The sequence below is a fragment of the Hibiscus syriacus genome, unplaced genomic scaffold (genome assembly GCF_006381635.1).
Source record: "Hibiscus syriacus cultivar Baekdansim isolate YM2019G1 unplaced genomic scaffold, ASM638163v2 tig00111002_pilon, whole genome shotgun sequence".
In the NCBI taxonomy this organism is placed as follows: Eukaryota; Viridiplantae; Streptophyta; class Magnoliopsida; order Malvales; family Malvaceae; genus Hibiscus; species Hibiscus syriacus.
Genome location: NW_024062948.1, coordinates 487598 through 559686, shown reverse-complemented (window position 1 = coordinate 559686; position 72089 = coordinate 487598). Strand labels below are relative to the sequence as shown.

Below are 72089 nucleotides of genomic sequence, written 5' to 3'. Positions count from 1 at the left end.
GCCACCTCTAGGTGAGTCACCACCATAGCCCCGGTGACTCACTAGGCTTCATCCATCCGACCGGTTAAAAGGGAGCACTCTGAGGCCTATAAAAAGCCTCATCACCTACAAAAAAAACCACGAATATAAACGAAGAGAGAACACGCAACAACCAATATCCATTCAAAAAAAAAAAGCAAAGAGCACAAGAAACCACACTAACAAGCAACCACAACAAAACAGAGAGAAAAAAATCGAAAGAGTTACCTTGTTCGTTGAATAAACCAAACATCGCCAGAAACTGCCATTTCACCTAAGGTAAAATGCCTACATCTAAGGTTTTTTTGGGATTTTAGGAGCAAAGGAGCTCAGATTCAGGTTTAGGGGAAGTCGGGCTTCGATTTGAGTTTGTTTTTTGAATTTCGGCCATCATGGATGGTCGCCGGAGGTGGTCGCCGGCACCAGTGTACGGCGGGCGGCCTGGTGGCCGATTTACCTCTGGTGAGGGTTTTTTAGAGAGAGGCGAGAGAAAAAAGAATTATCTCTCTGTTAGAGAGAGAAAGAAAATGAAAAAAAATAAAGATGGGGAGGCTTAAAAGGCCGATTTTGGGTATAAATACCCCTCCCCAAACGACATCGTTCTGAGGGGGTATTTGTAATTTTGGTGTATGGGTAAATCATTCCCGAAGTCCCTCTAATTTTATAAATTTCCATTTTAGTCACTAAAATTAATTTCCATGTATTTTAATTTCGATCTTGGATTTTATTTTGTTTATATTTTAGTCACTAACCGTATTTATATATATTTTAGGTAAATATCAGATTTAGTCCTTTAATTTTATTAATATATATTTTAATCCCGAATAGTTGTTTATGGTTAAATTTTCATTCTAATACCTTGATTATGTGATGTTTCTGTTTAAGGCCATTATATTTTGTTTGCTTTTTATTTTAATCCCTGAATTTTAATATTTTTAATTTTAAATAATGTTTTTGGTTTATTTACATTTGAAGTACCTAATATATTAATTATTTACTATTGTTGCCTTGATCTTTTATAGTTTGGTAATTTAATCTCTAAAATTATTATATTTATTATTTTAATCCTTTATTTATATATTTATAAATTTATTACTAAACATAAATTTTATATATTATTTTATACTAGTAATTTAAAGAAATACACCTTAACTAACAATGAATGCATTTCTAAAGATTACTCGAATAAAATAATATTTTTATGTTTTAAATAAATTTATTTTATTGTATATAAATTTAGGGAAATACTATTTTTTACGAGTAATCCATAAAAATACCTCTTTAACTGGATAGGAAGACATTTTCAAGGATTATTCCTATAAAATGATATTTAGTTTTATAAAAAAATTATCATAATTTAAATATTATTCGAATTTGCCAAATTTTAATATTTAGAGGTCATATAATCGCTTAAGTACCAATTTTTGGGCGTTGTGGGGGTGCCAATCCTTCCCCACACGTAACTGACTCCCGAACTCGTTTTCAAAATAAATTTATGGTCAAAATCATATCAACTTTTTATCTTTTAAAATTATTTTTCTTAAAATTATTTTAAAAAATATTTTTAGGTATTCAACTTACCTGACCAAAAGGTCGATTGGCGACTCCAAAGTTTTCTATTTTAAAACCCAATATTTTCCCAAAATTAAGTTGGAATGATCTCTGAAAAAGCCTTAAAAAGTCGGCGAGGATAGTTTCGACAGCTTGGCGACTCCACTGGGGTCTTGTTTTAAAAAGAGTTAAGCTATAATCGATTATACATCATTTTTTAGTTAAAAATAGAAAATATGAATGATATTTTAATTTTGATAATTAATTCTTGTTTAGTTATACTAATGTGATTAGTTTTCGTGTTTCAGATTTCTAACCTTTTTTTGGTTGATTGTTCTACGATCGAGGTAAAGGATTGTGAGTTTCCTCTCACACATTGTGATCATTTAATATAGGTAGAGCCTTCTAATTGTGCTATGTCCCGTTAAGTAGGAGTGAACGCTACTTCGCATGGGCTTTAGCTAGTAACCTCTAGGATACATATGCCTCATTTTTACGAGTGAAACATCGAGATTCCTCATATGGACATGGGGAAATGAATCCTCTCGAATTGAACTCAATCCATTTAAGCCTATAATGAGTGAGGATCGAGGGTCTAGTAGGCTCAAGGGGGAACCAGCAAAGGATAATTCAAGTACCCTGTTAGTAGTACCAAATTTCTACCTGGTTTATATTGAATTTATGTCTGTATGGGAAACTCATTCTAACCTTTTCCTAGAATCTATTTATTTATTTTTGCATGAAGCATAAGAACTATAAAATGATGAGGTTAGGTTTTATATCTCTATGCGAAGCCTACAAACTAGAAAAAATGTTGTTAGGATTTATTTGATATATTCTCTTAATTATTTGATTGTTCATTTTATATACTGACATGTTTTATTTTCTTGTCTTTGTTTTTGTTTTTAGTACTGTTGCATTGCATGATCATTCATAAATAAAGGTATTGGTTCACAAAGTGCTCATCAAAGTAGAAAGCAGTCATACAATGGATAAGAGTTTTGATAACAACGAAAGAAAGAATGCAGAAGTGAGGTCATGGTCTGAAGAAACTCAGAGAAAGAAGGGGGATAGTCTGACCGAAGACTACATATCAATGCTACCGAAAATCATTCTAGTCAATCTGAAGAAAAATGATCTGTAAGGGTTATGTGAAATCTGGGAGAGCTGGGAATCTGATATGAGGCATGCATTTTGGAAAAAGTATGGTGACATAGCTATTATGCTATATGTGAAGGTAAATGAACCCTTGATCAAAGTTTTGATCCAGTTTTAGAATCCAACATATAGTTGTTATACTTTCAATAAAGAAGACATGACTCCTACGCTGGAAGAGTACACATCCATGTTTTATTTCGAAATAATACACTTGGATAGAATCTACAACGCAACCTTTCAAGAGAAAGTTCGCAAAGATTACCGGAATGGGGGAGAAATGGGTAGCTTACTAAATCTAAAAGAAATGAGGGGCTGACTGTTTTCCTTGGTTGTGCATTATGGAACTAATTTTCAAACACAGTGATATTGAGAAGAGCATGGAAATGTTCACTTTGGGAATTTACAGGTTAGTGATTTTTTCATATATAATCTGCAGTAGTGGATTTATTTGAGCGTGAAGAAAGGAAGGTAAATCATGTTCATGCAGTCTTAGTGGAGACATTCAGATCACTTAAAAGTTGCAAAAGAGCAAAGTAGTCGCTTCATTGGATGCGTTCAGTTGCTTATGGTGTGGATCTGTAGCCATTTTTAGAAGATTGATCGAGAATACAGTCGTCGATTTTCATGTTCCTATTCACCCTTAAAGGATTTCCTCACCAAAGAATGACCTGAGCATATTACCAGAAAAGATTGGGTTTCACTTTTCAAGAATTTACAAGATCACGATATAGTGTGGCGCGTCCCCTGGTTAGACTTTGTTGATATATTATACAAATGTGGGGATTATGATTCGGTAACTCTGTTAGGGCTATGGAGCGGAGTAGGTTATGCTCCACTAATTGTTTTAAGGTAATATAGGGCCCGATAATTTATCTCAGCCACGTCAGGCCTAAGTAAGTCCGAATTCGTGTACCACGGAGATCATTAAATGAAGACCTCTCGTTTAAAGTCAGATGCTTGGAAGTCAACTTTTTGAACTGATGTGGTAGCAACTGATGTAATGTTGACACTAGATTATCTGGCTTGGAGAGCTGTAAAGAGGAATGATGACATTCTCGTAACTGATCGTGAGCAAGTTATTCCTTTAGAAGAGCAATTCAGATACGTGTCGTCTAAGTTGGAAATACTAAGGAATGAGTATGAAGCCGAAACTTTTAGGAAAGAAAAAGAGTGTGAAAATCTTAAGCAACATAATTTGTTGTTGGACCTTGATAGTGGATTCTATAGTAAACAATTTGAGCTCATGTGAAAGAGGAACTATGAGGTTGAGGCCAATTTCGCATATTTACATGAAGATTACTGAAAAATAAATGGTGCTTAGGAAATTGTTTGACTAGGAAAAACTTCATAACAGTGGAAGTTGGAACTCAAGACTGAAAAATATCATCGAGTTAAGGATGACAGAGTTGAAAAAGAACGTCGGGTCATAGAACTAGAGGCGAAAAAGAAGAAAAGTGAAAAAGAGTTTGAGATAAAGAAGAAATCTTGGGCTTGAGCATTAAGCCATGAAAGAAAAGAAGCAAAGGATTTGAGAAAAAGGCATGCCCTGAGCAAGAAGCAAGAAGAGGAAATCACTTTTGAAGTTCACGGCTTGCAAGCAGAAATTACGGGGATCAAAGTTGAAAATAAGAGCATATTCGGTAAGATAGACGAAGGAAAACAAATAAATAGGTGAAATTAAAGCTGAGAAAAGGCGAAGCAGTTAAGAATTGAAATTACAGAGGCAACATCAAGATCATGTGCTCCAAGGCAAGCAGGATGAAGTTTTCCTTTGGATACAGAGATCTGGGATAAAGAACGAGTAAATAGAGGTCCTCAATCAAGGGATGCAAGAAATGGAAGCAAGACATGAGGAAGAGTTAGCTTAGGCTCAGGAAAAGATTGAAGAATATAATGATTACATTCTGCAGCTCGAAAATTCCTTATTTACGTAAAATTGTTAGCACGGTTTGGTAGATCTAAGAGTTAGCCTTAAAGAAAATAACAATTTGAAAAGAAAGGTTTATGATCTGGAATGTGCCTTACAAAGTTGTCAAATACAGATTACTAGTCTTGAACGCACTATTCGAAGCACCAGGCAGTAGTGGCATAACGAAACTAATCACTTTGAGGTCTGGAAAACAAATGTGAATCAGGTGATAATTGAAACCATGAATCAATTAAGTGGTATTGCAAGATAGCTGGGAAAGATGGATATCCAAGCTTGAGCCATCGAGAGCTATACAAATCTAGCACCAAATTTGGGAAAAAGGGTCATTTGGCTTGTCAATGAGATAATGGAGCTGAATAATAGAGATATGCCTTTTCTATAATAGAATTGTCTTGTAATGATGATGTTTTTGTCCTACATAAAAGTTGTTCTAAGACTGATCATGTTTTATGAATCAATGTCTTTCCACATGCATTTTCATTTTATTTAAGTTTTGTGTTATGCATTATTACAATCATTTGTTCAACATTTTCTTTAATAATTTCCATTCATCTTCAAAACATCAAAATTAACAAAAAAGGGTATTTTTTCAAAGAATATTGGACACCTATAAGCATCCATATCATACCCGAAAAAAAGCAATGGACGATAAAATTGCCCAAATCGAAAGGACTCAGCTTGAAATGCAAGAGAGCTTCAACAAAGCTCATGAAGAGATGCGTGAAAAAATGTTGAAATCCCAGAGTGATCTGATGGAAAAATTTGCAAGTATGTTACAAGGAAGAAGTATATACCATGAAAATACCCCAGCTGTTGGTACTACCACCGAAGAACCTTTGTACCCTCCGGGTTTTACACCACGAGCAGATCATCAAAAAACTCCAATTATTGGTATTACCGAAGAACCTCTATACCCCCAGGATTTACACCACCTCATGTTAAGGTCCAGCAAGGAACAACTACTCAGTCAGGAAGAGTAAACATAAACTTCCCTAGTGCCTCTATAAACCAAAAACAAACTGAAGATGTTCCAAATCTCAACAAAGAGAGAAAAAAAGAACAAACCAAACAGTTTGAGGAAAAATGGAAACAACTAGAAGAGGAAATTAAAACTATTAAGGAGGGCACTGGCATGTATGGAATTAAGGCTAAAGAATTGAGTTTGGTGCCTGATCTGGTGTTACCGCCTAAGTTCAAAGTTCCAGAATTTGAAAAATTCGATGGCACGAAATGCCCCTCTGCTCATATCACAATATTTTGTAGAAAAATGATTGGTTATATAGGGTATAATCAACTGTTGATTCATTGTTTCCAAGAGAGCTTAACATGTTCATCCATTTGATGGTAAACCAATTAAGCAGAGATCATATCAAATCTTGGAAAGATTTGGCAAAAGCTTTTCTTGAACAATACAAGCATGTGAAAATGTAAGGCCCAATCGACTTGTGTTGCAGAGCATGGAAAAAATTTAATGAAAATTTTAGACAGTATGCCCAGAGATGGAGAGACATAGTTGTACAAGTGCATCCGCCCCTTGAAGAAGAAGAGACAACTATGCTCTTTGTAAACACTTTAAGAACTCATTTCTTTACTCACCTCTAGGGAATTCCTCTAAGAGATTTACTGACATAGTCACAGCTAGTGAGATGATTGAAATGTCAATTAAGAATAGGAAACTTGATAGTCATGAATCTAGCAAGAAACCACCAATAAAAAAAAAGGAGAGTGAGGTCAATAACGTGAGGAGATATGAATCCAATAACATCATGGTATCTCAATATCAAGATACATTATTATCTACACAAAACCCAGCCAAACAAGGGGCAAGGGAGCCAAGGTAAGAAAAAGAGAAGCCCCAGTTCGATCTAGTTCCTATGACATACAAGTGTTGTTCCAGATATTGTATAACAGACATGTAATGTCATCTTATCATGTATCACCTATACAACCTCCATACCCTAGGTGGTACGATGCTAGCTTACAATGTGAATATCATGCACGAATTCATGGACAATCTATTGAGAACAGCATTGCATTCAAGAAAGTTTTCCAAAGCCTCAGAACAAAAAAATGTCATCAATTTTAGTGACAATGAGCAGCAAAATGTGGCCCAAACCCTATTGACAAACCATACAGAGACGGGAATCAATGCAGTTACTGAAGAAAAAGGAAAGAAAATTATAACGCAAGTTAAGAGATGAAATCACCTATGTATTGGGTGTGGGATCAAATGATCCAAGTCGATTTATTGATGCCATTATCACCACTGTGAAGGATATGTTATAAAACAGTGCCAAGATTTTCGAGCTTTGGTACAAAAGATTATGGATGAAAAAGAAATGGAGTTTTTCAAGGAAATACCAAAAGAAGATGAAATGGAAATTAGCGCCTCTAAAGGTTCGTCTAAAGAGGTTTACAATTCTAACTGTCATCTAATTATTACGCTAAGGACTCACGTATCTGAAAAACAGCTCCAAAAGTGGTCATCACACCTTCATCCCCATTCTCGTATAATTGATAATAAGCAAGTACCATGGAAATATGTCTATAAGAAGGAAGAAATAGTAAAAGAAAATGAAGAAGTAGATGAGGTTGGATATTTTACTCGAAGTGGAAGATGTTATTCCAAAGAACCTGAAAAACAGACTATTGTTGACAAAGGAAAGCAGGTTGACCTACAATTAAGAAAAGATGAACATGTCATCAACGAGCCAGTGACTGAGAATGAAGCTGTAGAATTCTTGAAATTTCTTAAACACAACGAATACAATATTGTTGAGCAGTTACACAAATTGACTGCTCGTATATTAGTCTTGTCACTTCTATTAAGTTTTGAGGCATATTGGAATGCTCTATTGAAAGTATTGAACCAAACTTTTGTGCCGAAGGAATTGCCTGTAAACAAATAAGATATGTTGATTACAAACATACAGGCTGACAATTTCATTTCTTTTTTTGAGGATGAAATTCCTCTGGGATGATTGGTAGCCCTAAAGCCCTGCACATCACGATTAAGTGCAAATGACATATTTTGTCTCTGGTGTTAGTTGATAATGGCTCTACTTTAAACGTAATGCCATTAGTGCCTTTGAAGAAACTACCAGTCGACAGTACACTCATGAGAAATATTCAGATCATTATTCGAGCTTTTTGATGGAACCAAAAAGGAGGTGTTAGGAAATATCGACATTACTTTAACTATCGACCTAACTACGTATAAGGTGGAATTCCTGGTGATGGATATTATACCCACTTACAATTGCTTACTAGGGAGGCCTTGGATTCACCAGGAAGGAGAAATTTCATCCACACTGCACCAAAAGTTAAAATTCATAATAGATGGGAGGTTGGTATGTCTTAATGCAAAAGAATAAATAATTGCTTCTGTCTCTACCACTCCTCCTTATGTTGAATTGGATAAAGAAACTATTGAATGCTCTTTTAGATCATTAGAGTTTGTTAATGCCACATTCATGGTCGAAGGAAAAAAGATACTCAAGCCTAGACTTTTAAATTGTACTAGGATGGAGCTCAAATTGACCCTAGAGAGATTAGCAAAGGCCGGAAGAGGGTTAGGAAGTCACTTACAGGGATCAGTTAATCTAGTTTTCCCTATAACTAAGAAAGATCATTTCAATTTGGGATAGCAGCCGACAATAAGGGAGAAACTTAGGGACATTAGAAATAATCAAGAAATGAGGAAAGCAAGGTTAGCTGTAGAATACCTCAGCCGGGACCCAATGACTTTCCCGCCATTAAGTAATAATTTTTTAACTGGATTACATATGTTCCAAGAGGGTCAGCAAGACAAGGGTTTGATTGTTGAGAATACCTTGAAAGAGTTGAGTATAAATGTTATATTAGTTAATGACTCTGAAGAAGGAATGATAGGCATCTACCCGCACCACTAGGCTTTAAGTTGAATAATTGGACTGCGAAGGAATTACCTATAGTTTTCAAGTCTTTTTTCAGAGTAATGCACAAGAAATTTCCCTATTTCTTATACCTTGGGGCAGTAGGTTATTTTGTGTAAAGGGTTAAACTGTGTTTTTCTTACTTTCAATGAAAGATGCATTCCAACTAATTTCAAATGGCAAACATTTTCCATGTATTCTTTTCATTCTTTGTTATATTTATGTATTATTTCTTTTTATCTTGATATGTGATAAGATTCTACTATATGACTATATGTACATATACTCTAGTTCATTTCTTCTTACAGGACCTCACATATCAATAATATGAATGTTGATGACACTGATTCGGAAATTGATTTCGAGCAACCCATATGCCAAGGGGAAGTCAAGGGTTGTGATAATGGTAAGGATTGTGAATTACCTTTAGAGCTGTTAAAAATGATGGAGAAAGAGGATAAAAAGATTTAGCTTCATAAGGAACCTATTGAGATCTTGAATTTGGGGTCAGATGAGGATAAGAAATAAGTAAAAATTGGCACTACTTTATCTGACAACGGACGACATAGTTTGATTAAATTACTTCAAGAATACAAAGAAGTATTTGTTTGGTCATATGAAGACATGGTAGGTTTGGATACAGAGTTGGTGGTACACAGATTGCCAATAAAGCCTAATTATAAGCATGTACAACAAAAGCTGAGAAGAATGAAACCCGAAATGCTGCTAAAGTTTAAAGAAGAAGTTAAAAAGTAATTTGATGTCGGGTTTCTTAAAGTGGCCAAGTACCCTGAGTTGGTAACAAATATTTTCCCTGTACCAAAAAAGGATGGTAAAGTTCATATGTGTGTTGACTACCGAGATCTTAATAGAGCTAGTCCAAAGGATAATTTTCCTTTGCCACACATAAACACCTTGGTGGATAAAACTGCTAAAAATCCTTTGTTCTCATTCATGGATGGTTTCTCTGGCTATAATCAAATTAAAATGCACCCTGATGATATGGAAAAAAACAACGTTTGTCACCATATGGGGAACATTTTGCTATAAAGTGATGTCATTTGGGTTGAAGAATGCAGGAGCGGCATATCAAAGGGTTATGGTAACATTATTTCATGACTGATGCATAAAGAAATAGAAGTTTATGTCGATGATATGATTGTTAAAGCCAAGACAGAGGAGCAACATGTTGAGAATTTAAGAAAACTTTTCCAAAGACTAAGGAAATGCCAACTAAAACTTAACCCAAATAAATGTACTTTTGGGGTGACATCTGGAAAGCTCTTTGGGTTTTTTGTGAGCAAAAAATGAATTAAAATAGATCAAGATAAAGATAAAGCTATTCAAGATTTACCACCCCCACGAACACAAAAAGAGATTCGAGGATTCTTGGGAAGACTGAATTATATAGCTCGATTTATATCATAGTTGACTGAGAAATGTGATCCCATTTTTTGCCTCCTCCGCAAGAACAACTCAAGGGCATGGAATGATGATTGGCAAGAAGCTTTCGAAGTAGTTAAGCGATATTTGTCGTACCCCAATCTTAGTGCCACCCATCCTAAGCAAACCCTTAATTCTTTATTTATCAGTTTGTGGAAAATTCAATAGGGGTGTGTATTAAGACAGTATGATCAAACTAAGAAAAAAAGAGAGAGTTATTTACTATCTTAGTAAGAAGTTCACTTAATGCAAAGACAGATACTTACCAATCGAAAAATTGTGTTTTGCTTTGATATGGGCTACTTGAAGGCTCATGTAGTATATGTTATATCAGACCACTTGGCTTATATCCAGACTCAATCCTTTGAAATATCTTATGGATATACCTGTACTATCTGGAAGATTAGCTCGTTGGTAGATCATGTTGTCAGAGCTTGATATCCACTATGTAAGCCAGAAAATGGTAAAAGGGAGTGCCATAGCTGAATTTATTGCAAGTAGAGATTTTCAAGAATATGAGTTGTTAAGCTTTGATTTCCTAGATGAAGACTTAATGGAAATTTCAGTAGAAGAATCAGTTATGTCCACCAATAAATATTGGAAGTTAAAAGTTAAATTTTGATGGTGATTCGAATGCCTTGGGGGATGAGATTAGGGCAATCTTGATCTCACCAAATAGAGAGCATTATCCTTTTACCAACCGACTCAATTTTGATTGCACTAACAATATGGCTGAGTATGAGGCTTGTGTTCTGCGTATAAGAGTTGCTATCAAACGTAAGGTAAAAATACTCAAGGTATATGGGGATTCAGCTCTAGTAATTTACCAACTTAGAGGGGAATGGGAGCCAAAAGATCCCAAGCTTGTAGAATACCATAAATTGGTCTTAGAACTTATTGAAGAATTTGAATAAGTAACCTTTAATTACCTCCCCAGAGAAGAGAATCAAATGATAGATGCCTTGGCCACTTTGGCCGTCGGATGTAAGGTAGATGAGCATTCGAACATGATGCCAATCGAAATACATGCTTATGAGTACCCAGCTCATTGTCTTAACATTGAAGAAGATGATAATGGAAACCCCTGGTATTATGATATATTGTAATACATCATATATCAGAGTTATCCTGAACAAGTAACTGAGAATGACAAGAGAACTATTATAAGAATGGCATCAGGGTATTTACTCGATGGTGAGATCCTATACAAGAAAAATATAGATCAGCTCCTATTGAGATGCGTGGACACAAAAAGAAGCTAAAACAATTCTCGAAGAGGTGAATGAAGGAATTTGTGGTACCCATGCCAATGGGCATACAATGGCTAGACAAATTATGAGATTTGGATACTATTGGTCAACCATGGAAACTGATTGTATAAATTATGCCCGAAAATGTCACAAGTGTTAGATTTATAGAGACATAATGCATACCCCTCCTCTTTCGTTGCATGTGATGGAAACTTTATGGCCATTTTCTATGTGGGGCATGGATTTTATTGGATAAATTTCGCCCAAAGCTTCAAATGGTCATCGCTTCATTTTGGTAGCAATAGACTACTTTACCAAATGGGTAGAAGCGACTTCTTATGCAAACGTTACTCAGTCAACAGTCTGTAAATTCTTGAAAAAGAAAATCATTTGTCGATATGGCATACCAGAGAGGATTATTCCTGACAATTCTTTGAATTTAATCAATAAGATGATGAAATCAGTCTGTGAGCAGTTCAAGATAAAACATCATAATTCCACCACTTATCGCCTGAAAATGAATGGGGTAAAAGAGGCGGCTAATAAGAACATCAAGAGACTTATATAAAAGATGATTGAGACTTATAAGGACTGGCATGAGAAATTACCATTTGCTCTATTGGCTTATCAAACTTCAGTACGGACGTCAATTGGGGCAACTGTGTTTTCTTTAGCCTATGGGATCGAAGTTGTCCTACCTATTGAGATAGAAATTCCCTCACTTTGAGTTTTATCAGATGTGAAGCTAGATGAGGTAGAATGTGTACAAGCCATATATAACCAGTTGAATTTGATTGAAGAAAATAGATTGAAAGATATTTGTCATGGTCATATGTACCAAAAGCGTATGATACGAGCACACGATAAGAAAGTTCACATCCGAGAGTTTCATGAAAGAGATCTTTTACTTAGAAGGATTTTACCTATTTAAAAGGATTTCTGAGTGAAATGGATACCAAACTGGGAAGGACATTAAATTGTGAAGAAAGCTTCTTCTAGAGGAGCTCTGGTCCTCGTTGAGATGTTGGGCTAGAATTACCCCACCCAGTGAACTCTGATATGGTTAAAAGGTATTTTGCCTGAATAAGAAGAAAAAAAAAGAAAAATAATAAAAGGAGGGATCAAGATGAAAATCCAGAAAGGACGTCTTGAAACCAAAGGAGGTCTCAAGTTGAAAACCCGCAAAGGGCGGCTTGAGTGTTATAATTTAGGATTCGTGCATGGTAAAGATCCTGGGTTCATTAAATAGATTGAGAGATTCTTGGGTTGGGTAACAACAATAAGTGGTGATATGCATTATGATTGAAGATATAAGATTCAATACTTGTTGATGACACCTAACATTTGGAGATTTGGCAGTATAAGAAGGAACTTCATACCCTTACACATTATCACGACTCTTGAGATCCTTTTAACAAAAGCTACACTTGAGTCACTTTGTGGAGTGCCAGTTCAAAAGCATTTGTACTGTTGATATTTGAAGATGCCTACTTCTTTTCCTTTTACATTTTTCTAGTAAAAGTTTGGCATGTAGTTACTCAAAAACTCTTTACATTTATATAAATAAAAAGATATATTTTCTTGTTAATTCTCCTTTTGCAAGCATCTTACTTTGAAAAATAAAAACATATAGGTTAACTTGAAGTACATGAGATCATGGTGTATTATTGTACAAAAAGTTTTGAAAAGCGCATGTATTTTGAAGCTGACAATGGCTTTAACTTGCTTGATGACAAGATATATGGAAAATAAAACCTTGGAGTACATAAAAAGTTTCAGCCATTTGAGGATGATCCAAAATATTTGTCACTAATCAAGTGGTTGGTCATTGGTACTGGCGGGGTTCAAGAAGAAAGAAAACTAAGATCATATTTGGTTAAATAGGATGGGATCAAGATTGTCATCTGGAGTAAATCGATCATATTTTTTGTTCCCAAGATGAAACCAAGTCACAAGATGGACAACAAGAGAGGGTTCTCATTCGAAAAAGAAAATACACTACAATTGTGTCATTGCACACATTTTAGGCATAAATAGGATCATGACATTCATAAATGCATGTTAATAAATGTAATATGATATCTACAAGTTTCCCAAAAGAAATCTGAAGGTTGAAGGTATTGAAACCCCAAGATAAGAGTAACCAATTCAAAATCCCTAAAAAGAGGGATATCCAAAGATTTTTTCAAGTCTGGTCTCCTGAAAGAAGAGTGGAGTATACCCTTTATCCAAAGATTTCTCAAGTCTGATATCCCCTTAATTAATAGTGAAGCAGACACATCTTCCAAATTTGATCTGACTACCCAAAAAAGAGGCATAGATCAAGTCTGATCTCCCTTGAATAAATAGTGGAGCAGACACGTCTTCCAAAATTAATTTGACTACCCAAAAAAGAGGCACATATCAAGTTTGATCTCCCCTGAATGAATAGTGGAGCAGACACGTCTTTCAAAATTTATCTGACTACATGAAAAATCCCCTGAATGAATAGTGGAGCAGAAATGTCTTCTAAAATTGATCTGACTACCCGAAAAAGAGACACATGTCAAGTCTGATCTCCTTTGAATGAATAATGGAGCAGACACATCTTAAAAAATTGATCTGACTACCCGAAAAAGAGGCACAGATCAAGTTTGATCTCCCCTGAATGAATAGTGGAGCATACACATCTTCCAAAATTGACCTGATTACCCAAAAAAGGAGCAGATCAAGTATGATCTGCCCTGAAAAAAGAGTGGACCAGATTTCCTATCAAAGAAGTTAATTGAACAAAAACTCATTGTCTTTTCGTCTTTTCTCTATTCTTGTTAACATAAAAATGAGTAAAGAAGGGCAGTTGTTGACAGTTGTTTTGTCTCATTTATTATATTGTATTATATTATATTATTATTATTAATATCAAATAATAATTTTATTATAGGCCCATTACAATCAGACACGGGCCCAATTAGAAAATTACAACCAAAGCCCAATACACCTAAGCTGGTTCAAGCAAATATGACCCAACTGACCCGGAACCTAGTCCAGGCCCATAATTCAAACCTGAAGCCCAGAACCCAGTTAGGGTTTTCTCACATTTTCTCCAACCGTCGTTCCTCATCCACTATTGGATCTGTGACAGATCCAACCGTCCATATTGGTCCAAATGAAATACTAGAGTTTCATCATAACCCTAGGGCTATTTTAGTCGCCACCTTAGCCCGACTATAAGCCAGCCGCCACCTCTAGTGCCAGAATCTCCTCTCAGTCGTTGCCACGTGAACTACCACTGTTGAAGACCACCGGCCAAATCGAAGAATATCTAGGTGCATTTAATGACCCAGCCAACTCACCCTATTCATCTAGACGCCCCTACGTGAGTCACTACCATAGACCTGGTGACTCACCGGGCTTCATCCATCTGACTAGTTAAAAAGGAGCACTCCAAGGCATATAAAAAACCCTATCACCTGTAAATAAAAAACCATGAAGAGAGAACACACAACAACCAACATCCATCCAAAAAAAAAAAGCAAAGAGCACCAAAAACCACAATCAAGCAACCATAACAAAAACAGAGAGAAAAAAACTGAAAGACTTACCTTTTTCGTTGAAGAAACCAAACGTTGCCAGAAACCACTATTTCACCAAAGGTAAAACGCCTAGTTATAAGGTTTTTTTGTGGGATTTTAGGAGCAAAGTAGCTTGGATTCAGGTTTAGGGGAAGTTGAGGTTCGATTTGAGTTTGTTTTCTGAATTTTGGCCACCATGGACGGTGGTTGGCGGTGGTCACCGGCGCTGGTGTACGGTGGCCTGCCTGGTGGCCAGTTTCCCTCCGGTGAGGGTTTTTAGAGAGAGACGAGAGAAAAAGAATTCTCTCTGTTAAAAAGCGAAAGAAAATGAAAAAAAATGAAGATGGGGAGGCCATAAAGGCCAGTTTTCGGGTATAAATACCCTTCCCCAAATGACATCGTTCTGAGGGGGTATTTACAATTTTGGTGTACGCGTAAATCATTCCTGAAGTTCCTATAATTTTATATATTTTAGTCATTAAAATTAATTTTCATGTATTTTAATTTGGATCTTGGATTTTATTTGTTTATATTTTAGTCACTAATCGTATTTATATATGTTTTGAGTAAATATCAGATTTAGTCCTTTAATTTTTAATAATTTATATTTTAATCTCGAATAGGTATTTATGGTTAAATTTTCATTCCAATACCTTGATTATGTGATGTTTCTGTTTAACGCCATTATATTTTGTATGCTTTGCATTTTAATCCTTGAATTTTAATATTTTAATTTTAAATAATATTTTTGGTTTATTTACATTTGAAGTATCTAATATATTAAATATTTACTATTGTTTCCTTGATCTTTTGTAGTTTGGTAATTTAATCTCTAAAATTATTATATTAATTATTTTAATCCTTTATTTATATATTTATAAATTTATTACTAAATATAAAATTTATATATTATTTTATACTAGTGTAGACATCCATTTTCGTCCGGGGCTTATTTAGTATATATATTAATATTATAGTTTATCTTTGTAGTTTAGTTTAAATAGATTTAGTATTTCAATTAGGATTTTATTTTAAATATTATTTTATTTTATCTTTATTTTAGGTATTTTAGTTTAAATAGTTTTAAGTGTTTTAATTAGGATAAAATATATTATTTTAGGAATTATCTTTAGCTTGTTTTTAGGAACTTGAAAGATATAAATACCCTCTCATGGTAAGCCTAAGAAGACACATTTGAGCTCACAACACATCTTACAATAAAATATTCTTTTTCTCTCTAGCTTTCTCTCTATTTTCGCATACTCCTTTATTTTAATTTTCGTTTTCAACAAATGCTAAGTATGACTTTGGTCATGCTTAGCTAATTTTCTTTTAAGCCAATGGCTAAAGCGAAGACTCAATTCTAAACGTGAGAATTATAAGAAGGATTGGCTTATTGAAGCACATTCGACTCCCTGAGAACACACTTAGCAAAATTGTTTGCTAAAAGGAAACAGAGATCGAAATCAATTATTGTTGAAACAATATAATCCGAGTCAACAGTAAGGAATTGTTCTTGTAGTAACCGACGTGAATGTTGAAGTAAAAATCACCTTGATTGTAACCGACTCTCAAATCTGACATATTTCTGGTAAAACGCAGATCAGGTAAGATGGTAAATTAAGGTATCCAATCAACCCTTTTTTTTAAAATGATCGGTGGCGACACTAACGTTTTATTTAAGTCGAAGCCCAATTTCGGGCCCACTCGAAAGACGGTCGCGACAGCTTGGTGACTCTACTGGGGACAGGTAATTGAGTCAGGCCAAAATTAATTTTTGGTTGTTTTTTAAGTGAAAATAACAAATTTCAATTTATTTATTCGATTTTTGTTATTTATCTTTGATTATTTTTTCAAATATATAGTTGTACTGACGTTTTTCCAATGATTTTAGATTTTTAAAATTTTCATCTCTGACTCTATACCCGAGCTCCAAACCCATTTTAAGTGGGGGTGAAAGTGACGCCTTCATGAGAATTTATTCTCCGTGCGGGCCTAGCGAGTAACCTTCGGATTCATATACCTTATGCCTTTGTGTGAATTTATTCACCGTATAGACATAAGGGAATGTATCCTCTTAAGTTTAACTTGGTTCATATAAGCTTGTAATGGGCTTAGGACTGAGGGTCTGGCAATCCCAAGGGGGCACCAGCGAGGAGAACTCGGGTACCCTTCTTTAGAATTTAAACCGGGAGACTACAGGGAATTAGAGCCCACCCCAAAACCCCATTTCAAAACCTAGGATGTCTTAAATTATTTCATGCTTTACTTTCTATTCAAAGCATGCAAACTAGAAACATATGTGGTTAGGACTTTTCTAAAATTAATAAGTGGGATAGAGATCATGTCCAGGTAGGAATAATAAGCATGTGGGGTAGATATCATGGGGTAAGACTTTTATTTTCATTATTATTTTTTTATTATCTTTATCTCACTAACTTTTCTTTCTCTCATTTCATTTTTGTCTTCTTTTACTTTGTTTTTTATTATTTACATCATTCAAAAGAGGTGTTGATCCACAAAAATGTATTCGTTAAACATAAATAATTTGTATTAATAGATAAAGGGGTTGTAACACAAGAGGTAAAAAATATAGAGGTCCGACTATGGTCAGAGAAGACTTAGAAGGAAAGGGAGACAATCTGCAGGGTAACCATATGTTACATTTAATCAAGAAAATATGGTGCCCACAATCAAATAATATACCACTCTACTATATTGTGAAGGAATCAGAATGGACTAGGCTTACACCAAGTCATCAAAGTCAACTTTTCAAAAATTGGTTGACAAAGGTTGCAGGGGAAGATGAGAAAAAGGTTACTTACATGGAGAGGTCCCTTCAGAGACAACAAAAATAGGATGGAAAAATGATAGCTGAAATTGGAGGTCATTGTTAACGAATTTAAGAAACAAGTAAATGAACTTCAGATAGTTCCTATCGATGGAGGGCTCCAATGGTATTTCTGTTAGGGAGCAGACTTAGCAGAGAGTGAAAGCCAAAATACAGTCATTCGAGACTTCTTGGAACAAGTACAAAAAACAACTTGATACTTGCACGGTTTAGCAAGGGAAACGGGAGTGGTCCGACAAGGTATTCAACCAGTGACAGAGAAAGGAATACGACTTGTCAACCTATTAGAAGTTGTTCGGGGTTTAGAGGATTAAAGGAATAAGACTTGTCAACCTATTAGAAGTTGTTCGGGGTTTAGAGGATTTAGTCAAATATACCTTTAAGATATTTTTGTCTCTTAAAAAATAAAACATTTTTGTCTCGATAAAGATTATTTATAATAACAGACACGTTTCTGGATCAATGACTCTAAATTCTCATGCATAATGCATTTTTTTCATACCTTGCATTTCATTTTTTTCATTTTCCATGTTTTTACAATCACATTAACTAATAGAAAATTTCTAGTGAAGAGGATTTGGGAGTCTGTTGCAAGGAATGATCAACCCCGCCCTTCCTATAACAAAGCTAGACCAGTTCGAGCTTGGTTTTCAGCAAAGCCAACAACAAAAGAGGAAGGAAATGGCCATTTACTACCTAAGCAAGAAGTTCACTAATTGCGGGGTTAGATACCCTCCTATCGAAAAGCCCGATGGCAGTTTCTGTTATCCGAATTTGACATCGAGTACGTGAGCCAAAAAGCTATAAAAGGAAGTGTCATATCAGATTTCTTGGCAAACAGAACTACTGAAAATTATGAGCCACTAGACTTTGACTTCCCAAACGAAGATTAGCATGGCCCCTGCGCAAGGATGATACACACAAATCGAGAAATGGCCCAAAGTTTTCGCCACTAGATTGGGGAGTATTCCTTTTCCCTCTCTTTGTTTTTAAATTCGACATACGTTTTGGGACAAAACAGATTAAGTGAGGGGGAAAGATAAGCATGTCGTCAAATTTTTCCTTGACTTGTTTGATTGTTTGAAATTGAGTTATTCTGATATTGATGTGTTAGGATCATTGGTTGTCAGTCTTGAACTTCACTTTATACTCTTGCTTCCTTTTGGATTGTGATCATGTTTTGATCGAATTTAATTTGCATGATTGGTGATTGGTATAGCTGGTGAATTTTTTGTTGAGTATTGATATTTCATGCTTTTGTCGATAGAGATGAACTGGACTTAGTGCATATAAACTTTTCTTGTGAGATTTGAGCCTAACTAGCATACATTTTCTTTCTTGCTCATTGTTTGACTTGTTTGTGATGGACTAATTAGGATGTTCTAGAACTTGTAATCACAATGCATATCGAGGCTACATACTGAACATAATGTTTTAATATGATAGGGGCACCTAGGATAAACCCACTTTCCCAAAAAGCCTACCTATTTACATATCCACTTGTGAACCACATTTGAGTATATTCCCCTTTCTTTGTTTTACACCTCAATTAAACCCGAAGCCTTTCTTTTTATTTTTTTCTCTATTTTCACACCCTTACCGAGACTTGATATCTTGCATCACTCTTATTCCACACAAAAAAATAAAAGAAAAAATCATTGTTTTGAAAAAAAAAGATGTTCGATGTTTCGAACAATAGAAAAAAAGACCATTCATTCAAAAAAATGAAGAAAAAATTGATCGTTTCAATCGTCTTTCATCTATTCTTTTTCCTTGTTTTGTTTTTAATTGTGCTTCATGTTAATTCGTGGATTTTCTTAATTATTTTGATATCTTGTTTTGGTATTTTAAACCTTTCTTTTTGGCCTTTTCTCTACCCTAACCTAAGCCTCATTGCACCTTATTTAAAGACCCCTTGATTATTGCATTCTATTCATTTTTCATAGTGGAGACTTGATTGGATTCCAAGCCTATGGTAATGTTTTTGGTTAGTTTCGGTTTGAGCGATTTCATTCATCCCAAACACTTTGAGTGGATATGTGTGAATCTTTGTGAGGTATTGAGTCATGTTTCATTGAAATTGGGATGTCTTGCTTAGTTTAAATTTTCTTAGTTGTGTCTTTGCTTGATTGTAACTTGAATTCGGCAAATATCATGGACTTAGTTTGACTGGAAGTTTGAGGAATAAATTGAAATTGAAGATGACAACTTATGATTTTGATATATTAATTGAGGAATGCTTGAGGAGAAGCATTGAATAAGTGAGGGGAAATTTGATAAATGCTTAATTAAGTTAATATTTTACTTTTAAATTACTCCTTAATCGATGGTTTTTGTGGCTTATTTGTTCATTTTCTGTGCAGGACGTCAGATTCTGGAAATTGCACTTAAAGGAAGGCATTCTGCAATTTTTATTATTATTTGGTAACGGCTGAAAGACTAACTCACTTGGCTTTCTCACAAGTCATTTTAAGAACATCTCATATGACTTTCCCGTGAAAGGGAGTCCTCCAAAGATAATCTCACCTGATTCAGACCCATGAAAGAGAACCGCCTAAAGAATACATCACATGACTTTCCCGTGAAGAGGAGTCATCCAAAGATCATCTCACCTGGTTCAGACCTGCGAAGGAGAACCACCTGAAGAATATACCACATGACTTTCCCGTGAAGGGGAGACATCCAAAGATCATCTCATCTGGTTCAGACCTACGAAGGGGAACCACCTGAAGAATATACCACATGACTTTCCCGTGAAGGGAGTCATCCAAAGATCATCTCACCTGGTTCAGACCCACAAAGGGGAAGCACCTGAAGAATATACCACTTGACTCTCCCGTAAAGGGGAGACAACTAAAGAATTATGACGGCTTAGATCCGCAAAGGGTAGCCATCCTTCACTTGGAGGAACCATTTACAACATAGCTAAAGGCGAGAAGGGCTATCTGTCAACAAAACTTTTGAGTTTGATTCCATTCAGCTCGAAGGCATATCAACCGCGTAGTAGCAACGAGGAACTACTTTCCAGTTGAAGTTTAAACTGAGGTATTTAAGTCAAAAAGAATACCTAGGTTAGCTATGATTTAGCAACAATGAACTATCTCCCAATCGAATTTACAGTATAGCTCAAGGCGAGAAGAGCTATCTGTCAACAAAATTTTCGAGCTCGATTCCATTCAGGTCGAAGGCATATAAACCGCATGATAGCAACAAGGAACTACTTTCCTGTTGAAGTTTAAACTGAGGTCTTTAAGTTAAGAAGAAACCTAGGTTAGTTACGATTTAGCAACAAGGAACTATCTCCTAGCCGAATTTATAGTATAACTCAAGGCGATAAGGGCTATCTATCAACAAAACTTTCGAGTTCGATTATATTCAGCTCGAAGGCATATCAACCGCATGGTAGCAATAACGAACTACTTTCTGGTTAAAGTTTAAACTGAGGTCTTTAAGTCAATAAGAAGACCTAGGTTGGCTGCGATTTAGCAATAATGAACTATCTCTCAGTCGAATTTACAGCATAGCTCAAGACGAGAAGGGATATTTGTCAACAAAAACCTTCGAGTTCGATTCTATTCAGCTTGAGGGCATATCAACCATATGGTAGCATCGAGGAACTATTTTCGGTTGAATTTTCAAACCGAGGTCTTTAAACCAAGAAGAAAAGCAATGTTGACTACGATTTGGCAACAAGAAGCCACCTTCCTATTCAAATTTCGATTTCATGAAGAAGGATATCATTTCAAGACTGACCCAATTTCGCGATGAAAAAGTCATCTGCACCTACCGAACGAAAATTTGTGTCCTTTTATCTTTGTCCTATTTTTCGTTACACGAAAAAGGAAAAAGATGGGCAACCATAGACATCTATTTTCATTCGGGGCTTATTTAGTATATATATTAACATTATATTTTATCTTTGTATTTTAGTTTAAATATATATTAGTATTTCAATTAGGATTTTATTTTAAATATTATTTTATTTTATTTTTATTTTATCTTTATTTTAGGTATTTTAGTTTAAATAGTTTTAAGTGTTTTAATTAGGATAAAAGATATTTTTTAGGAATTACTTTAGCTTGTTTTTAGGAATTTGAAGGTTATAAATACCCTCTCAAGCCTAAGAAGACACATTTGAGCTCACAATACATCTGAGAATACAATATTCTTTTTCTCTCTAGTTTTCTCTCTATTCGTATACTCATTTATTTTCTTTTAATTTTCGTTTTCAACAAATGCTAAGCATGACTTTGGTCATGCTTAGCTAATTTTCTTTTAAGCCAAGGGCTAAAGCGAAGACTCAATTCTAAACGTGAGAATTGTAAGAAGGAATGGCTTATTGAAGCACATTCGACTCCCTGAGAACACACTTAGCAGAATTGTTTGCTAAGAGGAAACAGAGATCGGAATCAGTTATTGTTGAAACAATATAATCCGAGTCAACAGCAAGGAATTGTTCTTGTAGTAACTGACGTGAATCTTGAAATAAAAATCAGCTTCGATGATCCGAGGAATTTGAGACAAAGTTGAAGTATGAGGTTGCTTTCACTATAAGTTTCTATTTATCTTAATCTCTTTAGATTATTTATTTAATTATTTTCTTTTATTTAATTCTTATCTTTTATTTTAAAAACAACTTTTAAAAATCATTTTTTATCTTTACTACTATTATTTATTATTTTATTATTTTATTTTTTATTTTATTTTATTATACCTTTTATTTTACCTTTATTTTTTTCTTTACTTGTATTTTCTATAAAATTTAACACTTCTTTTTTTATTTTGTTTTATCTTTATTTTCCTACTTCTTTTTTATTTTGTTTTGTTTTATTTTTATTTTCTCTTTTAATATTTTTTTATATTTTATTATTTTTCCTTTCTGAAATTTAATATTTTCTTCACTTATTTTATTTTTTCTTTTAACGTTTTTATATAACATTTTTTAAAATTTAATATTTCCTTCTTTGATTTATTTTTTTAGATTTAATTTTTATTTGATATTTCTTTTATTTTATAATTTAACGTTTTCAACTTTTTAGAGGTAATTTCAATCGATGAAAGGTAAGTAATTCGAATCGAGTCTTTAAATTTTCATTTAAATTTAAATTTTTGCAATTAAAACAATCGATAAATTAAAATGGTAAGGGTGTAATCCTTCCTTGACTGTAACCAACTCCCGAATCTGACATATTTCTGGTAAAACGCAGATCATGTAAGATGGTAAATTAAGGTATCCGTCAACCCTTTGTTTTAAAAAAATGATCGGTGGTGACTCTAACGTTTTATTTAAGTCGAAGCTCAATTTTGGGCCCAACCCGAAAGACGGTCGCGACAACTAGTAATTTAAAGAAATACACCTTAACTAACAAGGAATATATTTCTAAAGATTACTCGAATAAAATAATATTTTTATGTTTTAAATAAATTTATTTTATTGTATATAAATTTAGGGAAATACTATTTTTTACGAGTAATCCATAAAAATACCTCCTTAACTGGCTAGGAAGATATTATCAAGGATTATTCGTATAAAATGATATTTATTTTTATAAAAAATGTATCATAATTTAAATATTATTCGAATTTGCCAAATTTTAATATTTAGATGACGTATAATCACATAAGTACCAATTTTTGGGCGTTGTGGGGTGCTAATCCTTCCCCACACGTAACCGACTCCCAAACCCCGTTTTCAAAATAAATTTTTGGTCAAACGCATAACAACTTTTTATCTTTTAAAATTATTTTTCTTAAAATTATTTTAAAAGATATTTTCAGGTATTCGACTTACCTAACCCAAAGGTCGATTACGACTCCAAATTTGTTATTTTAAAACCCAATATGTTCCGAAAATTAAGTTGGAACGATATCAAGCCAGAGAGGATTGTTTCGACACTAAGCGCTTTATTCTTCTTTGTTTCTTCTTGATTCATGTTGGGAAATTTTATTTTGTATTTCTTTTGCACCCAACCATGAACTAAACTAAATTGGCTTGAGTTATTGGGTTTTTGTGGTTGTGAAAAAATTTGGATTTTTTTAAGTTCTTGATTGGGGTTTAAATTCAAAGTTTGTTCATTATTAGTTCTTTAATTGATTTTAAGTGAATTGAGAGAGGATCTCAATAATTATCCATTTATCTAATATCGGGAGAGTTAGATTCAAGAAACGAATATGTATGATCTTCATTCAAACGAAACATTGGTGAAGGTTAATACATCTTAGGGATAAAATTCAGATTTCAATGGCTAAAAGGAGAGCAAGATCAGTTGTTGTTCACCTATGTTTAACGCAGGGATGTATCACCAAGGCATGCACAATTGACCAGTTCTTTGAGTTAAGGATAACAAGAAGACATTAAAGAACGCTTCGCCGAGCTTTGAAGGGAGGAACCTAGTTGCTAAGGCAACTAAATCATTTTCAGTTGTTAAGGCAATCGAGTTGCCTTGGCAATCAGTTGCCTAGACTATCCTTATAGTTATCACACTAAAACTCACGATAACTCGACATATTCTCTTATTCGATCACAATCTACTTTTATTTATTTGTTCATTTATTTTTATTGTTAATACAAACTCCTAATATCACAATTTATTCCTTTTTACAGTACAAGAAGTTAGAATACGAAGTTACACCAATCCCTGTGGAGACGATATATATTCTATACTATAACTTGTGACGTGTATACTTGCACCAATTGTGAAGCACTTAAATCACGCAACACTTGGCCCATTACATTATCGGTCCATTCAGTTTAAATCCCTCAGCCATTAACTTCCGTTAAATCATTAACGAAAGTATTACATGGCAATTTAAAAATAATAAACAATCCACATATGTTACCACTTGATGTGAGAATAAAAAATAAAAAATCCCAAAAACCTCAACTAGAAGAAAATCAAATGACTTAATGGTCAGAACTGCAAAAGTTATGTGATCCATTTAAAATAGCTAAACTCTTAGAGGTAATCTCGAATATTGGAGAAAATGTCACCGTGGTCTTTGTCTCATAGAACAGTGGTGGTAAGTCCAGTGGGGGAGTGATATGTTGATTTTTGTACAAAACATAAGCTTGCAACTTGTCGTAAAGGATGGAGACTCTCATGTTGGAGTTTTGTGTAACTATGGTGAATTTCATGAAAATGGAAGTGAAAGGTTGGGAGGTGAAATTGAGTTGCTACATGATGATGCTTACGAAGATGAAACGAGACTTATGGGGACAATAGATAAGCCATAGGGTAAGCGTTGTGCCTCCTAATTAAAGGAGAAAAATGAAAAGACATAAGCCATAAGAGCGACCTTGTAACACCCCAAATATTCCCCAATTTAAAAGCCTAAAATTTGGGGATTTATTGCTAAAATCCCTAATTTGATTGTGCTGGCCAAATTGTAATTATCGTAAAACCAGTAACTTGTTTCGTGAACCTAGAAAATATGATGAATAATGATGAGATTACACCATGTTTATTAAAACCGCAACTCTTACTTTATATCTCCACAAAGCCGTGCGTGACTCAGCCTTTCTTTTTCCTCCCATCTCCACAAACGGCTGCCAACACTCTTTTCCCTTATGTGCCTTCGCTCCTCGTCGTTGCTTCACTCTTTCCCTTGTCGTCGATCGGCAAAGCAACATCACCAGAGCAGACTGCTGAAGACCGTTGTTTTCCCCTTGCCTCATTCATCGTTGATTTTGTATTTCACGGTAAGAAAATCGTGTCTTATTTCTTGTACCGTCGTTGTTCGAGGATCACCACGGTTGTGACGACCGTTCGTTGGCCGGGGTTCAAATGGGAGATGTTGAACCGACTGATTAGGGCCGTGTCTAGTCTTCATTGGTCATGAGAGGTTGTGGTCTTCACTTTTTGGCCGATTTATGCTTTCACGCTTACTATTGTGGCTTTGTTGTCAGTGATGGTGGCAGTAGTCATTGGCTGTTTCGATTTACCCGAATCGAAAGTCCCTTAATCGTGTGAAAACTTCGCTGCCTTGTTCTCGTATCGAACCAGATAATATTTATTTATTATCGTTACAACGTCGTTTTATCGTAAAATATTCGGAAATTGTTACTTTTCGATTTTAGTACGCTCGTCGTATTTTTGCAGGAAACTTTGACTCGAACCGGAATTATCGCCTCCTAACTGAATCTTATTTCTCGTGTTGAGTCTGCGTGATAGTGGCAAAAGTGCAGAACATAATGGAAAGTTTATTCCTTAAACTAATGCCCTCAGCCGATTAATTCCACATCTAGGGTATTTTTTTACAGTGCAATACTGAAGATCTTTAAATATCTCGAAATCTTCTGACAAAATTGAAGGATTTGGATTGTTGCGTCTTCAGGTATGTTTGATATATTATTTTTAATATTTTATTTTTAATATTTTATTTTTAATAATACTTACAATTATGGTTTGAAATAAAATTTCGTTCAAAATTTTCTCTATTATTCTTTCGACAAGTTGATGTTATAAATAAATCTTATCGAATTTCTCACTCATTTTTTTTACCTGTAACAACATATTAAAAATAATATTTTAAATACATTTACGAAATATACATATTTTATTCAAATACTAATAAAATTTTATTTGAATAATATTTACAGATTATAGATTGGAATAAAATTTTCTTCAAAATTTTCTCTACTATTCTTTTCAGATGATTGTTCTTTCAATTTTTCTCCAGATTTTGTCTCTTCTCTCATTTCCTCACTACTACTTTACTCTTCAATTCTCAACCAAAACACCTTATTTTATAACATACCGGATATTTATTATAATTTTTTGTTCAACCACCAACTAACCCGATTATTAATGAATAATTAATATTTGCATTAATACTTACTTGTTTCCCAGTCTGAGACAACCTACCACCTACACTGAAGACGCCGAGTAATCCCGGGTATTTCTATATGTCAAACATACTTATTAATCAGCTGAGTGCATTAGTTTGGGAAATAAACTTTCCCATCCAAATTATCTGGGTACTTTTGCCCGTGATAGTTGTTATTTTAGTCTTTAGGATTTATCGGTTATTTAGTATATTTATCTAATTATTCAGTTAATCCGTAGGAATTGTTTATGGTCAAATCGTTGCTTAAGTTGATTGTGATAGGCACTACGACCGACGTTAGCTATTTTGTCGAGGTGTGTCTCTGTCCGATGCTATATTATGTTGTGTTGATTGATTTCTGATTGAAAAATAAATTGAAGCATGATTGTATTATGGTATTGTTGCATTTATTATAATTCAGATAAGCATGTTAATTGAAAGTTTGATTTTGAGCATGATAGATTATGTGATATTATTGTATATGATATAATTCGAAAATATATGTTATGTGAAATTTGTTGATATGTCGGACTGAAAATTTATGAAATGCATTCGAATTATTTGCATATGTAATTATTACATTCAGATCATATCAGAATTCAGAAATATGATATTCAAGTATATGTTATTCGGATATGTGCTATTCAGATCAGAAATCGATTTTGTATGTTCATATTGCATATCATATTTGGACGATTATTGATAAGGGAAATTAAATGCATTCACTCGGCGGGAATGAATGCCACTTTTTTGGATTCAGTGATCTTTGCCTTTGTGGTAGACCCCACTTATATGGTGTGTTGGTTGGAATTAGTGTGGTTATGGGAAATCCACTCTTCGGGGTGTAACAGGAGTATGGGCAGGTGCATGAGTATTTACATATCATTTACATTGTGATTACCTTTGATGATTTGAAGTATAAATATTAATGTATACTTCGGATTATGCTATTACTTGTGTTTGTTTCACTTTAGAGACACATTAAGCCTTATAGCTTACTCCCCTTAGTTTCTTCTTTTAGATTAATGAGCTAGGAGGAGCGGTACTTAGAGTTCAACATTATTCTATTTTCATTGTTTTTAATGTATGACATTTATTCGTACCTTATGTTTATTATTATTTTTGTTAGTATTTATTTGGATAGTATTTTTGATGTTTAATTATTTTTGGGACATTAGATATAAACTTTGTTTTGGACTTTGGGTCTAAACTTTGAATTTTATAAATGTTTGATTTATGTTTAACTATTTGTTAATTTATTTCAGTTACTCTAAATATTTGAAATCAGTAAAAGCAAGAGAAATTTTTAAAGTATTTAAAATAAGGTTTGAGTAAGCTTTTAGGAAAAATTAGTTAATGGGCCTTTGGGGTCTGGCTTGTTTCGTCTCGGTCAGGTAAATGGGGTTATAGTCCTTCGCCTCCGCCTCCTTTATGATTTTGTTTTAATGGCTTTTGTTTATTTTCTTTCGACATTTCTTTTTTATTTTCTTGGTTTGTCATGGAAATCAAAAGTATTTAATGCAAAATGGATGAAAAGAGAGAAAAAAAGAGAGATTTTTGGTGATGATCGGTCAAAAGATATATTTTAAAAAAGAAAGAAAAATATATTATCTGTTACGTGTAAGAAATGAAACAAAACAAGAGATGATTAAGTCAATGGATGATCCCTAGATGGGTATGAAAGTGAACTTTGTGTTCTGATAAAAGCAAATAGAACTTGTAGGTGCTTTCTCTTTTATTTCTTTTGAATTTTCAATATTAAGCCTTATTGTTTTTTTTCCTCGTTTATGACTTATATAGTGGGAGGTGGTTGAATAAGAGAAGAAACAAAAACAAATTAAGACATGATTTAGCAATGACTAATAAGAAAATCGACTGTAAGTTAGTTCTATTCACATAGTGGAATTATTTGCACCTAACCCGTTTGCGAGACAAAGATCACGGTGACGTTTTCTTCAGTAATCAAGATTGCCTCTAAGAGCTTACTTGTTTTATATGGATCAAATCACTTTTGCAACTTTAGTCATCAAGTCATTTGTTTTTTTAAGTTGAGGTTTGTATTAAAGAAGATGATGAAGAAGATTTTTTTAATGAGTTTTTTTTGACGTCATTTATACCTATTGATTTATGTGGATTTGTTTATTATTTTTAATTTGCCAAGTAATACTTTCATCAATGAATTAATGAAAATTAACAACTGAGAGACTTAAATCAAATAGATCGATAACATAAGAGGTCAAACATTTAATTTTTAAATTAACAATCAAAACTGATCAGAACAGAAACATGAGACTATTAACACAATTTACTTTTTTTTATTCAACTCGATCCAATCGAATGATCACTTTAACTTAAATTGTATTCGCCTTGTACTCTCAAGTGTTAGGAGAAAACTTTGCACGTGTCAATATCCTCGTCATCAACTAATCAAAGCGCTCACATACAGAAGCTAAGCAAAACACCAACGGCTCAAGCCAGTCCCTCGCATCTTCCACAAAACTCTTAGGGGGCGTTTGGATGGGGATGTGGGATTCCCATGGGAATGGAATCGCATTCCCCCGTTTGGTTAGCTCGGGAATCCATTCCGATAATGTAAGATTATCAATAGTAGATTTTTTTGGGTATATTACTGGGAATGTCATTACCTCGAATGTCATTACCTCACTTTCCTTAGGTATTGTTAGATTACCAGCGTTTTGGACTAAATGCCCTTAAATTTTTTTTTTTCAAAAATATACTTCTTCTGTCATTGAATAATAAAAATTCTACGAATGTTAAATTACAAATTTATACTTAAACTATTTTAGATTTATAAAAAAATCTATAATTAAAATTTTATATGAAGTTCAGGGTTAAAATAAAATTTTACCCTTTCATTAAATCTTTTTATATTTTTCAATTTTGTAAAAAATTACATAAATTTTATGAATTTAAATTTTTTTAAAAAATAATAAATATTTTTTAACTTATTAAAAAACAAATATATAATAAGGATAATTTGGTCAGATATATATTTTAATAATATTTTATTCCTTTAACCAAACATGATAATTTTACATTTATACTAAACCAACCAAACACAAAATATAACATTATTAATAATCTTATTCTGTAGTAATCTTAAATTAGCAGTGATAATCTTTCCGTGAACCAAACGAACCCTTATACCATTTGGAGACTGCCGATCACTATGTACCGAACCGCGGCTTCTCGCCTCCGCACTCTCAATTCAATGGTTCCAAAAAACCCTAATTTATGGTCGCTGATGATTCGATATAGCTACTGCAGTCGGTCTTCTATCTCGAGTACAACAAGGCTAATTCGATTCGATTCTGGTGATTTTATTGTTAGTCAATCTGCAGTTGGTCTTGTTTTTAGTTGATAGATCTGTTCGGTAATTTGCTGCCAATTCTTCGCTTTTTACTTATATTTATAATTCAATTGATATCATCTTAGTGTAGAAATTAAAAGCTGGACTTGATTACAAATCTGAGTTCCGTTCAGTTTCAGACTATATGTTTATTGAGTGATTGCCTCTTTTGTTATTGTTTTGTATTTGATTTTGTTAATTGATTTATCGAGTGACCATGCCTTTAGAATTTTAGTTTCTAGAACAGCTTTATAATGTATAACAGTAGCTTTTTTTATTATTTTTTAATAATTTGAATTTATTTAGTCTAAAGAAGGGGGATGTGGGGAACTAACTTGTTTGGATAAGTGCAAACTGTTAAAAAAAACTGCTCAGTCCCAAAATGTATAGTTCCTAGAAACAAAAGAGAGAATAGTGCGCTAGAGTTTTGTCCAAAAATCTTGATTCATATGAAGCAATTGATTAACTAACTAACATTATTTGATAGATGGTTGAGTCTAAATATCGATATATTATTAATGAACCAACATATGCTTGAGTGGGTTTTGTACATTATCCATCGCCTTCTAAAAGAGTGCTTTATAAGCAATTCTAGAAAGCGTAATGCTCAAGGACAAAAGTTGGCTGTGTATTTTCTTTGCCGATGGTGACAGATGGTGACCGATGATCAAGAGTTCAAAAAAAAAGTTTTTGAGGATCAATTCTGTCCTGCCTATATTTTAGAGAGATTCACAATGCTTTTTGTTTCACTTGTTTACAAAAAGAGCACGGAACATATGATATCTAGGTTTATCCTACTAATTGCTTAAAGCTGCTAGTACTTGGCAAAGAAATTTCCCATCAGTTGTTTATCTGTGTAGGAAAGGAAGCTTGTCCAAGATAAATCTGTCCATCACCTAATTTATACTTGACCAAAGGTTTTGGCCATAATTTTCTTCAGTTTCTATCTATATTTACGAGGGTGAATGCCTGCCAAAATACTTCTGTTTTTCATTTATAATTGTTTTATTTGTTTGGGAGGAATATTTTTAAAACAAGTTGGGAATGTCAACTTCAAAAGGGTTATTATTGTGAAGATAGCCGTTTTTGAGTTATGATTCATTTGGCAAAGTTTTCCACGTACTGATGGTCTGCCTGCTTGTAAATGTTCAATGTTTGCATGAATGTTCGAGTATAGGCTCGCACATTCCATATAGAACCTAGAAGGTTTGCAAGTTCCACTACTGTTGCTACAACATCATCCTCTTCTGGTGGCATCTTAAGTTGGCTAACTGGAAGTCAGTCTAAGTCCATGCCACCACTAGATTTTCCCCTACCAGGTGTTGCCCTACCACCTTCATTGCCTGATTATGTTGAACCTGGTAAAATTAAGATTACAACTCTTCCAAAATGGCATCAAAGTTGCTTCAGAAACCTCAGCAGTACGTATTCTTTTTGTGAAGAATGATTCACATAAAAGTTCTATTTTGTCTCTAAGATATCTCCTTCTTTTCTTTGGTTGCAAGAAACTAAATCTGAGAAGATACAAAGATCTTTTTTTAGAAGAGGAGGGTTAAATATTCTTCTAGGTTTTATTGAATCTCCAACGGTTGGTTCTTCAGGGGGTTATTATGCTTCTGGGATGATAATGTTTTTGAGCTGGAAAATCAATATATTAATAGGAGATTCATTGCAGTTTCGGGAAAATTCCGTTCTAATCAATTTAGATGCGGATTAATTAATGTTTATGGTCCTTCGGTGGAGGATGAGAAAGCAAGTTTTTTTGAAGAGTTAAGCTTGTTTATTTCTGGACAGAGTCTTCCTGTTTGTTTGGGAGGGGACTTCAATGTGTACTTGTGTGAGGATGAGAAGGTTGGTAGAGCTCATAACAGAAACTCAATGGGGATCTTCAATCAGTTTATGCAACAATCAGGATTAATTGATCTACCTTTGAATGGAAGCAGGTTCACCTGGTGTAATAACCAAGATATTCCAACTTTTGTAAGGATGGATAGGTTTTTGGTGGATGGTCAATTCATGGCTGCTTTTCCTGATATTGTTCAATCATTGCTTCCCAGGTCTATGTCAGATCATAATGCTATAATGCTTGAGAATGGAGGAGTTAATTGGGGTAAAAAACCTTTTAGACTCTTTAATTATTTGATGGAGGAAGATGGTTTTGAGGAAGTGGTCAGTGTTACAATTTCATATTGCAAGAAAAAGCAGATGAAAGCTGGAATTTTGAGCATTCTGAAGAGTTCGAAATTAGCCATAAAAATGTGGGCTGGGAAGAGAAATCAGTTTCCAGGAGCATTAATTACAGAATTAGAAAGGAAGATTCAGAAATTAGAGGAGGATATACAGAATTTGCAAGTTGCAAGCGATGATGGGATAGCGGCAGAGTTAAATGTCTGTCGATTAGAGTTATGGAGACTGCACAGGATGGAGGAGCAGATTTGGCATCAGAATTCCATAATGAAGTGGGTATATGATGGGGATCGTAATACTAGATTTTTTCATACTTGTGCTTCAGTTAGAAGAAAGATAAATGCTATGAATGCTCTCAGAGTTGAGGGAGATATTATCCAAGACCCGACTATTATCAAAGCCACCGTAAGGGATCACTTCTTTAAAATCTTTAATGTTCGGTCTACTTTGGAAGTGGATGATATAAGGTTGACTTTTTTTAAGATCTCTTTGGAGCAAAGTATACTTTTAGAAAAGGAATTTTCAGAGGAAGAAATTTGGGAGACATTAAAGTCGTGTAATAGCAACAAAACTCCGGGATCAGATGGATTAAATTTGGGGTTTTTCAAAAGGTTATGGCCTATCCTTAGGGAAGACATTCTGAAATTTTTCCACAATTTCTATTTGGGGAAAGATTGGGAGCATGGTATCAACCATACTTTCATTACCCTTATTCCCAAGGGCTTTATCATTGGAGGTTTAGATGACTATAGACCTATAAACTTAGTAGGAGGGGTATACAAGATCTTATCCAAGTGTCTTTCCAGGAGGTTAAGAAGTTGCATCAGAGATACCATCAGCCCGACTCAATTTGCTTTTATCCCTGGTCGTCAAATTTTTGGATTGTTCTCTATTGCTAATGAAGGAATGATTATTGGAGGAAAAAAGGGCTCAAGGGTTGCGTTTTCAAGGATGACTCAAGAAGGCGTATGATACAGTTGATTGGCCTATCTTGTTTAAGGTAATGGAGAAGGTGGGTTTTGGATCCAGATGGATTGGTTGGATAAGGAGATGTGTTACTACAACTTCTGTTTCATTATTGGTCAATGGAGTTCCTTTTGAGGAATTCACAATGGCAAAGGGTCTTCGACAGGGTTGTTCCTTGTCTCCATTGTTGTTTAACTTAGTAGGGGAACTACTCAATTTATTACTTCTGAAAGCAGTTTCTAAGGGGTTATTTTCTGGAATGGTTATAGGTAGAGAGGATGATTCTTTTAATTTATCACATTTGCAATTTGCTGATGATCTTATCATATTTTGTGGAGCTTCGAAGATGCAGATTTTGAATGTGAAGAGGGTTCTTAGACTGTTTGAAGTTATGTCTGGTCTTCAGCTAAATCTAAAGAAAAGCAAATTGTTTGGAATTAACTTATCTCAAGAGGTTATTCAGGAGTGGGCAGAGTCAATTGGTTGTTCAGTTGGGTCCTTTCCTTCAAATTACTTAGGACTTCCCCTTGGTGCTATTAGGAATTCATCAGCTCTTTGGGACCGGTGGTTCAAAACGTTCACAAGAAACTTGCTGGTTGGAAGGCTTCTACTCTGTCATTAGCAGGGAGATTGGTATTGGTCAAGTCGGTCCTTTGCTCGCTTCCTACTTATTTTCTGTCGTTGTTCAAGATTCTAGCCTCGGTTTACAAAACTCTCAATTCTATCATGTCTAACTTCTTATGGGGAGGGGGAAATGGAAAAACCAAGATACATTGGGTTAATTGGTCCAATGTGTGTAAATCAAAGAATGAGGGAGGTTTGGGTGTTCGGAATCTCAACAGCATGAACATAGCGCTATTAGGGAAATGGTCTTGGAGGTTTGCTAATGAAAGAAACACTGTTTGGAGGAAATTCATGTGCAACAAATACAATATTGATTCATCCTTGTTATTATTTGACAGAGAGGTTCCGCCCCAAGCTTCATGGATTTGGAGATCAATGGTGAATAACTATTAAAAAGATGACCTCTTCGGCTCTAAGTTTCGAAGTTTCTATAGTTTGCAAGTTGGTGATGGAAAGTTCATTCGGTTCTGACAAGATAGTTGAGCTTTGGACTATCCGCTAATGGTTATCTTTCCTAGACTGTTTTTTATTTCAACAAACAAGAGTGGCAAATTATGTGAGTTTGGTGAATATCGTTCTATGGGCTGGATTTGGGATGTTCAAGTGAGAAGGAATTTAAATGACTGGGAACTCGAACAATGGTCTAATCTAATGGTTATCATTTCAGATTACTCTCTTTCTAAAGATTCCAGTGATGTTTTGATATGGAAAGACAATGGGGATGGTGTGTATTCTGTTAGCTCTTGTGTTAATTTGTGTTCTTCAGGATCGGAGGAGGTTCATTTCTGGAAAAATATAATTTGGAGGGGTCTGCTTCCTCCAAGAGTGGAATCCTTTATGTGGCAAGTTGTTCTTCAGAGGCTAGCAGTAAGAATGAACTGGTTAAAAGAGGGGTTCAGGGTATTGAAGATGTTTTATGTCCTCTTTGTAAGCTGGTGGAGGAGTCTTCCACACATTTATTCTTTACTTGCTTGGTAGTATGGTCCTTATGGAATAAATTTATGAAGTTTTGGAGGCTTATTTATGTTTTTCACGCAAATGCCAAGATTTTTCTCCTAGCTTGAGATGATTTGAAGACTAATTTAGCTATATGGCCATTTATCCCAGGGGCTGTTATCTGGACCATTTGGAAAGTCAGGAATGATATAGTGTTCGAAGGGAGGAAGTTAGATCAGACATAATTATTTTTCAGCAAGATTTAGGCTTGCTTCTTAGTTTTTAGCCAAGTATAAGGAGATTTCTATCCCTAAGGATTCTCTCATTTCTGATCTTTCCCTAGGGGATTCTTGTTCATCCTACAATAAAGTGATTTTATCTAAGATCCCTTGGTTACCTCCCCCTAAGGGCTTCATCAAATTTAATGTTGATGCTGCAACTAGTTGCGACTGGAAGAAGAGTGGTCTTGGTGGTGTTTTAAGAGATCATTCTGGTTTGATTTTTGGCTCTTTCAAGGAGTCTGCTGGTTCGGGTCCTCCTACACTGATGGAACTTAAAGCTATTCAAAGGGGTTTATCCCTTTTTGACTCTTTTCAAGAGATTGTTAAGGATCGGTTGATTATCGAGAGTGATAACAGGGTGGCAGTGGATTGATTAAGAATGTTGATTTATGTCCAGATGTGTATGCTTTTATTGTTAATGACATAGTTGATAGGCTTAGAGCTTTTGAGGGTGTTGTTAGATGGGTTGCTAGGAATGCTAACCTAGAGGCTGATGCCTTAGCTAAGGCTGGAATAGGTTGATTCCTGAGTTGTTGTTTACTGTTGTCTTATGGCTTTTAGTCCCCGTAAAGGGTGTTTTGGTGTGTTGTATTTCTATTGTAACTGGTGTTTTGGTGTGTTGTATTTCTATTGTAACTTTCTTTATGTTTAATGAAATCTTAATGCACTTTTTCCTCCTTCCGCTGATTTAAGGAGCTTCTTTACGAGCTCCTTCAATTAAGAAGGGGGTTGTTAACTAGGCCTTCAATTCTTATAAAAAAAAAAAAAAAGAAGAGAGCTATTTTTCTAGTTTATTGATGAATTGGCTATTGTTTTTGTTGTCGAGCAGAGCCCTGCTGCATCAATAGGCTTATATATTGACTGCAGTTCAAACTATGAGTCACCAGCCTCATTTGGGGTCTCACACCTGCTTGAGCGTATGGCCTTCAAAAGCACAACAAACCGAAGCCATTTGCGTATAGTGAGGGAAGTAGAGACAATTGGTGGCAATGTGAATCCTGCAGTTTCTCGGGAGCAGATTGGATATACCTTTGATGCTTTGAAGACTTATGTTCCTAAAATGGTAGAGTTACTTATTGATTGTGTGAGAAACCCTGCTTTCTTGGATTGGGAGGTCAATGAACAAGTAAATGCTTTAATCTTGCTGCTTTTGTGCTAAATAATTATGTGCAGCTTCAGATTAAATGCCCTTGTGAGATTGCAATTTGGTATTTGACCTTGTGCAGCTTCAGAAGGTGAAAGAAGAAATTGCCGAAGCTGCAAAGAATCCGCATGGCATGCTCTTAGAAGCCATTCACTCAGCTGGTTATTCTGGTGCATTGGCAAATCCTCTTTTAGCCCCAGAATCTGCAGTTAATTTATTGAATAGTACAGTTTTGGAGGATTTTGTTGCGGTGATTCTCATAAAACTTATTTGTTATGCTTTAACTGCTAATTGTGTATTGTACTTTGCATTGTACCTGACCATTGTATATCCTCCTCACTAGTAAGCTTGCTTTGCCATGAAAATATTAGGAAAATTTTACTGCTTCTCGGATGGTACTGGCAGCAACTGGTGTTGAACATGAAGAATTGTTATCTATTGCAGAACCACTTTTGTCAGACCTTCCCAAGGTCCCTCGTTCTCAGGAACCAAAATCTGCGTATACTGGAGGAGATTACTGTTGCCAGGCTGATTCAGGGGTATGCATCATAAAAAATACTTAGAAAGTGAGCTTTTCTTTTGTTTTTCTTCCCAGTCTGAGTTGCAAATGATTATAAATTGCAGGATCTAACTCATTTTGCCCTTTCATTTGAACTTCCTGGTGGTTGCACAATGAGAAGGAAGCTATAGTTTTAACCATTCTTCAGGTTTTTAACGTTGGATTTCTTTATCTGCTCAATGTCCTTGTTATGCAATGTTCTAATTTTTGATGCAGTTCATAAAAGATCTTGCTATCTTGGTTGCTTGGTTTTTATTGCATTTTTTGTTCTCCCTGCTTGCTACCATGATTTCAACATAGGAAGGTTGATAAATGATAAATATAAATGTTCTCTAGATTCTAATGGGAGGAGGTGGATCATTTTCAGCTGGTGGCCCTGGAAAAGGAATGTCTTCAAGACTATGTAAGTTGATTGTGGTGTATATTCTTTATCTTTCAGTATATGACAAGTTATAGTTTAAGAGCAAAGGTAGAAAGAACTTTTGTTATTTTAGTGAACGCTTTACCTTTAACTTTTTTCTGAAACTAGACTTCTAATTTCTTTTAATAATTTAGTCAATTTGTATAATTCAGCTTGAAAGTGTTTTGGTTAAATTATGAGCAGATCTTCGAGTCTTGAATCAGTATTCACGAGTTCAGTCATTTTCAGCATTCAACAGCATTTACAACCAGACTGGCTTATTTGGGATACAAGCTACAACTGTAAGTCTTCTTTTGAACCTTTCATTACTAATTCATGTATAGTTCTCTATTCCTTCCTCTATCTTCCCTGCTCCAATATGTCTTTGTGTAGCAAAAGCTCAAGTAGAGAACTACTTCCTTTTATTGGTTTTCACATTGTTCTGCAAGGATTTTTGGGCTTTTTTTGCTTGATAGAGATTCTTTTTTTTTCCTTTTTATCTCCGCTGATACTCTTCTTTCTTTTTGTCTCATTTCGCTATTTCTTCTGGCACTAGAGATGTTGAAGCCACAGGCTTGACCAAAAATATAGAATAACATATCAAGCTTGATGGTGTTGGGGATAGTGTGTTCTGGAATTTATATTTCTTTTGGCAGATTGAATTAGGAAACCTTTTGGATGGTAAAGCTTGTAAAATCACACCAGTTAAACGATACTAAATGCTAGGGATTTGCGATTACAGCCAAGTGAAATCGGCAACTTCCATGTAAATTAACGTTAGGGACTTTCACAAATAAATCATTAATAGATGATTTTCTTGCAAGACACTTATTTGTTAAATGCTAGTAATAGGCATGGTTAAAAGGCCACAACGACCTGCATTTGAAGGTTCTATTTGCTTAATCAATTGTTCTATATTGTAACTCATCTCCCTTTTCTTGGACTTTTAACTAAGTTGATTATAGATTTCCAACTGTACAGATACTGTTTGCTGGTATTACTAATCTTTATGACACTGATGTTTCTGGACTCAGGGTTCTGATCGATGTAGCTGTCAAGGATCTTATGGCTGTTGCAACACCTGGACAAGGTTAACAGCTCTTTATTATGGAAAGTACTTTGTACTTTCTGCAACACCCACTCGATGGTGCCTGTTACTGAAATACTTTTCATTGTTTTCTTTACAGTTGAGAAGAAAGAACTGGACCGTGCTAAAGAGTCGACCAAGTCTGCCATTTTGATGAATTTGGAATCCAGAGTATGTAAACTGATCTCTTTAGTTTCTTTACTATAGCCAAATTCAATTCTTCTCGCCGAGGATCATATTCTCCTGTCAAGTTTTTCTGTTTACCCGCGAGGTGTTTTCTGCAGGCAGTTGCGTCAAAAGATATTGGTAAACAAATCTTGACATATGGTTAGAGGTACGACTATTTATAAAATTATCAGCTTTTTACCATTTCCGTGATTAACAGTGACATTGCTAATTAGTTGCTTCTCATCAACATCTATATGTATTACTGCTTGCTTTTATATTAAAGTTTATGCGTAAACTATTATGATATTGTGTAATTGAATTTTTTTAAATTTATCAGGAAGCCTGTGGAGCATTTCTTGAAGGTGGTTGATGAAATTACAACCAAGGATATCTCTTCAGTAGCCCAAAAGCTTCTATCTTCTAATCTCACAAAGGCATCGTATGGGAATGGTAGTTCTCTGTTTAGTTAAAGATTAAAATACCGGGTTTCGTATGTTTTATTAGAATGCCATTTGAAGAGATTAACTCGTTGGTTTTGCTCATGATTTTCAGTCATCAACGTCCCAAGATACAAATACGTTAGCAGCAAATTCAAGGTAAAATGAAACTGCTTTGTTCAGTCAAACTGGGTATATCCCCTGTTTTTCGGCACTATTATGCATCTGCATACCCTAAAGAGCTGTTTTTTACAGGACGCGCTTGAAAATAAGGAGTCAGGTTTTGCCATTTTGAACAATAAACTGTGACCCTTGGATAGCAAGTAAACGTGTTGGTGAAACAATGGGGTTCGCACATTTTTGTTTAATTCCATGATTTGGGTTTATGTATTCTTTTTCACTTCTGTTTTATTCCACAAAGTGAAGTCAGCAATGGTTGTTGGACTTGGAGCACAAAGCTTGACTGGAAATTGTTTTGGTTAGGGCACAATTTTCAGGGTACAAAGAAGCTCAAGGATAAGAAAGAACTTTAAAAGAACCAAAGAAAAACTCAGTTGTATCCTACGACTAAGATCACACTCCGTTGACCCAAAAAAAAATCAGTCTTATTCGTCATGGACCATTTCGACAATTAGATTACTTTAAGGCAAGCCATAATTATGAGATAACACGTAACAATCACGTTATATGTTGCTAATGTTCATAAAAGTTATATAGAAATTTTAATGAAATTAAAACTACATAGAACTTTGTGTTTATTAGGTCTAATTCATGATGTATTCAATCCCAGCAAGATGACGATGAACAAATTGTGTAGCAATGGAATAAAATATACTTCCAACAGTTTATATAAGTTGTGCATGTACATGCACGAAGCTTTAGATATTATCAATTGGTTAGACGTTCAGGCATTGGCTGCTGCTGATATTCACTGAGCTCCCGTTTCCAGATTTACAAAACCAAATGGAAGATTACTATAACTATTCCCTTGAAGCTGAGAATCTATTGGAAGGAGTTCAAGCAGGTCCTGTTCATTGCTTCCTTAATTGTATTTGCACCCAGAATCAGAATTATGTTACTAAATAATTGGATTTTGACAAGATATGATTGCAACATGAGAGCAATGTCTAAAGGAAAATATTTCATCACCAGGTTACAGCAGCAATCAACTGAGGCATGATTGCTAGAGTGTTGAAAATAATTTTCGATATTACGCTACCAAAGTGAAAAGCCAAATCTGATCCAACGACTGAACTTTCTTGTATTGCAAACCATCAAATAGTATCTAACCATGAATCGAAATCATCCAAGACCTTTGACTTTTTGACCGGTTGCGAGGATGAAGACTGAATATTGTTCTCCCAAGCAGCTTTTGCAAACTTCTGTTCAGACAAACCATTTGGGTCAATTTTGGATGTCTCTTGTAACAAATCATCAAGTAAATCTTCAGTAGCTGAATTAACTGCTGCAGCTTTTGATGAAACGATACCTCGGTTTACCAATGTTGAAGTATCTCGTAACAAATCATTAAGTGAATCATCAAAACTGGATGTAAGTGGAGCTTTGTCTGAAACGACACCCTTTCTTGCATGTTGAGGCAGTGATTCACTCAAGGGTTTTCTGGAATTTGAGCTGGGAGTATAGAGAGTTTTAGTATCACAGAAAGAATCAAGAAGCATATCCAATTCAGCCTCTACAGCTTCCGCTTCGAACGTTGGCACTTTTTTGTTGGATACAGATGTAGGATTAAGGCTTTCGGGAGCTCTACTCTCACTGAATTCACCACTTTGACCGGAAATAGAATCACCTTGACCTTCAGGCATCAAACCAAACCCTCTGTTAGACAATATTGTGTCTATGGGCTGGCTTCCAGGCCCAAACGACATATCCTCAACAATTTTAGCAGCTAAGTTGACCTTCTCAGGTAAATCATTCAGAATTATTTCTTCAGTTATCTTTGCTGCCCCTTTTCGATCAGATGCCACTTGCATTTGCTGAGATTCCTTATCACTGTTTACCTTTGAACTCTCAGAACACTGGAAAACAAACCAGATAATGTGTCATTAGGTAGTCAAGTGTAAATTGTAAACATGAAGGTCAAATTAATAAAAGAAAAGACAAAGAACCGGAATTTTGATTCAACTAAAAAACTACGAAAAAAGTAAAACGAAATGGCAAGATTTTTGGGAAACCTTTATCTCCCATTTATAACCAATGACCTCCAATCCTATTCATATCTTAAGGCTTATAAATAATGATTTCTATAGTTATTAGTAAAAGACTCGAACACCATGTTTTTACTTTTAGAGTCCAGAATTGCAGCTCCCTCACCTTTGAGGAATTAAAGTATGGATATGAATCAACAGTAACTTGAATATCAATAAAGGAGAATTGTACGTACCAGATTTGGTGGTAATAGATCTGCTTCAATGAAAAGCCTCTCGGATAAATCTACTTTTTCAAGTTGTTCAGCAAGAGCATGCAAATTAAGGGAGAAAAACAAGGCCTACGCGAGAAAACAATGGGAAAAAGGGTGAAAAGATAAATAAAAGCTAAGGCAATTGATGCAAGGCCAATGGCTGGCAGTAAAAGGTCTTTAAAAAGAAAATGGAAACAGACAACTAAGCACCAGTTTTACACTCCTATAGTTGTATTATTGAAGTGTATTTCAATTTTCGTTAAGACTTTTGACGTTATAAAATTCGATGAAACTTTCCTATAGCCTATTTAAAAAATAGCTTTAAACCAGTCCTAAATTTTTGACATGGATACTAATTACTGAAATACATTCTATGTGGAGTTAACAATTAGCAAAGGGTACATGTTTATAAATTCCTAATTAAGATGACAAATCTTTCACTAGTATCAAATATACACACCAATCGAACCTGTTTTCCTTAAACTTTTAGTGCCAATGAGCTGTAGTGAACCTGGAATTTAGTCAAGTAGGTTTATATAGTCATGTTTAATAGGTCAAGAGTTCAAGTCTAACACTGAAAAAAAAATACAGTCAGTAGTGACGATACACATGAAGGATCATGATTAAGATAGCCATAAATACTTTGCAAATAAATTCCAATTCCAAACACAAAATCTTACAATGAAAACAACGAAGAAAATAAGAAACTACCTCAGGATTTGCAGTTGTAGTGTCATCCACAACAAAGTTATCATTACCAGTCCATGACAAAAGACCCTCTCCCCTGACTGCAAGCATAGAACCTACAAATTGATTGAAATCTCCTGAAAAATGCATACAAGACATTAAACATTACAATGGGAAATGTTTAAAACTACCTAATTATTAAAAAAAACCGCCATAAAATAGAAAATTGATCGAACAAATCTAATATAAGTACCGAGAAAATTTTCATCTAAAGAAGACAGGGTATCCGAATGAGGATTTGAGTGGGATTGAGATTGAGCCTCAACAATTAGGTGACGGAAGTCCGCTCCTTTACTCTTGGGCACAATAGTATCGGGATCTTGACTTAGATCTTCAGAACCTGAATCAAATTCTTCCTCATAACGATTCCGATTCGATGGTAATGCAGATATACGCTGCGCCTGCTGAGTTTTCTCTCTGATTTGTTTGAATGACTGCTTTTTCGAATTTGCAGGTTCGTTAGCACCGGTTGATGATGAAGGGTTTGATTTTTTAATCGAATGAGGTTTTTTACTATGGTGTTGAGAATGAGCCCTCTTTGATTTCGCCAATGATTTGGTGTCCATCATAACTGCAAATACTTCTGGAAGAGATCTTATTAAAGAAAACCGTAAACCTATAATTCTCGGTGCAGATTTGATGCAGAGAGTGGCTTCGATGCGATTAAAGAGACCACCGGCGTAAACGGAAACTGTCAACGTCGTTATCGTGAACGGAATAGAACAGGGAAACACCCGACCGATCTCCCAGGGCTTGAGGCCGAACTTCCAAAGAGAGTAGGAAACTAAAAAAAAAACCTAACGAAAAACATAGCAATCTGATACATCAATTAATGGGTTAATTCAAAGATAAGCCCCTATTTATGCGTTAAAGTTGGTAGAAAATATAAGATAGTTCGATTAATGACCTATCTTATCTACTTATAAGAGAGGAATAGAAATATAGAATTAACTAATAGTTTTAATTTAATAATAATATAGAACTAATCAAGTGATTTCAGTAGATAAAGAGGGTGTTTTTCTCTTTAGAGACTCTAAATTTAATTAATTGTATTTATAGGGTATGTACATTAGCCAATAAATATTTTGAATAAATTGTAACACCCTAGTTTTTATTTATTTTAGCTTTGATTTAAATTATTAATTAATTGGATTTTGAAGACCTTTTTGCAAGATCCTAAAAATATTAGGTTAATTTCTTAAATTCCTGAAAGTTTAGAGACTTAACTTGGAATTTTCCATCCCTTGTCGGCCTTTGAAAAAAAATGAAGAAAAAGGATAACTTGAGATTATGGCGGTATGAACCCGCGTCTCAAGGAATGATACCCAATGCCCTTTACATCTAGGCTAAGGCACTATCTGGATCAGACCAAACAAATGAACTCTCCATTTTCGAGCAGTTGGAACCTGAAAATACCCAAATAATACCAAGCCTTCCCCTTCGTCATCCACCCCTGAATCACCATCGTCTGGCCAATTGTGATCGAAACCATTGCCATCAGAGGGTCTGTCATCGTATACCATTCAAAACTCTGTTGTGCTCCGCCCGTCGTTGTTGGATAAGATTCAACCAATTTAAAACACACCCTCCGTTGTTCTTCGTCGCGAAATGACACAAGAATGAGACTTATCAGGTCATGATCAACGATTCTAGAAAGTTCTTCAACATTTTAACGTCGATCGTCACCACACTCGCCCCATGTGTCGCTCCTTGCGCGTGGGAGTTGTTTTCGTCTAGGAGCTTCTAGAACAGTCTGGACTAATCTAGACCGCCCAAATAGATTTGCGCCAAGCCATTTGAGCGGTCGAGCTGAGCCGTTCGAGCTACCGAGCCGAGCCACTATTTGAGCCAAGCCTAAAACCAAGCCGAGCCGATCGTCTGAGCCAAACCGTGAACTCAACCGAGCCGAACCACCATTGACCAACGATAGGTTCTTTATTTAGTTATTATTTTGCCTTTAAATTGTTCCTTAATTGTTAGTTTTTGTGGCTGATTTGTTTTACTGTGCATGACACTAGATTCTAGAAATTGCATTAAAACGACAGAATTATGCATTTTTTTATTTTCGAAATCAAGGTTTGATTAGTAGGCATGACTCTGGGCATGACTCACCTGACGAGGCGATGAGTCATCACCTTCCAAAAGGTCCAAGAAACGCTTCTAGAAGGATGAATGAGTCTTCTGCGTTTTTGAAATTCGAATTCAAGTTAAACTCATATTTTTAGAATTTTAGTTTAAATATTTTAAGAATTATCTTTAGAAATTATCTCTTATTTTTAGGAATTATATTTTCCTTGTTTTTAGGATTTTTAAAGGCTATAAATACCCTATCAGGGTAAGCCTAAAAACACATTCATAATTCATTTTCTTCTTTCCTCTGGTTTTATAAAAGTTTTCTTTCCCAAAGTTTTTCTTTGTTTTAATTTTAATTTTTTTTAAATACTAAGTATGATTGTCATACTTAGCTAATTTCTTCATAGCCAAGGACATAAGCGATGACTCAATCCCTATTGTGAGGATTGAAAATAACTAAAATAACTTCAAGTTATTTTCTCAAATTTGTGGAGGAAAAAGATTGGTAATTGACCTATCTTTTTAAAATCAAAACGCTTTTTAATCAAAAAGTCGACGTTGGTTTAGAAGTTGTTCTGATTTATAGTTGGGAGGAAGAATCGGTTGATAGCAAGTTTGACTTCACAATCTTGTGAACACACTTAGCGGCGGTATGCTAGGGAATTTTTGGGACCTCCCAGAGACCCTATAACCCAGACTATCAATCAAGGCCACCTCTACCACCTCATGAACCGTCAAAGTCCTTTTTGGAATCTATCGTTGAGAGGTTGGCTATTTGTCAAGAAAAATTCTAGAATCATACTGAGTCTTATTTACAAGAAATAGATAAGCAAATTAGTGATCGCTTGTAAATGTATATGCTAAGGCAAGCAATTCTGTGCAAGTATACATAATCGAATCAAGTAATATAGGGTAAGTGAGTTATCGTCTCCTCAGGGATTGGTCGATTTTTTTTAAGTTTCACCACAACCAGAACTAGATGTCACAAACTAATTCCTGAAATCTTGTCAAACTAGAAAAATATTAGTAATAAAGCGAAACAAGAAAATATTGTAAAGTACGATTGTAAAAAAGTTTGGTCGAAACAAAATAAATATACAAAACTATCGAATTAAAATAAAGCAAAGGCAAAAGTTGATTCAAATATATTCAAAACAACCTCACATATTCAGGCTTATCACAGAATACTCATGATAATCTTTTGTATTGACAAGCAATTATTCTAAGTCTAGAATGATTTGATATGACATGCTTAAGCTGCACGATAGGATTACTAGTATTCTTAGAAGTTTGTTATGGCAATACTAATCAGCGTTAACTACAACCCTTGGTTTGTCAGACTGTTGTTGTATTAATACCTCTTAGCATGAACTATAATCGTTGTCTATGATACTCTAGCGTCTATCCCTTTTAGTCGATTAAAACCCTCTCCTTATCTCTAAGGTAGACAAGTTAGAACATCACCATCCCAGATCTATTCCATTGTTCACGTGGACCTATCTTAATTCTCTCGAATCTAAGAGTCAATATCTAGACAACCGGTAATCTCTCGACGCTCTTACATTGTCAAGACGTGTTTCACCAAGACCCCAGGCAATCTCTCTAAGCTCTTACAGTGTCAAGGAAAAATGTTTAAACAATGAACAAAACAGTCATGAGCAAAATCATAATTCATCATTCATAAAGCAGAAAATAATTGCTTAGGCAAAACAAAGATTAACACCAAGTAAGACAGTTCATGATGTTATCAAAAAGTCAACCAAAGTATCATCGTTTTAATACAGCCCCAAACAACGTAAGGAAATTAAGAACAAAGGAAGAACAACTCCCAAAACTGGGGGCTATGTCGTGATAATTCTGATCAACACTGCTCCTGTCCTGGCAGCCAGTCTCTCTCGAGGCCTGACTGCCGCTTTGCTACAGTATGGCTATGGAGGACACCAAGGACGGTCGATCAGGAAACAGTGGGGAACAACTGTAGTTGCTCACTCACACTCCAGTTAAAACTCTTCTAGATTCATTGTCCATTCTCTTTGGCGACTGTGGCTGGGTATTTATAAAGGAAAATCTCCTAGGGTTTCGCGTAAGTGAAGATTCCCTAAATGCCCGTTACTATCTTGTCCAGGCTAAAAAAGGAAAGGCGACTGGTTGTTGTCAGAATCTTGAGGGCTTTCATGCACATGAGAGTAGTCATACAACTGGCATATGACATAGGCAATTTCGTCATATCCGCTTCAGACTCGCAAGATAAATCTTGCCTTGGAGAGATAAATATTCTCCTCACTGTCTTTATCTTCTTTATTCCACTAGCCCTTGTGAAATACTTTATCGCGACTGAAATGTTCTTCATTAGGAAATTTCCTGCACATACACAATCCACACAAGCCCTTTCTCCTCGGCAGCATCAGTCAAACCAAATAAAAGTTGCCGAAAAAACACTTATCCACCACAAGCAAATATAACCTAAATGCAACTAGATGCAATTAATATGTTGTGCATACTTTGTTTAGACGAGCAATAACTTAAGTAAAAAGACTAGAAATAGAGTACTTTTATTGAGTTTTCAATTAGTCAACTAGCTCAGGCCGTGGGATGCTTGGAATCACAAGGTAAGCTTACACCATAAACCGAGGTGAACCCATGGGAAAATGTTAGCGTCATCACCCTTCGAAGCGGTGTAATTATCGAACAACCAGTCCCAGAGGATGTTGGCAAACCTACAAAGTAATGAAGAAAATCTGAAATCCCAAATAGAAGAAGGAGCAGTTGGCGCAAGCCCCCTGAGGAAAAGAGGATTGACGCAAATCCCAGAGAAAAAAGAAATAAGTTTCAAAGCCTGATCCGACACCATCTCCCTATGAAACTCTGCCACCTTTTCCATACAGGTTAGTAAAAAGAGACAAACAAGCTGAAGAGAATGAAATCTTGAAAGTATTCTAAAAGGTTGAAATTAACATACCACTCATTGACGTAATCCGAAAAATACCAAGGTATGCTAGATTTCTCAAAGACCTCTGTACCACATAACAAATACTTACGGAATAGAAAAAGTGAATTTGGGAGGGCATGTTTCAGCTGTTTTCCAACAAAAGCTTCCACCAAAGTTAAAAGATCAAGGTATGTTTACTATACCTTGCAAAATTGGTAAAGTTGGAATTAAATGTGCAATGTGCAATTAGAAGCTTCTATTAATATTATGCCTTTATCTATGTACAACTTACTTTCTAATGAGCCTATGGAGGATACAAGAGTAACAATACAGTTGGTGGATCGATCGATAATATATCCCGAAGGACTCTTGGAAGATGTCTTGGTTAAGGTGAATGAGCTTATATTTCTAGCAGATTTCTATGTCATTGACATGGAAAATGATCAAACAAATACTTGTTCTGAGATACTTTTGGATCATCCTTTCCTTAGCACAACAAATACTAAAATCAATGTAAGAAGTGGAATTCTTACAATGAAGTTTGACGGTGAGATCGTAAAATTTATATAAATAAAGCAATGCGACATCAAGATAAAGTTGCTAGTATTAATTTTGTTGATATTATTGAGCCTCCCATTGATGATTATATGGAATCTAAATTTATTGATAGGAATTGGAAGAATTTGAAAATGAAATCAGGGAGTTCGAGAAAATATTTTCGGTTAATTCTGATTCATGCTTTACTCCCTCAAATCCTAAAATGTTACATTCTGCAAATCGATTTGAAGAAGTTGTCAGACCACTTGAAGAACATATTTTTGGGGAAAAAAAATACTTTGCCAGTAATTATTTCAGACAAGATGAAAAAGATTTGTAGAAAAGCCTATGAGAATGCCAAAATCTACAAGAAAAAAAAGAATTATACGATTGTAGAATTTCTCATTAGGAACTTCTTAGATGGAAAAAACGTATGAAGTCGATGAAGTATTTCTCTCAAAACCTATAGTCTGAAACAGGTCGTCGAGCTAACGACATTAAAAAAAAGTGTTTTATGGGAGGCAACCCATTTCATTTTATTTTTTAGCACACTTTATTTCATTTAAGTTTATTCTATTTTATTTTCATTTTATTTTATCATATGCTTAATTTTATTTTATTTTTCTTCGAACAGATTCGAATTTCAATCGAATATACAGCCTTGGAGCAATGTTTCATGTGTGGAGATAGCACCATAATTTAATAATAAGTGACGCAAGTTAGCAAAACCCCACCCCCATAAGTCCACGATAGCAACTCCCAAACCAATTTTTGGGTTCTACCGCCAACTCTAATTTTGGAGGACTTATCTTTTACTTCAAAAGCTTCAGTGGATCCCACCCTACCACTTTTTTAGCCTAAAATCAACCTCTTTCCTTTTAAACTACTCATGGGTCCCACTTTACCCTTTTACCAATCCTTATCTAATATTTTTAAATTATTTAAACACCTCAATTCTTCCATATTTTGACCGGCCAAACTTCTCCATCCATCCAACTTCTTTTTATTTTCTTTTAATATATTTTAACCTTCCATGGATCCCAATTATCACTATCTTATTTTTCAAATACTTTAAAATTCAAACTCCCATGTTTATCCCAATCATAACCGGCCAAACCCATCCTTAATCTCAACTCTTTTATTTTTTTCACTTATCTTTTATCCCTTTATTTTAATTCTTTAATTTTCGTATCATTAATTTGACCTTTTTAACTCCTTTTCAAAAATTTTCTCCTTTTTGTTCTATATACCCACTGAATTAAAAGCCAAACCCCCATACTTTCTTTACCCAGCCACACAACACTACCCCTTTCTTGCCCTCTCCTTTCTTCTTCCTTAACTAGCTGGTTCACTCGAACCCACTACCACACCGTCGGACGCCGTGGCTGCCATTAAATTAGGGGAGTAATTATGTTCCCTCTCTTGTGCTTTTCTATTCATATTGGGATAATATGGTCTAAGTGAGAGTGGTAGAATTTGCTATCAATTTTTTCGCTTGCTTGTTTGATTGGTTGGAATTAAGTTGTTCTGATATTGATGTGTTGGGATCTTTAGTTGTTTATCTTGAATTTCACTTTATACTCTTGCTTCCTTTTGGATTATGACCATGTTTTGATCGAACTTAATTTTCATGATGGTTATTGGCATAGTTGGTGATTTTCTGCTAAGTATTGATATTTCATGCATTTGTTGATGGAGATGAACTTGACTAAGTACATATAAACTTTTCTTGTGAGATTCGAGCCTAACGAGCATACATTTTCTTTCTTGCTTATTGTTTGACTTGAGTGTACCAGACAAGTTATGATTTCTATAACTCGTAATCTTAATACATATTGAGACTACATGTTGGGCATAATATTTTAATGTGACAGGGGAACCTAGGATAAACCCTTTTTCCCAAAAAGCCTACCCATTTATATATCTACTAATGAACCACTTTTTGAGCCTTTATCTTTTTTCTTTGTTTTACACCACATAATGAAACCCAAGCCTTTATTTTTATCCCTTTTTTACCCTTATCAAGGCAAGTAGATTAGTTGTTTACATATATATATATATATATTATTTATATTATTATTTCATTATTTCATTATTTTACTATTTTTTATTTTATATTTGTAAAAAAAATAGTTCGAACAGTATTACAATGCAAAAAAAATAAGAGGAATTTAAAAAGGCCTAAAAATGAAAAAAAAATGTGAAAAAGAAAAGAAAAAACAGAAAAAGATTGAAAAATGTTTATGTTTATGTTTTTATATGTTTATATGTTTACTTTTATTTTATCAAGATTATGAACTATTTGTAAATATCTTGTCTTGGTACTTAAACCGATTACCATGGCTTTTTCCCTACCTTAACCTAAGCCACATTACACCTTGATTTAAAGACCCCTTGATTATTTTATTATGTTCACTTTTAGTAGTGGAGACTTGATTGGATTCCAAGCCTCTGGTAATATCTTGGTTAGTTCTGGTTTGAGTGATTTCATTTTACCCTAAACACTTTGAGCGAATGTGTGTGAATCTTTGTGAGGTATTGAGTTATGTTTTATTGATGTTGGCAAATAATTGGGATATTGCTTGCTTAAAATTTTTCTTAGTTGTGTCTTTGCTTGATTGTACCTTGAATTTGACAATTGTCATGGACTTGGTTCGATTGGAAGTTTGAGGAATAAATTGAAATTAAAGATTGCAACTTGTTATTTTGATCTGTTAATTAAGGAATTCTTGAGGACAAGCATTGAATAAGTGAGGGGGAATTTGATAGGTGCTTTATTTAGTTATTATTTTGCCTTTAAATTGCTCCTTAATTGTTACTTTTTGTGGCTGATTTGTTTGTTTTCATTCATTTTCTGTGCAAACACTATATTTTTGGAAATTACATTAAAATGACATAATTATGCAGTTTTTTAATTTTTGAAATCAAGGTTGGATTAGTGGGCATGACACAAGCATCTTCCATAATGTCCAGTCAGCACTTCTAGAAGGTTGAATGAGCCTTTCGCATTTTTGAAATTCGAATTCAAGTTAAACTCATGTTTTTAGTATTTTAGTTTAAATATTTTAAGAATTATCTTTAGGAATTATCTCTTATTTTTAGGAATTATATTTTCCTTGTTTGTAGGATTTTTGAAGGCTATAAATAACCTCTCAGGGTAAGCCTAAAAACACATTCAGAATTCATTCTTTTACTTTCCTATGGTTTTGTAAAAGTTTTCTTTTCCAAAGTTTTTCTTTCTTTTAATTTTATTTTTATTTTTTTTAAAATGCTAAGTATGATTGACATACTTAGCTAATTTCTCCATAACTAAGGACTGAAGCGATGACTCAATCTCTATTGTGAGGATTGAAAAGCACTAAAATAATTCGAGTTATTTTTCAATTTTGTGGAGGAATAAGATTAGTAATTGACCTATCTTTTAAAAATCAAAACATTTTTAATCAAAAAGTCAACGTTGGTTCGAAAGTTGTTCTGATTTATAGTTGGGAGGAAGAATCAGTTGGTAACAAGTTCGACTTCCTTTCAACACACTTAGTGGCAGTCCGCTAAGAAAAATTGAGATCGGGCTCGATTCTTATTGAGGCAACATTATCCCAATCGGGTTTTTCCAGATCTATAAAACAGGTTGGTGTTGACGACGATAGTCGTAGTTAGTCTCCATAAAGGACTAATATCTAAAAATAGATTTTGGGTTATCGATTCACAAGAGAGAAAAACAAGTTAAAGTGGTTAGGCCCTGTATACTGTAACCGAAAAATAACAGAAGGAAAAATTTATTCCGAGGATCAATGGAATTGAGGCGAACGTTGAAGCCTGAGGCTAATTTCACTATAAGTTTTTCTTTATCTCAATCACTTTAATTTATTTATTTATTTATTTATTTTATCCTTATCTTTTAATTAAAAATTTTTAAAACCCCCTTATTTAATCTTATCTTCATCCAAATTTCTACCTTATCTCATCCTTATCCAGAATCAAAAAGTTCACTTCATCAGAAACTCCAGAGTCCATGTGGTCCGATGACCTACTTCGCTTCACTACTTTCTCTCTTCATTTATTTATTTTTTAGAAGCCAAAATTATTTTGACAGTAATACGAAACATGTCAACTGACCATTTACTTTTTTTGAGAACTTGATCCATTTCATGTTTCTTTAAACTTTAATTTCATCCTCAATCCCTTCAACAAACTTGTTTTGATGTTTCCAAGCCTTGGGATCTTTATAGCTAAAGAGAAAGTGGGGGCTTTCATCCAAATCTTAGAGGATGGGAGTGTGGCTAAGCAAAGAGCTTCATTTTGGGATTCTAACAGCAAGTTAGTGTATTTCTAATTCTTTGGAGTGTTAAGACTTTCATAAACATGAAGAATTGTTAAGATTTGTGTATTTGAGTATTTTAGAGTGTCATGCTTAATTCATGTCATAGATGATGAATTTGATGTAAAGTATATGTTTTTATGATACTTTGTGACCCTAAGTAACATCCTAAAGCTTTAGCACATGATTAGAAACCAAACTAAGACATTTGAGATGATTTTTGGGTGTTTCCCTAGCTTAAATAAGAAAATTTTAGATTCGAGTATTGGTATTGGATGAACTTTATCGATATTGGGACAAAATTTGGGGATCTCTAACTGGGAGTATCAATATTGTTGGGGAGAGTATCGATACTTCCCCTGATATCTTTGGTTAAATTTTCAGCAACAAAAGCCATTTTCGTATCGATACTTGACCCTAGGGTATCGATACTACAAGAGTATCGATAATACCACTTTGGATGGTTAAATTTGACCTCTTTAAGGCCCGTAGAAGCTAAGGATGATTTGTAATGGTGAACTTAGTCCGTGGGGGACATAAATGAGGAAAGATAAATAAAACACTCGTAGGAGTGGGTTACAACTGATGTAACCATGCTAAGCATAATATGTCAAAGTATCTTCATTAGAGCACGTATCGAATAATTAAGAATGAGGATCATTGCAGATGATGTAATACCCCAAAATTTTGGTTAGTGACCAATAGGTAATTTTTGAAAGTTTGATGGATAAAGTAAAATTTGGGAAAAATACCTAAGTGGAAATTTTCCCAAAAGAATTTTTATTCCATAAATGGATTTGGTTAGTGACCAAACTGTAAATTTTTAAAGTTAAGTGGTCAAAGTATAAACTTTGGAAAAGTTCAGGAAGTAAAGTGTAATTTTAAAAAATTATATAATCTGGCCCTATAAATGAATAGTTTATCCCCAAGAATGACGTTTCTATGGGAATCAGATTTTTTTGTACGGATTTGGTATTAAAAGCTATAAAATGATAAAGTTGGTAAACATTCGGTAAATCGGATCGAATAGAAATTTTGGAAAAATCTGAAGGATGATAAATTAAGCTTAGAAATATTATTTCCACATTTTAAAATGATGGAAAAATAATATGGAGAATTCGATTTAAGGATTTAATTCAATGTTAAATTTAGACAGTTGGATTAAAGTGACAATATTGTAATTTTTAGCAAATTGCAAGGGCAAAATGGTAAAGTGGAAAATATTTTGTTCATATTTTCTTTGAAATATGATAAGGTTTATGAGGCTTGTTATAAAGGTAAATATCAAGTTTCATTAACGGTAAATTAGTAAAGATATTTTAATTTTAAGGGTAAATTGATAATTTAGCTTTTAATGAATTTTTAATTCATTATTTTATAAAGAAAGATGAAGAATTATCAAGGGAATTTCTTCATCTTCACCAGCATAGTCATGAGCTCCTCCTAAAGGCAAAAAAAAATTGTTTTCAATTTTTGAGCAATTTCCTTTGGATTTTGGGTTATGTCGTGAAATAGAAATTGTTCTACGCGATAAACACTATCTTTTGGTACCATTTATGGCTAATCTTGCTTAATTTCAAAGATCCCTAATCCTAGGGTTTGTGTTCACATTTGGGTTGATGAAATTGATGATAAATCTTGATGTTTTTGAGGTTGTAGAATCATTTTCAAGCTTGTATGATGATTAGAACATGTTTAATTTTCCTAAAAATGTTCTTTGATATTCAGCCAAAATAAGTTGGGGAAACTTTGTGTTTTGATGAAATTTAATTAGGGATTTGATTGTAGAGATGATGTAAGGTTGGATGGAAGTTGATTTCATTCTTGAATCGAATAAAAAGTCGAGCAAAATCATGAAAACCTAGTTTTGCAACTTTCAACCTTTGGCCTTGGTCTTAAAGGCTGAGGAAAATTCTGTGAAAATTATGTAAGGGATGGAAATGATGTAGGAAGTATTTTACAATCCTTAGAAAAAGTTAGGGACCATTCTATAATTTTTGAAAAGTTTAGGGACTATATTTGCAATTTTAGAAAAGTTGTGTATTGTGTAATTGTTTAATAGTTGATGTGATATGCTGGAAATTAATTTGACTTGTATATAATATCAAAATGAGTGCAATGCATGAATAACATTATCCATGGATGTTTTATACATCCTTGGGTTGGACTTGCGATAAGTCTACCTTGTTTATATTTACATGATATTTATGTCATTTATCATATATTTGACATATTCTAAATATGTCAAAGGTTGAATATAAAATGCATTGATCACTGATTGTTACATATGATGTTATCATGAACATATATGATATGTATCATGAATGATATTTCGGGTATGAACTAACAATGTTAAATTATGATGATATGTTTTGCCATGGATGAATCAAATAAAAATAGACTATATGCCCAAGTATGTAATTAAGGGTCAGTGGTATTAATTACATGCCATAGAGTCTAGCAGCTGCATATTAGGTAGCACTAGAGTGTCTAGAGAAAGCACATAGTGCATGCCTCAAAGTGTCTAACGAAGACACATGGTACAAAACACAACGGTGCATTATTAGATGAGCAAGCCTCGACCTCATCACTACGATGCAACATTTGACACATATACGGGGGTCCTCATACAGTTATACTTTGGGCTATGGTTTATTGGTTAATAAATGATATACATGCAAATAAGCTTACGAGCTTATGGGATAGATGGCAAGTATATTGGTAAGAAACTTGATATTCATTTATATCATGTTAAAATATGGTAACATGGTTTGAATATAGGTAAAGTGATCATATTGCATTGAATATGGTTATTCATTTAAATTTATGTGTTGCATTGCTTTAAATATTCATATGATTGCCTCACTTAGTGTATACTTAGCGTGTGATGATTTTCATGCGTAGAAAAAAGTGGTACTATTCATCGATGTTATTGTGATATGTTGTAAGACTAGGGAAAAACACAATGCATTTTTTGTATAGCTCTTCTAACATTTCGGGAGAAAAATTGTATGCTAAGTTGACCAAGTGTAAATGTTGGTTGTCTAAGGTTGTATTCCTTGGCCATGTGGACTCAGCTAAGGGGATAAGAATATATATATATCAAGGAAGCACGAGATATAGTCGAATGATGATTTCCAAAGTATGTTTTCAAATTTCAAAGTTTCTTGGGAATTGTTGGTTACTATCAAAGGTTCATAAAGGAATTTTTTATGATTATATTCCCTCTGACCAAATTATTGAGGAAAGACATGTTATTTATTTGGACTGTTAAGTGCTAAGAAAACTTTGAGATGTTAAAAAGAATACCAACATGAGCTCCAAGGTCAGAATAATTAGAATCTGGAAACGATTTGTGAATTATAGTAATGTGTTTCATAATGGTTTGGGATGTGTGTTCATACAAGAGGAAAAGTTTTGGTTTATGGTTCAAAGCAACTAAAGAATCATGAAAGAAATTATCCGGCTCATGATCTCGAGTTGAATACAGTTGTGTTTACTTTGTTGATATAACACCACTATTTACAAGGTGAGTGACTCTATATCTATACGGATATTAAATGTCAAAAGTATATGTTAATTCAAAAGAGTGAAAATAAATAAAATGAATGGAATTCCTTAAAGAATGATGACGTGCTTATCAACTGCAAACATGAAAGGTTAATATGGTGGCTGATACGATAAAGTCGAAAGACATTTCTATTATGAGAGTTTTGAATACGTGATTGTCTTTAAAGAAGGATGGTGTTTTGATTATAGAATTAAATTTAAAGCCTATTTTGCTAGATCGAATAAAGGATCTTCAGAGAAAAGATGAAAATTGTTGTGCATGTTAAAGATAGAACAAGCATGAAAAGGAGAAACTAAAGACTTTAAGGTTAAGTCTGATGAATATTTATAAACAGGTGTGAAAAGAGTTATCATCGAGCTTGTTTCTAAATGGATGACATTCAATGAGTTAAAGTAAAGTATAAAGTGCCTTCTGCATTATTGTAACCGATTTATATCCCTTAGTGGGAGCAGGAACGAGTTATAATGGACCTTGTAATGGGAAAAATAATCAGTACTTATTAAAGTTCGACAAAGAAATCAAAGCACGAAAAAGTTGCATCCTTGTCTTTTTACATCAGGTACGTATTGAAAATTCGAGAACGGATTTTCTTAAGGAGGAAGAATTGTAATACCCCCAAAATTTTAGTTAGTGACCAAAATGTAAAATTTGAAAGTTTGATGGCCAAAGTAGAAAATTAGGAAAAAGTTTAAGGACCTAAGTGCAAAATTTCTCAAAAAGAATTTTTATTCCATAAATGGATTTGGTTAGTTACCAAAATGTAAATGTTGAAAGTTAAGTGGCCAAAGTATAAACTTTAGAAAAGTTCAGGGAATAAAGTGTAATTTTAAAAGTTATGTAATCCTACCCTATAAATGAATAGTTTACCCCCAATAATTACGTTTTAGTGAGAATCATATATTTTTTTATTGATTTGGCATTAAAAGTTATAAAGTGATAAAGTCCGATAAAAATTCGGAAAATCAGATCGAATAGAAATTTTGGAAATTTGAAGGCTGATAAATTAAGCTTAGAAATATTATTTTCACATTTTAAAATGATGGAAAATAATATGGAGAATTGGATTTAAGGATTTAATTCAATGTTAAATTTGGACAGTTGGATTAAAGTAGAAAGATTGTAATTTTTAGGAAATTGCAAGGGCAAAACGATAAACTGAGAAATATTTTGTTCATCTTTGACTTTGGAAGATGATAACATTTATGAGGCTTGGTATTAAGGTACATATAAAGTTTCATTAACGGTAAATTAGTAAAGATATTTTAATTTTAAGGGTAAATTGGTAATTTAGCATTTAATGAATTTTTAATTTGTTATTTTATAAAGAAAGATGAAGAATTATCAAGGGAATTTCTTCATCTTCACCAGAAGAGCCATGATCTCCTTCCAAAGGTAAGAAAAAAATTTGTGTTCACATTTATGGCTAGTTTTGCTTGATTTCAAAGATCCTAAATCCTAGGGTTGTGTTCACATTTGGGTTCATGAAATTGATGATGAATCTTAATGTTTATGAGGTTGTAGATTCATTTTTAAGCTTGTATGATGATTAGAACATGTTCAATTTTCCTAGAAATGTTCTTTGATATTCGACCAAAATAAGTTGGGGAAACTTTGTGTTTTGATGAAATTGGATTAGGGCTTTGACTGTAGAGATGATGTAAGGTTGAATGGAAGTTGAGTTCATGCTTGAATCAAATAAAAATCAAGCAAAATCATGAAAAACCTAGTTTTGGAACTTTGAATCTTCGACCTTGGTCTTAAAGGCTGAGGAAAATTCTGTGAAAATTATGTAAGGGATGGAAATATTGCAGGAAGTATTTTACATTCCTTAGAAAAAGTTGGGGACCATTCTATAATTTTTGAAAAGTTTAGGGACCAAATCTATAATTTTAGAAAAGTTGTGTACTATTGTGTAATTGTTTAATAATTGATGTGATATGCTGGAAATTAATTTTTGGGTGTTGAAATTGAAGTTAGGATGTGAAACTTGATTATTTTGGAAAGCTTGTAAAAGTTGTGGTTTAAATCACAAATATGGAAAGTTTGGGAGCTCAAGTGAAAATTTTATGTGAATTTGGATTAAATGGAACTTGAGTTGTCAATTAAAAGTATTAGGGTCAACATTTCTTTTGTGACATGGAAATTGTATCGAATAAGCATCAGAAAAATTTGTTAGGAATTTATTTTCCAAAGTATGCTTGTGTTAGTAAGATTCTAACAATTGGTTTGAATTTGTATATGTTTGGTAATGATGTTCATCTAGAGATTGAGTGCTTGAAATCAAGATCAAGAAATATTAAAGCTAATGAAAAGCTTAAGGATGAAATGTGAAATCCTAAGGGAAGTTTGCAAGCTAAGGACACCAGGTGAGTGCAAATTTAATTTGTACTTATATTATCGTAAAACAACATTGGCTTGCGATAAGCCAGTGACGGAGTTACTATGGTAAGAAGTCACTCCTAAAATGTTATGTAATTTGTGATGCATGCATATATGTGCATTTGGTGAACTAATAGAATTATTGAACAAGTTGAAAATGCAAATTGGTTAAACTTGAAAAAAATGATTAGAGGATTATTTTTATACCTTTGGACTAATATACCAGTCTAGTTTTGTTTAGAACAAACGGAAACTGATTTCGAGGTGTATTCAAAATGATATGAATTTTTAACCAATGATAGGTTAGAAAATGGGGCAGCAGATTCTGCTCAAAACAGATTTTGTCGGTCAACTTTTAAAATTTACCAAAAATTGTACAAATTGAACTATAAAGAGTGCCTTACATGGATATATTTTAATTTGAGTCTAGTTTCCATTGGTATAAACAGAATAATTTTTAAAGTTGTATATTAATACAGAATAATATTTCTTTAAATGTAGTGCAAACTGCAAGGATATGAAATTATGACCAATTTTGGGATTTAACCTAATTAGAAGCAAAGGATCAAGTTAAAGCTTAGTGAGGCTTATATTTTGACTTGTATATAATGTCAAAATGAGTGTAATTTATGCATAGCATTATTCATGGATGTTTTATACATCCTTGGGTTGGACCTGCGATAAGTCTACCTTGTTTATATTTACATGATATTTATGTCATTTATCATATATTTGACATATTCTAAATATGTCAAAGGTTGAATATAAAATGCATTGATCACTGATTGTTATATATGATGTTATCATGAACATATATGATATGTATCATGAATGATATTTCGGGTATGAACTAACAATGTTAAATTATGATGATATGCTTTGCCATGGATGGATCAAATAAAAATAGACTATATGCCCAAGTATGTTATTGAGGGTCAGTGGTATTAATGACATGCCATAGAGTCTAGCATCTGCATATTAGGTAGCACTAGAGTGTCTAGAGAAAGCACATAGTGCATGCCTCAAAGTGTCTAGCAAAGACACATGTTACAAAACATTACGGTGCATTATTAGATGAGCAAGGCTCGACCTCAACACTACAGTGCAATATTTGACTCCTATACCGGGTTCCTCATACAATTATACTTTGGGTTATGGTTTATTGGTTAAGAAATAATAAACATGCAAATAAGATTACGAGCTTATGGGATAAATGGCAAGTATATTGGTAAGAAACTTGATATCCAATTATATCATGTTAAAATATGGTAACATGGTTGGAATACAGGTAAAGTGATCATATTGCATTGAATATGGTTATTCATTTAAATTTATGTGTTGCATTGCTTTAAATATTCATATGATTGCCTCACTAAGTGTATACTTAGCGTGTGATGATTTTCATGCGTAGGAAAAAGGGAATAAAATGAGTAAGGAGCTGAGCTTGTCATCAATCACCAAGGAAATATTTACAGGTAACAATGATGACATCCTATTGTGTTCTAAAAGTCTTAGCTAGCATGTATACGAGAATGAAATGTTTGCAATTTCTTAAAATAGTTAGTATTAAATATAATTAATAGTATGAATAAATATTATGATTTTTATCTGAATAATGATTTTATAATAATTGTTCAAGTTATGAAACTTGAGTTTGTTTGAACGAAACAAAATTTTACTAAGTTCAATTAAAAAATGTTTTAAATTTATGATGTGACATATGTAACTCGTATTGGTTCATGTATATGGGTTATGTGTGTTACAGAGGATATACCGATAAGCGGTATGAGAACGAATGAACTGAGAACGTATACGATATTCCTCCAATTTAAGTGGTATTGAGGAGAAGTATGATAAGAGCGATTAGAGTGTCAATACCCAATAATGAACTCGAGTCAGGTATCGAGCTTGCTAATGTTACATAAAACAAACATAGTAATCATCAAAAAATCATGAAACGCGTAGAGACTTCTCTAGAGACAAATAATGACTAAAATGCCTTAAGTAATGAATGACCAGAATAGAATCACTTAATAAACTAACAGAAGTAATAAACCCTTGCATAATATTCTAGGTAAATGAAAGAACGAGATAGCAGCTAGTTAGAGGGTGACCTCACTTTAGTGTGTCTAGCTATACTAAAGTGTAGTCAGGCTACCTTAGTTGCCCTAGTTGGGTATTGTTAGTGTTATGCAACCTTACGACCCTCAATTATGCATGTATAGTTGCATCAGTCCAGTACAATAGATATCCTTAGAGCTTGGCTTGACAGTTGTGTGAGACCGAGCCAATGCTTTAGTTGAGAGGGAATTGTATCGATGTTATGTGACATTAAGTTCCCCCTCTATGGTCTACCTGATGGCTATGTGAGACCAATAGATCATTCAATAGCTTAGTGAGAATTTCACTGATGCTATGTGACAACGGGTTCCCTCAGTTAACTAGTGTCTGATGGCTATGTGAGACTAGGCAATAACAGTGTTGCATTCATATAATGCATATTAGAGTCAGTGTTGCATTCAGATAGTGAACAGGGTGTCAGCGTCGCATTTAGATAATGCAAAACGGTTACAGTCAGTGTGGGTAGAGACCCAATATAGGTGTAATAAGTAGGTAGAATAGTTTAGCACTAAATAGGTAGCACTTGATTTAGATCATGCATGTACCTACTGCTTAGTACCATGTCTTTAGCATGCTTATGTTTATGAAATTCATAATGATGCTCTAGATTAGCGATTATACTATTGGGCTTTGTAAGCTCAATGTTCGGACGTTTTCCGTTTGTAGGTCAGTAGCTTGAGCTGATCGTGGAGCACCGTCGTAGCAAGACTTCCAACATCTCTTTCAGAGTATTGTAATGTAGCTTTAGTGTGCATATGTATTCATATGACCCTTATTATTGTATTCAGATTTATAACTCTGAGTTTGTACTATTTTTGTATTAAATTATGTGTCACTGAGCTCCGGTTTATAAAATGTTTTCATAATAGTTATTTATGTTTATTCTTGGTACCATACAATATGTTTTAAAAATGAAAATGAACATATTTTGAAAATCAATAGTTGTCTCGACAGTTTAATGTAACATTTTAGACCCAATTGAATTTAGGGTGTTACAATTTATATTCAATTAAACTACTAAATACTCAATGAACCGATATTTTCTTACACTTGATTTTTTACACATAAATATCAAGTTTAAAGATAATGTGCAGAACAAAGTAAATAAATAACATACATAAAGTAAACTTTTTTTTTAACAACATAAAGTAAACTTACTCAAATTAAGTATGGAAGTTATCGCAAATATGTAGTCACTAGTAGTGACTTTGTTAAATGCCTTACTAGTCTAACACAAGTCGATGAAATCATTTATAAAGTTCTTCACAATACTTCTTTTCTATTAAATAAATTGAAAATCTTAGTCAAACTTCTTGAAATTCTCTCAAAAAAAAATAAAAACTCATAATATTTTGCGTTGTACTTACATTTTAATATAATGAATATTGGTAAACATGATTTTAGGCATTATCAAATATAGTAAAAAAATTTAAAAAAATATTTCAAAGTCCAATAAAACATGAAAAATATATTTTAAATATTTTCAAATTTAGCCAATTTTTTTTCAAAATCAATTAAGTTCTTTTGGATTTCTGACTAAAAGAATTGATACCTTATCTAAAAAAGATCTATAATTGTGATTTTAGTAGCCAAAAGTTTGATCCCTTTACAAAAGATTGATCTTTTTCTCTAGGATAACAAATTGGATCGATCACTTTCTTTGAAAGATCGATCTATTGGTTGACAATGATCAAAATTTAAAAAAAAAATACAATCGAACTTTTTTTATAAAAAATAATTGATCCTTCATATCATAAATACTTTGTATATTTGTAGGCAATGATTCTTTTGTAACGGGTCGTAAAGACTAATAATTATAAAGAATATATAAAAATAAGCTCAAAGCATCTTATTAAAAAGAAATAATATACTAAGATCAAAGAGTTTTCTAAAGCTTAATTGTCGTAATTTTTATTGTAAAAACGCTTATGAGTTTTATTGTCAATATTGTTCAAGTTTTCTTTAGATGAGAGTTTAATTTTAGGCAAATATATTTACCTAGTGAGATTTTTTTTTCTATTTAGCTTTATTTGTATTTATTCTTTAGGAGAATGTATACTCAATGTAAGAGGTATAAATTTTGAGAGAACTTATAAGATTACATCTTATCTTTAAAGGAAATTCAATGAATTTGAGATATCCTTAATGTGTATAACTAAGGTAGTTGATGTAAACGTAAATTAGAAGATAATAACTTTAAATCTTTGTGTAAAATTATTTTATTTTTCGATTGTTTATGCCATAACTTTTTAAAGAGTTAATTCGCACTCCACTTAACATATTTTGATTGCTCAATCGAATTAACAACTAGTATCAAAGCTTGACGCGTTAGAAAGTTTAACAACCACTTGAGAAGATCCTTAAAGATTTCTAATTATTTAGAAAGATGACTTCCACCTCTTATTTATATTATATTGGATACTCACAATCCATCTCAAGATCTTCCTAATGCTGTAAACTATTCTAATTGAAACAATAAAATAATATTATTTATTCAACAACCAATTTAATAGTATGAGATATTGTCGTGGATGGTCCACCATTCCCTTAAGAGGAAGGAGAGTTACTTGTCTAAGAGCAAAAATGAATTGAATGACGAAGATTGAAGGTAAATACAACTAAATGTTAAGACCGTGCGTTTCTTCTTTTGAAAAGATTGGCCCGAACAATGTTATTTTAGATCAAAATCCATCAAGATCAATTTCTTTCCATCTTTATCTATAATTGAATTTGGGTATTTTTGAAGCATAATTTAAAGTAGTATATTTTATTTAATACTATATATTATAAGTCATATTTACAAATCATATTTTTATTTTAAATAAATATTATTCACACATATACATGCATGTCTTAAACATTAGTAACCTTGCAATTTTGTTTAAAATCCACAAACTTAACGTGGGCAATAAGATGCGTGAAAAAAATGAGAGGGAGAGAGGGCCATGGGGAAATGGTTACGAAAATAATGGGCAGCCAGTTCAAATGAAATGGTCCAAAATCATCCATCAATTTAGCTTTTTCAAACCCTATTTATCATATCCCTCCCACCCTTTAATCTCTGCGGTTTTTATCCAACTTAAATATCGTTCAAAACCCCACATACAACTTACAGTCCAATCGCAGTAAGTGAGAATGTCGTGGCAAACTTACGTATATGAGCACTTGATGTGTGACATCGAAGGCATGGGCCAGCATCTAACCGCCCATCGTCGGCCATGACGGTAGTTTATGGGCTAAGAGCTCCGCCTTCCCTCAGGTCCTATATCATACTAATTCTGATCGTCATTTGGTTGTAAGGTGTTTGATTTAGTTCCCCTTTTGTATTTTGGCAGTTAAGTGGTAGTGAGATCAGTGATATCATGAAAGATTTTGACGACCCATGACATCTTGCACCTAAAGGCTTACAACTTGCTGGTACAAAGTATATGATCATCCAGGGTGAGCCCGGTGCTGTCATCCGTGGCAAAAAGGTTATCCATTCCATTATTCCACTACATCTGCATTTTCTTTTACTCAAATGCAAGACCCTGAATTTTTTTTAGGATATAGACATGTATTAATAACATATAATATTCGTATAGATGGATACAAATAAAATTACATAAACTACTTAAATGGTCACTTAATTATGAGATTCGTATCGATATGACCACCATATTAGCGATATGACCATATAATTATTTAAGTAGTTTCAATGTAATCAGTTCCATTTAAAAAACAAATGGTGTAGTTGATGTGGACTTTTGACTCACGCTAATCAATAATAACCTTATCAATTATACCATTTGTTTTTAAATACAAGTGATTGATTACATTCAAGTTGATGTGGACTTTTGACTCACGCTAATCAATAATAACCCCATCAATTATACCATTTGTTTTTTAACTACAAGTGATTGATTACATTCAAATTATTCAAATAGTTATGTGTTCATATTATTAAAATTGAAAGTATAGTGATTAAATCGACGTCAATTCTATAATTAAGTGATTATTTGAACAATTTACTTAATAAATTTTTAAGATATACACAATTAATAAAATAAATAAATAATTTAAAAAATTTAAATTTTAAAATAAACATGTACACGGGTATGTTGTGACAGGGAGCAGGAGGAGTGACTATAAAGAAAACAGGACATGCTCTTGTATTTGGTGTGTACGAAGAACCGGTGACCCCATGCCAGTGCAACTTGGTTGTTGAGAGGTTGGGTGTAGGGCTGTAAAAAGCTGGTCCGATTTGTAAAACTGACTGAAATCGACTTAAGTCAAAATTATTTTTAATCTGCGTTTTAGCGATTCGAAACCGACTCGAATCGAAACTGATATTTACCTGAATCTGAGTTGGGCCTGAAAATTGTGAATATGAACCCGACCTGAGAACGACCTGAACCCGAATTGAACAGAAAAAATGATATTCCGAATGATATGAACCTGAGATTGACCTAGTAAATAATTGGTATTACCCGATCTGTTTTCAATCTGACCTGTGATAAACCTGACCAGTTTTTAATCTAACCTGTAAATGATCCGACTTGTTATTGATCTGATCTGACATTTACCTGACTTGACATTTACCTGACTTATATATTACCATGGACAAAATTGTAAGATTTTAATAAAATTATGAGTTTCTGAGTTTATGATATAATTAAAAAATTAATATGATTAATTTTTAAATGTTATAATAAAATATTTATTATGATAATTAAATTAATAAATAGACATATTGTATAAAATTATTTAATAAAATTATTAAAATGTAAATTATATAAAACATGATTAATAAAATTATTGGCATTGAACAATGATTAAATGTAAATTAATATAGTTTAATTTATGTAAATTAATATAGTTTAATTTATGTAAATTATATAGTTTAATTTATGTAAAGAAAAAAAAAATATTATTAATGTAAGTATTTATAATGTAATTTATATTGACGTTTTACATTATTAATATAAATAATTTTGACATTGAAATGATAATTAATTTGATAATAAATAAATATTGGTATTGAACGTGATTAATTCTCTAAAATATAAATATAAACTATACATTTTAATTTTTGTAAAGAAAAATTATCTAACAATTATAACATACATAAAAGATAATATAAAACATAAATTTAATTGATATTGATAATTTAAATAACATTTGATCTAAAATTTGAATAACATAGTTATTTCAGTTGAATACAATAAAATGAAAAAAAACTGTTTTTTAAGCTGTTAGAACTTATAACAAAAATTTTATAAGGCTAAAAGCCTAACTTTGCTACCAGAAATTTCTTCATCGAGCTTTTGTATCGAAATAGTTGCCAACATTGTTAAATAACGGGCAACTTTTAAAGCCACCAACATAATTTAACATAAGTAGCTATTTAGAAAAAAATTACGAGCTTCAACAATCTATTTAAGTCAGACCAACAAAATAAATTACAAGGTAGCAACAGGCAACATTTCTGCATTAAACAAACATGCAGTCAGCTGTAAAGCCAAAGGGAATATTATGGCCAACAGTGCCAAACATTTCCGACTTTACCAAACCCTTATAGAATCAAGCATTCAACATTGTTTATAATAACATAAATAATATCAAGCAAAATCAGGATGTGTTACTTTGGATAGAAGCATTCTACAAAAAACAGAAGCATCAATAAAATTGGTTTCAGTTACTGTTAAACATAATAAATATAATAAGTAATTAATAAATAAAAGTTGCATGTAAAGGGAAGAAACAAGACTGAATCTCAAATTCCAATGGTTTCACTTAACGTTAAACACCCTAAAAATTATAATTATAATTATAATTAAAATAATTAATAAATAATTTGAAATATTAAGATTAAATTTAAAAATAAAACAATTCTATCACACCTTTACATAGCAGACTCATTAACCACAGTAAGGAAATCTTCATCCCTATCCTCCTGCTCAAAACCATACAACAAATTACGGATTGTTACAAAAATCTCAACATTTTTTTGTAAGAGTGAAGTCTTAATTTGTTCAAAATTCTACCCCCCATACTAAAGGATGATTCAGATGCAACTGAAGTGATTGGAATAGACAATATATCTCTCACCATGCAAGAAAGTACAGGATATGAAACACTTTGATTTTTTCAATACTCCAAAATATCAAAGTCAGATTCTCCAATACGAGGGATAAAGAGCAAACTGATGTAAGAGTCAATATCAGATCGTCCACTCCTTGAAGCAGCTACATTGGCATCAAAATTCTGAAAAACAAAAGACAGGAAATTAGAAAATGAAAAAAGGACATAAATAAGTTAAAATTCAATTATAAATTATACTAACTAACCTGAAATAAATCTGATGTTCGAGGCCGATTGGAACTTGAGCCACTTCTGTCCAAGGATGTGCTACTTTGGACAGAAGAAGAAGAGGAAGAACCACAAGGTGTATTTTTTGAATAAAATACATATAACTCAAGAAACTCATCATAAATGAGACTTACCCTCCGTTGAACCTCATCCTCAACATAAAAAACATTATACAACTCCTTCATAAGTTGTAATTTATATCGAGGATCAAGTAAAACAGTAAAAGACATAATCATGGATTGATCAGACCAGTATTTTTCATATAGTTCAAGCATGGGTCCTACCATTGTAGAAATACATTCACAAGGATCATTATGAGCATCACACAACAATTTATCAATTGAAAAAATGTTAGCCAAATACAAGTTAGAAGTGGGATACTTAGAAACAGAGAACAAAGTAGTAATTTCATAAAAAGGCTCAAGAAAATCACAGATTGTTTGAATTGTTTCCCATTCATGATCAGTAATGATATCCAACTCATTTTCCCTATTAACAAACAAGTTAACTGCTAATCTAGCCTCAAGTGCCCTATGAATCATCAAGTAAGTAGAATTCCAACGAGTAGGAACATCCAATACTAACTACTAGATAAAAAAGAATCACAGTCTTTAACAGCTAATTCGAAGGCACAAAGTCGAGAGTCAGAAGAATCAATAAGCTTAACAATCTGACGTAATTTATTAACAGAAGAATCAATTACCTTCAAACCTTTTTGAACTATCAAGTTCAAAATGTGGGTAGCACACCTTATATGGAAGTATTTACCATTGCAGGGAAGAGGAGAAATAACATTCAAATCATCTTTTAGTCTCTTAACCATTCTATCATTTGCATAAGCATTATCAAGTGTAATGGTAAATGCTTTTTTTCAAGACCCCACTCACATATCATCTTTTTCACAAACTTAAAGATAGATTCACCATCATGAGGAGGAGGAAAACGACGAAAAATTAAGTATTTTAGACTGAAGTTTCGAGTTATTATCAACGTAATGAGCAGTAAGGGAAAAATAAGAATGTGAAGTGCAGGCAGACCAAGCATCACATTTAAAACAAACACGGCCTAAGACATAATGTATTGAATCAAGAAGTATTTTTTTTATGTTTTTCATGATCCAACATGCAATACTTAGTAACAACATACCTAGATATATCCTTAACAGACGAATTAAGGTAATGATGTAAATCCCTAAGTTTTTCATGCTCAACAATACTATATGCATAACCATGATATAGAATAGCCTCAATAAACAATTCACAGTATTTGTTTTGGTCAAAATAAGCTACACTACTAGGATTTTCAGCAAGAAAATTCTTATAAGCTTGGCATTTCTCAATATGCCTTATAGGGTTAGATGTACCAATATAATAATCAACTTTATATCTTTTCACTTTGCAATACTTACACTCGGCATAAACAGAACCATCATCTAATTTGGTGAATGTGTAGTGGTCCCAAACAGGAGAGGTTCTTCTCCCAAATTCGGATGAACCAATAGACTTCCTCTTAGATGATTTATTTATATCAACTGCTTCGGAAAGTATATCATTTACATCCCCTTATAAAAAAAACTAGAGTTAGTATGGTAAAAATTAAACCTTGATTAAGCTACAAACAAAGGCAGCTAACAACTTTATACAACCAATCCGAATGAACAACCAACAACACAAACAAGGACTACAGAGGAAACAAATAAACAGTAGCTACATATACAATATATTTACCTCTTTCAGAATGTTCTTCATTCTGATATTTTGGGTTTTCTCCTACAAAAGAAATGAATAATATATTAATGAACAATATTAAAATAATAAATAATAAAAAATTAAATATATCAGGATAATTCAACTCGTAAGAAAGACTGTCCATGAAACCCTTGAAAAAAAATAAAGGTTTCAAATATCAGCAGAGACAAAAAAAGAGGAAGAACATAAAGAACAGTCGTGGTTATAGAAGATCAAAAGAAAGAGAAAGTGAAGAGGCTCGGTTAGGGTTTTTTTTAGGTTTGGGTTTGGATTTGGGTTCGGGTTTGGGTTCAGATTCGAGTTTGGGTTTGGGTTTAGATTCGAGTTTGGGTTCGGGTTTAGGTTCGGGTTTGGGTTTAGGTTCAGGGTTGGTTTAGGTTACAAAAGATGAACTGGTGTTAGGGTTTGGGTTTTGGTGTTTATGAAGATCAAATAAGGGTTTTGTTATGAACTCGGATGAACAAGGAAGAACAAGTTAAGAAATTTCGTGTGTTTGATCAAAAAAATAGAAAATGTTTGGGATTTGGTTTTTTTAAGATCAAATGAAAGTTTTTTTCAAAGAACAATGAAGAACACGGATGAATTTCTAGAGAGAAGGCAGAGAATTTTGAGAGAATCAGAGAGTTAGAGAGAGAGAGCAAAATGGGAGGACGAATAGGAAACCATAAAATGAGAAAAAAAATTACCTTATATATTCGCTCCGTTCGGGTCGGGTTCAAGATCCGCGTGTTTTTAAACTTCGTTTCGCATTGTACCATTGTCCCCTTGTTTTGATTTTATTCAATTTTAGTCCAACTTTCATGATTCAATTTTATCTTTATATTTTAAATTCTTTCAATTTCATCCCTAAATAATTTATATTAATAAACTATTTATAATTATTATTAATATAAAATATATATTATAATTAATATTAATGTAATTAATATTAATATTAACTTGTATTAATAAAATATAGTTTGTAATTTGTAATTAAAATTAATATAAAATATAGTCTATAAAATTAATATTAATATAAACTATATTTTATAAATTATATAGTATAGTTTACAAACTATAGTTAATATAATTAATATTAATATAATATATGGTTTATAGACTATAATTAATATTAATACTATATACTATTTTAATATAAACTATAGTTAATATTTTAATATTAATGTAAATTATAGTTTATAAACTATCTACTACATTAATACAAATTATAGTTTATAAACTATATACTATATTAATATAAATTATAGTTAAGATAATTAATAATAATATAAACTATATAGTACATTAATATAAACTATAGTTTATAAATTATATACTATAGGTTATAAACTATATAGTACACTAATATAAACTATTGTTTATAAACTATAAGTTAATATATAGTTTATATAAACTATATAGATTGTATATACATAATATATACTATAGGTTACATATATAGTTTACATATAAATAGATTGTATATATACATATACTATATGTTATATATATATAGTTTACATATACTATACATAGTTTATATATACTATAAATAGTTTATACATACATGTACTATAAGTTACATATATAGTTTACATGTAAACATATACTATATGTTACATATATTAACTATTGTTTATAAATTATAGGTTAAAGTTACATACATAATTTATTTAAATTATTGTTTATATAAACTATATATGAATTATCAACTGTGTCTATACATATATAGTTTATATAGTTTAGGGTTTCTATAAACTATATACTTTATTACTTTATATAGTTTATATATATATATAATCTATAGATTACTTATATTAATTATAGATACATATATATACTATATTAATATAAATTATAATTTATAAACTATATACTTTATATAGTTTATATACATACATACATATATATATGTACACTATATTAATATAAATTATAGTTTATAAATTATATACCTTTTATAGTTTATACATATATAGTTTATATAAACATAATTTATATATATAGCTTGTAATAATTATATAGTTTATAATATAAATATAGTTTATATATGTTGTTTATATATAAACTTATATTATATTAATATAAATTATATACTTTAATACTTTATATAGTTTATATATTGTTTACATATAGTTCATTAATAAATTTTACAGTTTATATATAAACTATATAATTTTTAATGTAAACTATTTATATAGTAATATATATGTACTTAATATACTATATATATACTATATACATAAATCTTATATTATATATATATATATAAATTACATAGTTTATTAATAAACTACATATAAACTATATATATATTATAATTTTTTCAATTTTTTAAATGAATGCAATTTACTATATTTTTCATTATTTCTTCACATCTTGCATTTATTTTGATTTCATCCTTTTGTGTTTTTTAATTTATTTCAATTGTAAGTCTTTCACTTTTATATGTATTCAATTTAGTCCTTAAATTTATATTTGCATCTTCATTTGGCCCATTGTTAGTTGTTATTTATATTTTGTAACTGGCCCAAAACTTTTTAAATTGATATAATTTAGTCATTTTTTATATTAATTTAAACCTAACATTTTAAATTTATTTCGATTTGGTCCCTTACCTATTTGTGTTGTTTAATATATATTTTAAAATTTTATTTGTAATTTTACATTTCTTCAATTTTGTCCTTAAATTTATATTTTTTTACAAAATTGATCCATGATTTTTTTTAATTTACTCGAAATCATATACAATTGCAACTTGCAATTCAACAATCACGAAAGATGACAAAATAATTAATCCAAAAATAAAAATGACCCGACCTAAACTCAATCTGAATCTGGAAAAAATCCGACCTGAATTTTATCTGTCAATGATGTGACCCGATCTGAACGAGATCCGACTGAAGTCCACCAGAACCTGAATTAACCTGGTCGTTATATGTTTCGGACCTGAACTATTTTGACCTGAACTGACATCGTTCCGAATTGAAAATGACCCGACCTAAACCCGATCTGGATCTTGTGTCAAATCAACCTGGAAATGACCCGAACTGATTTAACCTATACTCGACTTGATTCGAGTTAAACCATCAAATTGACATGACTTGACATATACCTGATTTTACCGGACTTGCCAGGATCCGACTAAAACCTATCCGATTACCTGATTTTAAAGCCTTAATTGGGTGATTATCTTGCTGATCAAGGACTCTGAAACCCCCATCTCAATTTTCTTTTTTTCTTTTCTTTTCAAGTTTGATGGAACTTTAGTTCTGGCATTGAAAACTGTGGTTATTATAAGATGGTTTAATTGGAGTTAGGTTGATTGATTTGTTTCTTTCACCCTATTCCCTTTGTCTCTCTCTTCTATGTAATTCTTATATATTTTTTGTTGGCCGGTTCTCCATTTTCCATTCCTTTTGATTATCTTTAAGTTCTTTTACGTTTTGAGTTTTGCTTATGACGATGCTTAATTAAAATATTCTACTTTTTGTGTGTTTATGAATAACAGGAAATTCTGAAATCTGTGCAATGTATCGTTTTATTAAATGTATAATAATATATATCAATTTTAATTTTGATTTGATTAAATTTTTATAAATTATTAAAAAATTTAAACGTAGCATCGTTTGTACAAAAAAGAAATCTACGCGTTTTCATCGAAGGTAAAGCTTCTCAAAGCAAAGGAGCTTTGATTTCCAATCTCAAAACTCTTGACATGACATCCTTCTTGTTTTCTCCAACTAAGTATATAGGTACTCTTATGATATGATCTCGATTATGAGTTTCGAATCATATATATGATTGTCCGATCATGATTCTAGTAAGAAATTGAATTGCTTGCTTTGAACGGAAGATGATGGCAGTTGTAGTTTAGATGTAATGAAAGTATGGCGAAGGTATGGGTTGGTAATGGCGTGGATAAGAAAGATGGATTGAAAAGAAAATGGATTATGACCCTCTAACTATATGGAGTTAGGAACCAGCAATATAAATAAATGGAATCGAAGTGAAAGTAGATGGAACGTGACCCACTAGCTATAGATGAGCTAGGAACTAACGCTATAACAAAAGGAAATCGATGAAGACAACAAGACTATCTTGAAGTCGATAAAGTTCTACAAGAGAATAAGAATAAAAGCAACCTCTCAAAGACGTTTTATATATTCAAATGTGTGTCTACAAATGATCCCAAAGGTGCCTATTTATAGTGTTTCTAAGAAGCATATGAAAATACTCAAAAGATGAAAACATTCTCATCAATTT

The 72089-nt window shown here is 33.0% G+C and overlaps 1 protein-coding gene and 3 pseudogenes across 1 annotated transcript; 3 read left to right on the top strand and 1 right to left on the bottom strand.

Moving 5' to 3' along the window:
• The first annotated feature begins 18549 nt into the window (after positions 1-18549).
• LOC120149383 lies at positions 18550-18613 on the top strand (annotated as a pseudogene).
• A 12453-nt stretch (positions 18614-31066) lies between these two features.
• LOC120149362 lies at positions 31067-39132 on the top strand (annotated as a pseudogene).
• A 623-nt stretch (positions 39133-39755) lies between these two features.
• LOC120149347 lies at positions 39756-42619 on the bottom strand. The gene is made up of 5 exons (XM_039162158.1): positions 42011-42619; positions 41782-41894; positions 41053-41157; positions 40509-40687; positions 39756-40460 (listed from the first exon to the last, which is right to left on the bottom strand). The coding sequence occupies exons 1-5, from the start codon at positions 42384-42386 to the stop codon at positions 39926-39928; spliced, it is 1308 nt and encodes a 435-aa protein (XP_039018089.1). The 5' UTR covers positions 42387-42619; the 3' UTR covers positions 39756-39925.
• Positions 42620-62880: 20261 nt separating this feature from the next.
• On the top strand, positions 62881-71037 carry LOC120149357 (annotated as a pseudogene).
• The last annotated feature ends 1052 nt before the right edge of the window (positions 71038-72089 follow it).

What these genes read in the sequence shown, in the direction of transcription:
- LOC120149347 (XM_039162158.1), bottom strand. Translation starts at nt 42,386, where the DNA reads ATGATGGACACCAAATCATTGGCGAAATCAAAGAGGGCTCATTCTCAA. An exon ending in TTTAGATGAAAATTTTCTCG is followed by an intron (nt 41,895 to 42,010) that starts GTACTTATATTA and finishes TGCATTTTTCAG; the next exon opens with GAGATTTCAATCAATTTGTA. An exon ending in CTACAACTGCAAATCCTGAG is followed by an intron (nt 41,158 to 41,781) that starts GTAGTTTCTTAT and finishes TTTCTCGCGTAG; the next exon opens with GCCTTGTTTTTCTCCCTTAA.